The sequence below is a fragment of the Canis lupus genome, chromosome 6 (assembly GCF_011100685.1).
Source record: "Canis lupus familiaris isolate Mischka breed German Shepherd chromosome 6, alternate assembly UU_Cfam_GSD_1.0, whole genome shotgun sequence".
NCBI lineage: Eukaryota > Metazoa > Chordata > Mammalia > Carnivora > Canidae > Canis > Canis lupus.
The window spans coordinates 4,179,578-4,251,666 of record NC_049227.1 but is presented as its reverse complement, the minus strand read 5'-3'; the positions used below and the strand labels follow the sequence as shown (position 1 = coordinate 4,251,666).

Genomic DNA, 72,089 nt, shown 5'->3' with positions numbered 1-72,089 from the left:
GGAATAATGACCATAGTCAGGGGCCACAGCAACACAGAAAAAAAAGAGAAACTGATCTTGAAACGTGCCAGTGGAAAAATTCTTACTTTGAAGAAATTCTACAGTTGTCATTCAGGTCTTTGGAAAGCTGATCAACTAGTGGGTATTGGTCATATGTCCTGTAGTCAATAGAACTGTAATGTCCTTTTATCAGGTGGCAGGTAGAAAGACAGACAGATTAGGGCCCAAATCAACTGCATGGGTCCACAGGCAGAGCACTCAGGGAGACCCAAGATAACCAGGTAAGTGAAGCCCTGCTTTCATAACAGATATTGTGCTGTCCCTCTAGGGTCACACTAATGAGTTTCTGTCACACTGCTGAAAGACTGGAATCTACTCCCACATCCCACCCAGAAGGAATTAGTACAAAGCAAACTCCACATCTCTCCACATCTCCGGCTGGGCACCAAGAATTCCCAACAGGATAAAATAATGAGATGGTGTCCCAAGATTTCCCACACAAATTCAATTCCCCGTTCCTGAGTGTTCCAGTGTTTAAGGCAATTCATTGCTCCAAAGCCAATGTCCCATCATAGTATGGATGGGAAAACCATCCTCAATAAAAAGGAGATGCTTGATAAAAACATCCCAGATCACGCTCTTGCCATGAACCCCATGGAAACAAAAGACCAGAGGAATGAAGGAGGGCAGGAGTGGTGGCAGCTCCCTCAGAGGCTAGCTCACCCCAGCTTCGGATTGATGCTTATATTAGTAAAGTAGGGATCAGTAAAATAGGGAACATTTCCTATCATCCACACTAAAAAATGAGAAAAGGATTAAAAAAAAATATCCCAGGACATCCAAAGTATGTTTCCTCCAGTCTATACTCTTTAGTCTCAGAATGGCGTGCACCCATCTCCTGCCCACCTCCAGTATCACACACACATGCACACGCACACACACAGGATCCCCATCTTGCTCTCCATCTCCCCTCACTGCTACCCCTTAGTCAAAGTCAAAGACTCAGTTGTTATCTGAGTATGGCTGATATAGGAGGGAAACATAAGAGGAATGACAATTGATGATAACTGAACATCCTACCCAGCGAGGCCCCTCACCAATATATATACATATGTATTTAGAGAATGCACATGTGCAAGTCAGGGGAGGGCCAGAGGCAGAGAATCTTAAGCAGGCTCCATGTTCAATGCAGACCCCAACACAGGGTGAATTTTATGACCCTGCAATCATGACCTGAGCCAAATTAAGACTTTGGATGCTTAACGTACTGAACCACCCAGCACCTTGACCAATATACTTTTTTATAGTCCTTGTACCATACCACAACTTTTCTGTGCCAATTTAGCCAAGATGGAATTATGTGTCCCAGAGTCTCCTTCCCTGCAGTTGTTGGTTAGTGTGGACCAGAGCAGACATTTGGTGTGAGATTTACAAGACGCCCCTGAACAGCTGCCATATTCCTTCTTTGCTTGTTAGGTTGGGGCACCTATTTCAGCTTAAGTGTAGTGTGGCTCATCTCTGGAGCACCTGGTTGGCACAGTGAGGCAACTTGCTGGTCACACAGCCAAGAAATGGTAGATCTGGTATCCTAACCTTCAAGGTCTGGTGAACCAGGTAGTCCAAAGTCATGTGGCAGGTGCACAGAGGGTCTTCCTGGCAATGCATTGTCTTTAACATGAAAAAGATAGAAGGTCCCTCTGTTTTGTGCTCTTTTCAATAAAATAAACACATAGATAATATTTTAATAGAACTGTAGATCATCATCTACCGTGTATAAGTAATCGCTGATCTTCCTGTTGAGATTTGAACATTCATTAGAGCTTCCTGCCCAGCCGGCCTTCAGAAAATGGGGTCAGCAGAGATGCCCGGGTGAGTGGGGAAGCTGACTGCCCATGCCAGACGCCGACAGAGAGCAAGTTAAAAGATTGCCAGCTGCTGCTGTTGCTTCACCTCTAACCCCCGCTGTGGGGTAATGACCCCTGAGAGAGAAGAGGGAAGGCCGGACAGAGAGCAGGAGGGAAAATGTAGATGAAAAGAAATCAGAAGGCTTTTTCTTTCATGTTTCAAGTACCAAATTATGCTTGACATTTGAATTTTCCCCAAGGCTCACTTCCATGAAATCATGCCAAATTACCCTGAAAGTGTTGGAGCTTCCCGGAGAGACTTTTGACTGTAATCAAACAGGTTCCTTCCATTGTTCCAGACATTCTGCAAGGATCTAGAGGAGAAAGGATTGGAAGGGCAGGCAGGCGGGGCAGGGGAGGGGGAGCTAGCCAAGCAATGGTGTGGTGGCTGCCTTTCTGGTCGGTCAGGGACTCACCACCATCAACCCGGGCATTGACACAGCTCGCCAAAATGCAGACATCCCAGGGAGCCCTCTGGATACAAGGAGATGAAAACATTCCAAAGCGAAGGCCCTTGTAATGAGCCTCACACAGGCTAACATTCTGGAGTTTATTGCAAGGTGGGCACTGCGCACTGGGACCGGGACTCATTTGAACTTCACCACAGCCAGGCACTACTATTATTCAGTTTGCAGGTGTGAAAGCTGAAACTAAGAAAGAGAAAGGAACCTATCTTGGCCTTTTGGATGCCAGAGCCAGAGCCACAGCCAGAGCCTACTGCCTTGATGAACAGGTGTAATGCCGGTGCCACAAGCAGAAGAAAGGAGCGTCAAGGGGCCAAAATGCACTGAATATCAAAATATCAATGAGTGTCATCATTGATTGAATCAACCAAACCATCCAATTTCAGGGGCCTCATCTAGACTCGCTGATATTCACTGACTAAGCATAAAACACACATTCTATCCTGTCCTTCTGCTGGACTTGCTGACGTTGACACCTGATGGAAAAAAAGTCTTTTTTTTTTTTAAGCTTTTATTTATTTAATCATGAGAGACATGCAGAGAGAGGCAGAGACACAGGCAGAGGGAGAAGCAAGCTCCCTGTGGGGAACCGGCTGCAGGACTCAATCCCAGGACCCTGGGATCACGACCTGAGCCAAAAGCAGACACTCAACCACTGAGCCACTCAGGTGCCCCAGGAAAATAATTTTTACAACCAGCGGAAGCTCACCATTGCATCAGAGGTCAAAATAGGTCCTGATCCAACAGGTCCTTCTGGATTGATCTAATGAGAAGCTAATCCTGTTTCCTGAGGACTCCTTGCTGGCTTTGCTGTCTGAGCTGGCCACAGACTGTGGTTTGCCTCTTTGTGCCCATTGCACTTTGTTCATTGCTCTGTGCAAGCACTGCATTTACCTTCCCCTTGCACAGATGCAGGTGTAACTGAGGTCCTCATCATTCCCTCACCTGGGTTACTCTTAAAACCTCTTAATGATTTGACTCTTGACTCCTTGCATTTCTGCCAGAGGGATCTAGAAGTAAATCTGCTCCGCAGCCTCCCACAGTTCCCCACTGCTCTTGGGATCCAGCCCCGATACACCAAGGCCCTGCTCCCTCTGGGCCCACCAGTCTCCAAGCTGCTCCTTTCCCTGTGCTCCACCAACTATGACTCATCAGCATGCCTACAAGTGCACGTGATTTCTTTACCCTCAAGAACTTTGTGTGGCACCCTCAGATCCTTGGGCAGATAAAGCTGTAGTGATGACCAGACATGAGCAAACTTGTCCTCATTCTTCTGGTTCCATCAAATGCCACTTGTAGGCACAAGGATCAGCAGTCAACCTAAAGCAACTGCCTCCACTTTGTCTCTATGACAACTTGATGGTTGCATGGGATTGACCAAAGTGATCCTGAGTGACCATGGGGGTTTTGGCCATGAGTGACTACTGAATAGGCAACACATAGAACCCACTAGTCATCTGGGGGTCTCCAGAAGCATGGAAACCACAGTCAGCACCACAGGAAAAGGCAACTTTGACTTCCAAACAGCAGCACTCAGGGAAGTGAACTTGGAAGATACTTCGGTCATTGCCCTCATTAGGATTCGTGCATCTCTTTTGAGGTTTTTACTTACAGATTGAGCTCAGCTTCATCACAGAGAGGGCCCCCATGCTTCTGAGGGTGAACCACGTGCCTGCCTCCCCAGCACCCACCTCACTCTGCCTACTGTATACTTGGAGGTGTTAGTTTAGCAGATGGGGCACATGCCTTTCTATTGCTGCAGGAAGCCTCTGAGACTCCCAGACCAGCTGGCTGGACCTTGGCATTCTGCTTAGTTGCAGTCAGTCTCTTTCCCAGAGGGCTGAGCCCCCAGCTGTTTCTCGGCTTCCACTCCCAATGAACTAGAAGCACCCTGATGTTCCTTTTCCCTCTCTCCTCCAACAAACCAACTCAGCAAGTCAACCTGGTACTGCTGCACAGAGGTGAATGACAGATGTCCCAGCTCCCAAATGCATCCAAAGTGGCTGGCGATTCACCACTATTCCCTCCCTATTCTTTCTCTCTTTTCAATCACTTAGGTTTTCCTGCCTTGGACTTAGTGCTGACCCAAATCAGCTCTACATGGCCAACTGTGCCCTTTGAATATCAGAATTTCTACTTCTTTGAGGCAAATCTCACGTCTGGACTCGTTCTGCTAACCTGGGCCCTACCTGTACCTGGCATCTTCCCCTGAGCTGTGACTCAAAATATTTCATTTTAATTAGAGCATCTCCCTCTCTGTAGGATATACTGTGGTAATCTGCAAATGCCTAGTGACATCACGCAGCTCGGTGCTTTACATAGCATAGGTTTTCAATGAATATTTGATTCGAACCATTAACAGTTATAATTCACGGTGACGAATAGTGGCTACAAGCTGGAGATCATCACTACTAAAATCCCTTGTATAAAATATGGTGGAATCGTAAATAGAGGTGTCAGAGGTTGGGTTTCCTGAGAAGCAGCTTCTGAAATGCAGAGCAAGTTTATTAGGAAGCACCCCCCCCCCCTCTGGGGGATCATAGTTGTGAAAGGCCAGGGAAGGAAATGAGATCGACAGAGAAAAGAGTGAGCCTTCAAGGAATCTGAAGGAAGGTCCCAGCAAACCTCAAGCCAACTTGGGAAGCTACCAACCTGGGCTGGCACAGCAGAGCTGTCCCGAATTGAGGAAAAGAGATTGAGCTTTTAATTCTTGCACTGGCTGATCCCTGGGTGCAGGTTGCCCCAGAATGGACATGTGATGTTGGGTGAGGTGTCTTTCTTCAGCCAAAGTACTTTCTATAGAAAACTGAAGGCTACAGGTTGTCCGTTGGCAGTACTTCTACCAACAGAGGAATAAATCTTTCATCCCTCAAGGGGGACCTGAGTGGCATCTCTCATCATCCAGCAAAGAGGCAGACAATGCCCTCTATCCTTCAACAAACCAACTCAGCAAGTCAACCTGGAACTGCTGCACAGAGATGAATGACAGATGTCCCAGATCCCAAATGCATCCAAAATGGCTCTTCACCACTATTCCCTTCCTATCTTTTCTTCCTTTCCGATGCCCCCGACCCATGATTTTGAATGTCACAGTCTCATCTTCTTTCTAAGGGAACACTTTCTGTCAAATCAGAAAAGGCAATACTACTATTCCCCCTCTAAGATTAGCAGATGGCAGGTTTAGCAGCTGATGAAGAAGTGAAGGATGTCAGAACACAGTATACTAGAGCACAGCATGATGGAAACCAAGATAGCATAGAGGTCAGACCAGAGAAGTGGGAGCAGTTGTATACCAGGCAGTACCAGGCAAGACAAGCCAGGGTGGGAAGATGGGGGATCAATGGAGGATGCCAAGAGCTGGAAGGAGAGGATGAACAGAGCAGGACATTTATAGTTTGGCCTCAGGGCAGAAGGCAAGACAACTGCTATGGGACCGTGGACCATCCTTGGGATCATCAATGGATGACCTGACTCAGTTCTACTCTAGGGTAGTGCCTTCTGGCCTGGGACCCATGCAGCCTCTTTCTAAAGCCCCATCTTCAATGGAACCATCTAAAACAGTGAAAGCATATTATGTTTTTCTAAAATCTGACTTCCTAAAACCTAAATGGCAAATCGGGAATCAGTGAGGATCGTAAGGCATCATCGGCTGTTAGGTCTGGATGGGCGCCCAGAAAGGAACTGATACAGAGGGAGTGAAGCCCTTCCTGGGAAGTGAGAATCAGCCTCCTTGCCAGCTTCTCCCTGGACTTACAACTCCTCCGGAGGCAGCAGGCGGCTCTGGAACTTGCTCTCCATCTGTGCAGGTCCAGAGATCTTCCAGGTCTCATCTCTGGGGCTCTAACTTGGCCAACTCATAGTGAAGTGTAGGCCTGAGATGCCAACCTTGGTGACATGCATTCAGATGCACAGAGAAAGCGTGTCTTAGGCTACAGGAAACATGGCATGTTTTCTCTTGTGCTTGCACTTAAATGTTCACACAGTTAAGAGGCTCGTGAAAAGGTACATGTAGCTTGAATTAAAACAGTAAGAGACAGTTTTGCTCTGGCCCTTCATTTAAAAAAAAAAAAAAAAAGGCAGCCATGAAGACATACTACTCAATTCTTCTTTTAAGAAAGAAGTTGCTGGGGTGCCTGGGTGGCTCACTGGTTGAGTGTCTGCCTTTGGCTCAGGGCATGATCCCGGGGTTCAGGGATCGAGTCCCACATCTGGCTCCCCGCAGGGAAGCCTGCTTCTCCCTCTGCCTATGTCTCTGCCTCTCTCTCTCTGTGTCTCTCATTGAATAAATACATAAAATCTTTAAAAAGAAAAAAGAAAGAAAGAAGTTACTCTTCCACTATAAGGAGTGCAACCAGATGACAGCTTCCAGCTGCAATATTTGGCTAAGGCCAGAGTCTTCCCAGAGAGTCCCCAGTCAATGACTGAGCTCGGAGGGGGCACCAGGGCCTGGGCAGTTCTGCCCCAACACAGGACTTCTCCATAGGCAATCTGCACTGGAGCTCCCCGTTCAGCTGGCTAAGATTTTCCAGGAGCTGCACCACTGTGTCACACTCTTCCCACCCTTTATCTCTTCTTCTCCTCCTTCTTCTATGTGCATCATGCCTGGGTAATGGTCTGACAGCTTCCTCTGCCCCTGACATACTGGTCTGTAGGCCTACCTGGCTCCACCTATTTATCTCTCATGAGTAAACTCCTGGAATCAGCAGGGCCTGAATTGGTACAGTATCATCTTAGGATAGGATACTGAGGATAGGATTAGGATACTGAGATCCAGGGAGGCTAAATGACCTGCATTAGGTTGCAATACAAGGTGATAGAGAACAGACAGCATTTATGTCTTGAGAGATAAATATCATAGTCTAAAGCCCAACACCTCCATCCCTGTTAGTCGATGAATTATCTAAGATTCCAGCCAGGGATGGTTGATGGTGGACCTGCCATGGTTTGGGCTGTGTGTTCATGAAGACCAGAGACATTCGGGTCAGTGCCAGAATGTCAGCAAGCAAGCAGAAGGTCCAGTCTGCCACTCTGGGAAGAGTGTCAGCACAGGTGTTAGGATATCATTAGGACTCACAGAGAATCATAAAAGGAATGTCTTGAAAATCCAATTCCCGAATGAGATAAGAAACAGAAACCTGGAATGGGGACTGGCCACAGACATGCTCCTAAGGAGGTCTACTGACCAGGGGCTTTCTCACCCCATCACACCTGTGCTAGTTCTCTACTCATGCCATCTCAGAGCAAACTGGACAAATGGGATCTGAGAAAAGCCAATGTCCTTCGGTGCCTTGGTTCCTTCCAGTTGGAGCAGCAGGGTTAAAAAACACAACATGGCTATAGCTAAACAGACATTTCTTGGTCATTTTCCAAGCTGATGGGACTTTCAGAGCAGTAAATCATTAATAGGCTCATGTCCCATGAGGAGCAGAGAACAGACCCGCACTGAACAATAACACTTCCCACTGCATCTGAAAAGTTGCCCAACATTCCAGAGTATGGGGTCCCCTTTTTGCCATCAAAAAAATTCAAAGAGCCCACTCCTCCAAAATAGTAGCATTTACACTTTTTAGCTATTATTTGAGGAAGTGGACAACAGCTGTTCAGATGCTGTGAATGAGGCAATTTTTTAAAAAGATTTTATTTTTTTTTGAGAGACAGAGAGAGGGCAAGAGTGGGGAGAGGGGGAGAGAGAATCCTCAAGCTGACTCCTTGTGTACACACACACACTGGAATATTACTCACACATCAAAAAGAATGGAATCTTGCCATTTGTAATCGTGTGGATGGAGCTAGAAGATATTATGCTAAGTGAAATAAGTGAGTCAGAGAAAGACAAATACCATATGATTTCACTCCTATGTGGAATTTAACAAACAAAACAGATGAACACAGGGGAAGGGAAAGAAAAAATAAAAGAAGACAAAATCAGAGAGGGTGACAAATCATAAGAGAATCTTGACTCCAGGAAACAACCTGAGGGTTGCTGGAGGGAAGAAGGGTGGGGGTGACTGGGTGATGGGCATTGAGGAGGGCACGTGACGTAATGAGCACTGGGTGTTATATGCAACGGATGAATCACTGAAGTCTACCCTGAAACTAATAATACATTATGTGTTAATTTAAATATAAATAAAACCTAAAACTTGGGCAAAAAAAGACATTTGGTGGAACATGAACCAAAAACCCAGGTCCTCTGATACCCAAAATGCTTAAGGTTCTTTCCACTCTGCCAGAATAGCACTACGTGTAGTGTGTTTGACTCCTCTCTGGTCTCATACATGGAAGGAAATGAACTTCCACTGCCTTAAATGATATTGTCTGAATTTTATTTTATTTTTTTAAAGATTTTATTTATTTATTCATGAGACACAAACACACACACACAATGAGAGAGAGAGAGAGAGAGAGGCAGAGACACAGGCAGAGGGAGAAGCAGGCTCCATGCAGGGAGCCTGATGTGGGACTCGATCCCGGGTCTCCAGGATCATGCCCTGGGCCGAAGGCAGGCGATAAACCGCTGAGCCACCCAGGGATCCCTTGTCTGAATTTTAAACCAGATTATGGTCAAGTTCCTAAAACAGACAAATCCTGAAGTCTCCCCATCAACCTTTTCTACCACGCAAGCTGTGCTGGCCTCTCTACAGCTTAGAATCCTGTCCTCCCTGGTGTGAGTTCCTGTTAGTGGTGTTAGTGATAGTGGCCTGTTTCTCTACATACACATCCTTAGTGCCCAGGACAGAGTAGGAGCTTTTTATTGAAATGCTTCTTTTAAAAAAATTATTTATTTGACAGATAAAGAGACAGCACGAGCAGAGCAAGCAGGGTGAGGGGTAAAGGGACAAGCAGACTCCCTGCTGAGCAGGGAGCCCAACACGGGACAGACCTGATCCCAGAACCCTGGGATCATGACCTGAGCTGAAGACAGACACCTAACCGTCTGAGCCACCCAGGTGCCCCTAAGAAGTGCTTCTTGACTATCCAGGAAATGGCCTTGAGAGGCCTTAGCAGGATGGAATTTCCATGGACTGGAACAGTATGCAAGGAAATCTAAGATGCTATTTATTTTATTTTTTAAAAAGTTATTTATTTATTTGAGAGAGAGCACAAGCAGGAGGGGCAAAGGGAGAAGGAGAGAGAATCACAAGCAGACTCCACCCTTAGTGCAGAGCCCTACCCGGGCCTCCATCTCATGACCCTGAGATGACCACTGGAACCGAAACCAAGTGTCTGACACTTAACTGACTGAGCCACCAAGGTGCCCCTCTAAGATTCTATTTAAAGCACAGAGTCCCTTCTACTTTGCTCAGATAGAAATCAAGAGACCAAAGGGGCAGAATCCAGGTCATGGGTCTGTCAGTCCATGAGTCAACCAATGACCATCAGACAATAAGAACCTCATGCCATGGGTTTCATTCTGAATATAACAGCAGCACCAATGAAAAAGAAATGATTTGCAGACCCACTACAATGCTGGACTATACCTACCAAATGCCAAACAGTAAATTATAAAACCGAATGGATGCTTGAGCACCAGCGAGAGAAAATAATTATATCCAGCCATTTCCATCTGTGTACGGAGCTACAATAAACCAAAACCATTCTGTGCTTTAATTCTGTGCACAGAGTTCTGATTAATTGCCAGTTTCTCAAACTCTTTAAAGTCTGACATTTCAAAACATAAATATTGTAGGTTTGCAGATTGTGGTCTGGTACGCCTGTCGGGCATCAATTTCTGACACGTCAGCAATTCCCCACAGAAGCAATTGAAGGGATGCCTTCTGGCCAAATGGTTCCATTTTCACACGCTCACCTGTAAATCCACACTCTGGTGGAACGTGATGCCACACATCAGAACTCCTGTGTCAGAACTCACGGCAGCCTCCTGCCTGGTTCACGGTCATGTCCCAGGAACTCAGGAACTGAGCGAGGGTCAGGGATCCTGGACCTAACAGGAGAGGGGCCAAGGTTCTCTTGTAGCAAGCTGTTGTGAGGGAAGGTGTTCTCTCTTACCTCAACCACACAGAGAAGCCTTCCTGGGATCACAATGAAAAGTTTTTTTTTTTAAGATTTATTTATTTTGGAGGGAGGTGGGGAGTAGTGGGAAGGGGCAGGGGGAGAGGGAGATACTCAAGTAGACGCCACGCTGAGTGCAGAGCTGGCAATGGGGCTCAAATCCACAGCCCTGAAATCATGACCTGAGCAGAAACCAAGAGTTTGCAGCTCACCAACTGCCCCATTCAGGTGCCCTCTTTGTTTTGTTTTGTTTTTGTTTTTGTTTTTAAGGATTTGTTTACAATGAAAAGGTCTAATCCAGAGTGGAAATACTTCCCTTTGGCTGTTAAGCTTCTACGCAGACTCTCGAAGAGACACACGAATTCAAGTGACTGTAACTTTATAGAAATATGGCACCCAGTGATACTGATCATAAGAATAGCTGATGCTTATTGAGCACTTACTAACTGCTGAATTCCTTGCATGCTCTCTCAGCTACAGCCAGTGGAGAAAACAGAGTCCATATCAGGAGTACAAGAGCAGGCTTGAGTGGAGAGCCTGATACTAAGGTGTGGAAATGGGGGGGGGGGGGGGTGAGGCATCCCAGAGGTGAACACCAACAGGAAGTTGGTGCTTTTTCCATCCAACCTCCAACCACATTCAGAGTAACTCAGACCCACTGTGATCTTTCTAACCATGAACTTCACGCCATGTGCTGGTCACTACCTTAATAGCCTTGCCCACTGCCACACTGCCCTTCTTGGCCTGGGGAAGTTCTGGTCACCTGGGGACCCTGTCCTCTGCTTCCCTGGGCAGCCTCTATTCTTTCTTTCTCTGTGCTTCCAAAACCTCAGGGAGGCAAAGCAGTAGATGAGTCGTCATCCACTGGGTTGTCACTCTGCCAGAAAGGTTGCTCCTTGAAGGTGAGGACTATGAATAAGCCATCCTCCCTGATGTGGTAGCCACAAAATCAGGGCTTAGTAAATACAAGTAGTAGAATGACTAGATGAACTAATGCTATTAACGAGTCTAGAGGTAGGAAAAAGTTTCCTCTGACATTATTTTTTTAAACATTTATTTTTTTTAATTTATTTAAGAGAAAAGGCGAGGGGCAAAAGGAGAGAGAGAAAGAGAATCTCAAGCAGACCTTGCGCTGAACCCAGAGACCAACACAGGTCTCGATCCCATGACCCTGAGGTCATGACCTGAGCCAAAACCGAGAGTCGGACACTTAACTGACTGAGCCACCTCTCCTCTGACATTCTTTAGACTCCAAAGCATTACATAATTATATGCTAATAAAAGCTTAAATAAATGAAACAAGGCCATACTAAGGAATTCATAGTTTTCATACCCATCCTCTTCAGGGCATGAAGAAATGCAACACAACAACACAACAACTAATATACTAAATTGCACCTAGATATTCTTTTTTTCTTACCTTTGCTGCCATCCTAGTATCAGGCTATTCATCCATGTAAACTCTAGAATTCATTGAAGTTGAATAACTGGGGTACCTGGGTGGCTCAGTCATTGAGCGTCTGCCTTCAGCTCAGATCATGATCCCAGGGTCCCGGGATCAAGTCCCATGTTGGGCTCCCTGCATGGAGCCTGCTTCTCCCTCTGCCTATGTCTCTGCCTCTCTCTGTGTCTCTCATGAATAAATAAATAAAATCCTTAAAAATTAAATAATAAAATAAATTGGATAACCAGCGGCTATATTTAATATCCATTAAAAAAAAAGGAGCCCATTGTTGAATGGGTTTTAGCTCAGGTCTTTTTGGGTGTCCACCTTGTCTGGGGACACAGTCTGCCACAGTCAGGCCTTTGACATTATTCCTGAATGCAGTGACGTTTCCAACAGTAAACCCTCGTGTTGGGAATCCTCCCTAGCCTGAACAGCTGGACCATTAAGTTCCCATCAAGGCCAAAGACTGGTTTCCATTTCAGTGGTGACATATGTTCTAAAATGTTAATAGAGGTAGGACTAGAGAAGAGTTTTTCTTATATTTCCCTAAATTTTTTATTTAGCACAAGGATTGTGCTATTTTGATTGTAGATATGATTATAAATTACACTACAGATATAGCATAAGTTAGGATACTATCGATATACTACAGCCGCAGATAGATTTGATCACAAATTACACCGTGGATTTATACTATTTTCACAATGAGAAAAAATTTATTTGTAAAATGAAGAAAAATGGAATTTCAAAGCATCTTTTTATTTCAGAAACAAGATCCAACATTTTTAAGGTGTAAGTGAGAAAGACAGACCAGAGTAGGAATATGAAGCAAATCTAGGACTTAATCAAAATCAAACAAATGTGCGTGCCTCCACGATTCTTCCACTTGGGCCGACGTGTGGCTTGAAGGTTTTCAGCAGCCAATGTGAAAAGTCACCTACGTAATTCCACAGTTCTGACCTCAGACAGCAATAGACTGATTACTCTTGACAGGGACAACATCTCCTGACTCTGGCCCCAGAAACTTCTCCTCAAGGTCTAAAGGAAGGCTGGTTTTCTACTTGGTGGTGAGATGGGTGTCTCTGGTAGCCCAGGGTGACTGGCCAGGGGTCTCTCCAACATCTTACCACTGCCCTCGGGTCTGCTGAGGCAGGGACACATGTCCACACCAGGAAAGAGCTGACCCAGGCCCACCTCTTCCATCCTTGCTACCCTACCCTGTCCCCTTGTGGTCCTTCTGCTGACAGCTGGTCCTCCTCCCCTGCCTCTCCTGCCCAGTCCTCCCAGTGCAATCCAGCCTGAAGCTACTTTCCAGGCTCCACATCATACATTGGCTCCCCCAACTCCTTCAAGCACTTTCCTTCATGGTGGCACCTCTGCAAGCTGGTCAGCCAGTCTTCAAAGTCCTTGTGCCTGCTTACAGCCTGCCCCTGGTCTCACGCTGCCTCCTGTCCTTCTTGACCATCACCTGGGTGAAATCAAGAGATCAAACAGCTGCTGCCCAGGGTGACTAGACAGCCATTCCTCAAAGCTGGTGCCTTGGCTGCCACCAGCACATAAACTGCTTGTTATTGGCCTGCAGAGAGAAGGACAGAAGTTGTCAGCAAGCTTGTCAAAGCTTTGACAGTGATGCCAGGAGAGCAGAGCACGAGCGCACTGGACTTGCTCATTGTGCCGGATAGAGACTAGACTAGTTCAGGTGTGGCTGACTCAAGGTGAGTCTCATGGGGGCTGAGTTGCCCACCAGCAACATGCAGGAGGACCACTTGCCCGGCCTGCTGGATTGCAAATCTTTTAAAAAGCAACTCCTCCAACTTGGTTTGGAGGATCTATCTAGAGACCAGCAGCCATGCCCTCTTGCCTAACTGTAATAGCACCATGAGGACCTTACTACTTTCCAGGCTCTGTGCTAGACAAATTGGGTGTGTTGTCTCATGTAATCAGAGCCACTCCAGGAGGTAAGTACTATTGTCATCCTCATTTCATGATTAACACAAAGGAGTCCCAGAGTCGTCCTGTTGCTTACTGTAGGTCTTGCAGGTGGCTTGGGCAAAGCAGGGATTCAGACCCGACTCGGCCTGAACCTGAAAGCTGTGCATTTACTATTGCCCTTCCGAGTAGCAGGACAATGTCTGCAGGACTTCTGGAATCAGCAGGAAATCCCAGGCTGTTTTCCCTAATCAGGAGCAGGTAAGGGGTAGCTGTCTCCCCTGCCTTCCCTACCTTAGCTCATTCGGGTTAGAGCTTGTTATTCTTGATTTTAAAACAATTGTTCCCATGGCAACACCCTGGCAGCTTCTCTTAGCAACCAGGGCTATCTTTCACAATTGTAACAAAGTTGGTTCAAATACAAATACGAAACTGCTTTTTGAGAGAGTTTTCGGAGGCAAAACCAAATTGACCGATTGACCAGAGCTTAACTTTTTACACAGATTAAGAAAATCATAGCAAGATTTGAAAACCGCTGGAAAGCAGTTCCACCAGCCCGAACAATGGGCAAAAAAAAAAAATAGGAGACACCCACGTTTGCAGTCCAGGATACTGTTTCGAATCTAAAAACCAACAATAGGTAAACTCTAAAATGTGAATTTTCCTCTGATTGACAAAAGGTTCACAAATTGTGAGTATTTAAGGCTTATAGATTGAGTTCTCTACTGCTGCTGTGACAAATTATCACCAATTTGCTGGCTTAAAAAGAAGACAAATTTAATATCTTGCAATTCAGCCCGTCAGAAGTCTGCCACAGAGCTCACCCGGCTGAGCTCAGGGTGCTGGCAGGACACACTAGTTTCTAGAAACTCTAGTGGAGGGGGAGGGATTCCTTTTCTTGTCTTTTCAAGCTTCTAGAGGCTGTCTGCTTCCCTTGCCCAATGATCCCCTTCTTCTGTCCTCAAAGCCAGCAATACTGAGCTGAGCCCTTCCCTTGACATCTCTTCTGATCCTCTCTTCCACTTTTAAGGACACTGATCACCCGGGGCCCTCAGATCATCCAGGATAATCTCCTTATTAGCAACCTTAATTCCATCTGCACCCGTAATTCCTCTTTGCCTTGTTAACTAATACATCCACAGGTTCCAGAGATTAGGATGCGGGCATCTCTGGGGAGCCATTGTTCTACCACAGTGGATAGAGCAGCCAAGGCAGGTGTTCCTGAGGAGGAAGTGAATGGTGGGGCTTCGGCTCTGACTTCTCCTCTGGTGTCCAGGAGCACAGCACCTCCGGCCCCTCAGTCTCATGGATCCCTCTGGCCTCCCTCTTGGATATCCTGGCTTTGGTTAAAGTACATCCTTATGAAGGTAAAAAAAAAAAAAAATGTGACCCACAGTCTTTTCCCCAATCTTTGCCCCAAATAGCAATGGTTAGTGGTGAGGAGAGGCCCCTAGAACAAGGTGAGCCCACAGGGAGGTGGGGTCGGGCATTAGGGAGACGGGCCCAGACAACCAGTCCTGTTTGGAGGCAGGAGCAAGGGCAAGGGCAAGGTCACCTGCCAGGGCAGGAGGGGCTGGGAGGGAAGCAGAGGGGACTCAGAGCCACTGACTTGTTGGCTGGAGACACCTGGGTTGGATGCTGAGCAGGCGGATGAAGGGCCCTGGTTACCCCATGAGGCACTCACGGAGCAGGACCCCACACAGATCCCCCTGCAAGTCAATAAAGACAAATGGAAGGACAGAACTTCCTGGGCAGAAACGGCCTTCAGGCCCGGCTGAGGATGCGCAAGAACGTGCTGGGTCCTGCGGTGACACCCTGGGGGAGCAGGATGAGGGAAGGTGCCTTGGGAGCCACACGGCCTAGCGGGAGAGGGAAGAAATACCCTCTGAGAGGCGAACTCAACAATCGCAAACACACGAGTCCAAGAGCCAAAGGACTATGAGCTGTTTGGAAGAGGTGCTGGGGCGGGGCGGGGGGGTCCTGTGGCCTAGGGCTCGGGGGTGAGTGCAGCAGCGAGAGGTGGGGAAGCAACAGGTGGTTGGGAGTTATCAGCTGTGTGACTCAGGAGGTGACTGCCCTCCCGTGCCTCAGTTTCCCAGTCTGCGACCCCAGAACTCCAGGGTCGTACCTGTTGAAGCAACCCCCAGGCACAGCGCTGGGATCCCAGGGGACAGCTCTGTGTCAGCGTTTGTTTCTGTGCTTGTTCTCTCGCGGTGAGGAGTTAACGGAAGGTCCACTCTCCTAACAGATTTGTAAGTGTCGCCCCGGTATTGTCCCTGTCGCCCTGCGCTGCATCTCGGAGCTCAGCGCTGGCACCCTGTGGCCCGGTGATTGCTGATCGCCGACTTGTCGATCGGTGTGCGGGGGCCAGCGCCTCCTTGCCCCGCCACGGTGCCCCTAAGTATAGGTCGGTTTCCCGCCGAGGGTGAGAATGAGGCTAGACAGCCGAGAAAGACACAGGAGAGGCAGCGAGACCCATTCGGGAGCAGGAAGGGCCCAGTGGGTGATCTGACCACGCTCACCTGGGGGGACCTGTAGCCGCTGGGGAACACAGCTCAAGGCCAAGTTGCAAAGTGCTCCAAAAGGCCGCCCAAAGTCCCCTAGGAAGTCCCCAGATGAGTGAGATCAAAAGAGCCGCACCAGGGCACTTGCTGCTTGCCTGGAGACATTCGGGAATGTGTGGCTTTCTACAGAAAGTCAGGGACCCTGACTTGGTGCCACTCGGAGCCCAGTTCCTCATTTGCCAGGTGAGGATGACAGTCACCTTCCTCAAAGGGCAGGAGTGAGAGTGAGGACGTACTGTCCGGGATAGATCTAGCCAGTGCTCCAAAAGTATTAACTATAATTCTCCCCAGGAATGCATGACGGTATTTTTTAGTGGTTTGATGTCAAAATGTGTTTCTGTTGTTAACAGTGAAATATCCCCCCCCCCCAAATAAAAACCTCATAGGGTAAAAGAGGGCAGGCCTGATTGGTTTGGGGGTTCGAGGCCAGGAGCCTACGTTGCTGGGCCTTCCCGCTCCCCGCAGGGCACCTCTCCGGAGAAGGGCCTTCCTCATGCTTTTCCAACCTGCTCTGGCCCTGCCGCTCCGCGGGGAGGCCCCCGGAGGAGGGCTGCGTTGGCCGGGGCCATGCCCCCCAGCCTCCCAGCCTGGGGCTGAGTCTGGTTCCTGAACAACCAGTTCATCGAATGGCAAGCTTGCTGGTCAGTTTGATAAAAGCCAGTGCACTGAATGTCAGTCCACCAAATGTCAAGTCACCAAATGACATTTTTGAAATTCATCAGGAACTTGCTCCAGTTTTCACTACTGATAAGATTTACAGCAATTCGTACTGAACTCCTGGGCAGTCCCAGTCCGCCGTCTGCTCCAGGCTCGTCCTCTCCTTTCAGGGCTCTGCACTTCCCCATCTGTACCCTCTGGACTCTGCCCCTCGGCCGTCTCTGGCCTCTGCCTTCTGCTCCTTTAGGAGCTCTTGATGGGGTGCGTAGCCCAGACCTGGTTATCAGCTGCCCCTTGCCTCACGCTTCTTCCTGCAGAGGGGCTCCCCGCTCTGATTCCGCTACGCGAGCTCCTGCCACAGGCAGCTTGGGACAGGAACAGAGCTTGAACTCTTGTTCTGGAGGCAAAAGGAAAGCCAGTCACCTAAAACCTCACCAAAATCTTCTAAACATGTTTTTTAAAGCAATCCTCCAACTAAAACAAATACAGTCTGAGGAAATTCTCTGAATTTCTATTTGGCAAATTGTCTATATGGTGAATTAGACTGTTGACAGATCGGTGTATGGTTTTTGTTTTTGTTTTTGTTTTTGTTTTTGTTTTCTAAACTGACCTAAAACTGGAACTCAGGCCCCAGATTTCTGGTCCAATTGACTTTCTTCTTCATAATATTTCTCAGTACTTGGTTGTAAACACAATCAGGGTGTCCTTATTAGTATGGTTAAATTTGGTTTCTTTTCTCTATTTTTGGCAACTTTGTTTTTGCAAAATGCATTCTCTCAATTTTTTTCCCACTTGCTTTCTTTTAAAAAATGCAGTGTATTTAAGATGTTAATAGACTCATTTTAATTTGCACATATTCTTGTTAATAATGAAATCTACTTAATGTGAGTTAGAACTAAAAGCTTGTCAGGGTAATTCACAAACATTTAGAAACTCCGTAGCAATTCTAGGAGGATTCCCTGTTAATATTCTTAAGGACTTTCAATGGGTATACTAAGTAGGGCTTGGTAATAACAGAAATAGCAAACAAATTAAAATTGGACTCTCGGTAACAATTGGGAAGAATGAATATGCACACCCTTCAGTGTGCAATTGAATCTAGTTGCGCGGGTGCCTCCTACACATTTAAGAAGAACATCTTTATTGAATAACCATCATGCTAAGTGTCACTTAAGACTGGTAGGGAGTCACCTGACTTCACTATATTTCTTCCAGGAATGCACAAGAGAATGGCATCAATCAAATTTAAAATAATGCAATCCTCATTTGGCATCAAGGTTAGCAGCAATCTCTATTTGTAGCATATAGCAAATTTTCATGTGAGCAGTGTAATTTACAAGGAATGCACATTTTATTAAAATTCCAGCCTTGGAGACATCTTAAAACCTATTCTCTGGCCTTCGAGGATATCCTGATGATCCATGAGAAATGTCAAAATGATCCCCGATTTCCACAGTGGATTACAACTTCAAGAGCAGCGCCTATCACTGTAAGGATAAATCTCTCTGCAGGCTTAATCTCTTTGAGAATTCCATTTATATTAAAAGAAAAACACTTTGCTATGTATTTGTACATTAAAAAAAAAACCCAGGATTGAAAGTGGAGCTTTCATACATTATCCTGTTTAATCTTCACAACAATCTTTGGCAGGAGGTATTATAATCACCACTCAAAAGATGAGGTGCCTGAAGCTCAGAGAGGCTAAATGACATTCCCAACTTCACATGGCTCATGAGAAGTAGATAGGCATTAAATTTAAGTCTCCTGGCTCTGAGTCAATCAATAGTCAATCAAACATGCATCGCCTATTATATACACAGAACTTTGTCTTTTTTTACTTCTTTTTTTTTCCCAGCTCCGCTTAGATGTAATTGGCAAGTAACATTATGTAAGTTTAGGGTGGCCAGCGCAGTGATTTTAAACATGTGCATGTTGCAAAATGATTACCACGATGAGGTTAATTGAACATCTATCACCTCAATTTTATTATTTTTTTAAGTATTTTGTTTTTATGTATTTGAGATAGAGAGAGAGAGAGAGCACAAGCAGGGGTCAGAGAGAGCAGAAGAAGCAGGGACCCTGATGCGGGGCTCCATCCCAGCACCCCAGGATCATGATCTGAACTGAAGGCAGATGCTTAACATACTGAGCCACCAAGGTGGCCCATCACCTCAATTCAGGTTACAATTTTTGTGTGTATGCAGTGAGAACTTTTAAAACCTACTCTCTGGATCCCTGGGTGGCTCAGCAGTTTAGCGCCGCCTTCAGCCCAGGGCGTGATCCTGGAGTCCCGGGATCGAGTCCCACTTCAGGCTCCCTGCATGGGGCCGGCTTCTCCCTCTGCCTGTGTCTCTGCCTCTCTCTGTGTGTCTCTCATGAATAAATAAATAAAACCTTTAGAAAAAATAATAAAACTACTCTCTTAGCAGCTTTCAATGATATACTGTATCATCATTAATAATCACCATGCTGTACATTACCTCCTCAGAAGTAACTAATCTCATAACTGGAACTTTGTACACCTTCACCCATTTCCCCCTACTCTGGGAAACCAAGAATCTGTTCTCTGTTTCTATCCATTTGGCCTTTTTGCATTCCATGTATAAATGAGATCATACAGTATTTGCCCTTCTTTGTCTGATTTATCTCATTTTTAGCGTAATGCCCTCAAGCTTCACTCATGTTGACACAAATGGCAGGAATTCCTTCTTTTTTATGGTTTTAGTATTCCACTGTAGACATACACTACGTTTTCTTTATCTACTTATCTGTCAGTGGACATTTAGTTTCCATACCTTGGTTACTGTGAATAATGCTATAATGAATGTGGGACTGCTGATATCTCTTTGAGACAGTGGTTCCATTTCCTTCAGATATATGCCCAGAAGTAGAACAGCTAGTCATACAGTAGATCTCATTTTTAATTTTTGAGGAAACTCCATACCGTTTTCCACAGTGGCTGCACCAATTTACACTCCCACAAACAGTGCACAAGGGTTCCCTTCCCCACACCCTCACCAACACTGTTATCTCTTGTTGTTTATTTTTGTTTTTTTTTTTAGAACAGCCATCCTACCAGATGTGAGGTAGTATCTCATTGTGGTTTTGATTTTCCTCTCCCTGATGATGAATGATGTTGAGCATCTTTTCACGTACCGGTTGGCCATTTGAGTACCTTCTTTGGAAAAAAAAAAAAAAAAAAAAACATCTGTTCTGTTACACAGACCCTTCTAGACAGTCGTGTTTGTGGGGAAGTAGCAACTGTCCAGATTGCTGCTAACCCTGACCCATCATCTCTCACCTGGATAGTTCCAGTAACTTGCTAATATCTCCCTGCCCCAAACCTCAACATTCTATTCACCCCAGGGTGCTACATCCATCTCTATGAAATGCCTCATTTTCACATCACCCCCCTGCTTAAAGCCCCTTCGATGGCTCCCAATCATCCATAAGAATAAAATTCAGCCTTCTCCACAGGACTCATAGAACTTTTACCATCTTCCCCCAGCCTCTCACCCCAACAAGTCCTAACCTCTGCACCCCACCCCCACCTGCCAGGTTTTTCCATGTGCTTTTTCCTCTCTCTGAGATGGTCTGCCTCTTCCAGACCTGGCGAAATTGGCCAAGGCTGACTCGAAGTGCTCTTTGTGAAGCCTTCTCAGATGTCCCACCCATGACCTCAGGCAGACCTGGTCCTCCCCTTCCATCTGTTATAAACTGTCCATTGTTTCATAACCGGGTCTGCTGTCCATCCCTCCAACATGCTGAGCTTTCAAGGAAATCAATCAATCCTTAATCCATTCTTATTGTGTATGTGTGTGATCTCTTGCTACTGATCCACACCCCATTTGCTTCTCGCAGTGCTACAATGCGGTCAGCCCACTACATGCCAAGCACCAAGTCCAATGCTTGTTTTTGTAAAGTTTTTCTGGAACACACACATGGTTAAACATGTACATATTGTCCATGGCTGCATAACCTGTAAAACTGAAAATATTGATAGTTTAACCCTTCACAGGAAAATATCACTGATCCCCATGCTGGAACTTAGGTCAAAAGTTAAAGCCAACCTATAGTCCTCCTGAGTGGGGAAACCAATCTCTGTGGCATGTCAGTGACTTGAGCTCTAGTCTAAATTCTGGGATGGGCTTACTCTTGTATATTGGACAACTCTGTTCGCCTACATGGACCTCAGTTTCCATCTCTATAAGATAATAAACTTAGATTAGATCAATGATTTTTAAATGAGAACGCTTTTCCTACAGCAAGCCTTGTGTATGAAGCAGATAAAGACAAAGTTATTCTACTAAGGGCTAGGGTCGGAAGCCAGAGTTCTAACCCCGCCTCACCTTGCTACACAGTTCCCAAAGGGGTTTCACAGTCCCCCACAACCCCAAGTAGTAAAGCTACTCTCTGAGTCCCTTCTACAGTTGCCATCCATGATTCTGAGTCTAAGGGACCATGAAAACCTCCAAGATTTAGAACTCTATGAAATCAAAGTCCATCTTTCAGAACTTTTATCCTAACCAAACCACAACTGGGGTAGATTGAAAAGGAAATAAATAAATAAATAAATAAATAAATAAATAAATAAATATTATCAGACATTTCCCCCACTTAGCCACAGGGCAGCATAAAGGATACCCATCTGCTTTCTGGAATGAACTGGCACTTTCTGTGATCTGTCTTGGGCATTTTAAAACACAAAAGCAGAGTGTCAGCTTTGGGGAGATGTACAACATGAGGGATTGTCACTCCAGTGACAGAGCACTCATGGGAACAGTGCTGTTTCAAAAGGCATCAGGCAGGGAATGACATGGTGAGTTATTTGTTGCCTGAGCGGGAACTGTTTTGAGTAGCTCACAAGTGCATTGGAACTATATCAAAGAGTATTTTGGTCCCTAGGTAGGGAGCTTCCTAGAAAGATAACTGGTCAAAGGTCCTTACAGCTCAGAGCTCTGGAGCAGGTCAGGATATTTGCACAGTCTTCCTCTGACACTCCATGTACTTCTGACAAGTACTCTGAGCTCTCTGGGGTTTGGCTTCCTTATCTGTGAAATGACGAGGTTGCACCAGATAATAACAGTGGGTCAAGCTCTGTGATAAGGCTTTGCATACAATAACCCAACTAATGCTCACAAGCATTCTCTCTATATAATATATCCATTTTATGAAATATGTAAGAAATTGAATCTTACAGAGAAGTTAAGTGCCACCCAAAATTATACAGGTGGGCTGATAGAGCAGCTGAATTTTATTTTTTTTTAAGATTTTATTTACTTATTCATGAGAGACACAGAGAGAGAAGCAGAGACACAGCAGAGGGAGAAGCAGTATCCCTGCGGGGAGCCCAATTTGGGCCTCAATCCCAGGACCCCGGGATCACACCCTGAGGAAAAGGCAGATGCTCAACCACTGAGCCACCCAGGCTATAGGAAGCAGTTTACCAAAATGGTTAAGGTAGTCAAATAGCTTCTGCGTGGATCCTGGCTTTGCCATTGATGGGGTGTGACACTAGTTTGTTTACATACTGTAATTTCGATTTCTTTTTCTATAAAGTGAGTCTGATGGCACTGCAAGCTCACAGAGTTGCTTAAATGATCAGATGAGGTAATTTTTGTAAAACACCTGGTACATATTGAGTCATAATTAATGGCTACTACTGTTTTCTGGCTAATACCAAAACTTGTATTATTAACCATTTGGTATAAATTGAGCTTGCCTCCCTATCTCTTCTCTGATAGGATTCTTAGCAACGTCACTGATGACCTACATCAGGCCAAGGCCAGTGAATGGTCAATTGTCTCTCCTTACCCCATCTCTAAGCTCTCAGTAGCATCTGACATTGCTGAACACTCTTCCTGGAAATATTTTCCTCTCTAGGCTTCAGGATGCCACATTTTCCTGGTTTTCCTACTACCTCAGAGATCACTCCTTCTCAGTTTCCTTCACCAGGCCCTCCTCCTTTCTCAGACTCTTCCAGGTAGGACATCCCCAAGGCCTTAGTCTCACATTCTTCTCTTCCCATCGACACCTTTTTCTTAGGGCATAATGTTTCATCCTACAGCTTTGAATGGGCTGACAACTCACATTTCTCTCCCCGCCTGGGGAGGTCCCTAGCCTCTGAGCTCCAGTTGTTCTAATGCTTCCATGTGGATGTCTCAAGGGCATCCCAAACAGACATGTCCTAAACAAAAATATATTTCCTCTCTGCTCACATTGCCATGCACCCCCCACCAACTCACATCAGTAAAGGAGTAAAGGGCACCATCATCGGGTGGCACCTAGTCATTTAGACCAAACCTGGGTATCGTCTGGATTCCTCTCATTCCCTTACACCTTGCATGAATTCATCAGTAAGTTCTTTTGGCTGTACCTCCAAAATACACATTATTGAACTTGACATTTTTTACCATGCTCCACTGCTACAAGCCTGGTCCAAGTCACTATCACCTACTTCCTGGGTGCCTGTAGCAGCCTCCTCCTAACCCTTTCTTTTGAGCATTTGAATGCAGTTTAATTTGTTCCCCCAAAGTGACTGGATTTTAACTTTAAGTTTCTCTTAAAGACTGTGTGCTTAAGAGCTCTCACCTCCATAGTCAAGCGGTGTCATTTTATTTTCCTGTATTAAGAATAGAACAAGGGCAGCCCGGGTGGCTCAGCAGTTTAGCGCCACCTTCGGCCCAGGGCGTGATCCTGGAGACCTGGGATTGAGTCCCACGTCGGGCTTCCTGCATGGAGCCTGCTTCTCCCTCTGCCTGTATCTCTGCCTCTCTCTCTCTCTCTCTCTCTCTCTGTCTCTCATCAATAAATACATCTTTTAAAAAAAGAGTAGAACAAGTATGAATGAGGTGAATTTGGTCATTTTTGCAAACTGGAGGAGAATCTGAGCCCAGCTGCCATTCAATCCACTTCCTCTTCACTCTGCTTCCACTACCTGACCCTAATAAACCAAATAACTTGCTAAGCTTCCCTGGATTTGCCAGCATTTGTCTGTTCATAAACAATGTAATCATAATGACACACCATGCTGGAAGCTCTGGCCTGGGAAAAATGAGTGAATTTGAATCAACTAAAGACTGTCCAAGACTATGTGAGGACAGAGAAATGGGCCCCATGTGACAAGCCAGGCTAACAACAGAACATGTCCAGGAGGGTATGGCAAACTCAATTCTGGAACAGGTGAATATAAAGGCCAAGGGGTCCAACTATAAAGAACACTAACTCTCTACTTCTAGAGGGCACTGATGCTGTATTGACACTTATTCAACAGATATTTTTAGGATCCACTATGGATAATTTCAGATCTCTGTGTCAAACAATAGTTTGGATATCATGATGATATCATACCTCATCGAGGATTAGAGGTACCTCATTTTGAGACATCTAGGTGGTTCATGAAGGTAGTCTATGAATGATTTTTTTTATCTTTTTAGTTGTTTTTATTCTTGTTTTTTTAAGTTGGCTCCACATCCAGAATGGAGTCCAACATGGGGCTTGAACTCAATGCTGAGATTAAGACCTGAGCTGGGATCAAGAGCCAGACACTTAACTGACTGAGCCACCCAGGTGAGCCTGAATGATTTTCGTTTAAAAGATATTTATTTATTTATTTATTTATTTATTTATTTATTTATTTATTTATGAGAGAGAGAGAGAGAGAGAGAGGGAAAGAGAAAACGACTGAGGAGGAGGGGCGAGGGAGAGGGAGAGAGAGAGAACCTCAAACAGACTCCCCACTGAGTGTGGAGCCCAACTCAGGACTCGATCCCAGGGCCCTGGATCATGACCTGCGGTCAGACACTTAACCAACCAAGCCACCCAGGAACCCGTGAATGATTTTTTAACACATTTTTCCAAAAAGCTTAGCCAAACCCACACAATGACTGTGGCAAAATCTACCTGCTTTAAATTTCTTTGCTTTTTTCTGAAATTGCATCATTTCAGTTACACTGACTTTGGGATCCCTTCCCCTGTTTCTGAGATCACAAAGAAGGAAAAGACAGATCTTTATTTATGTTAAATTATAATTTTCAGAATTTTAAAATCATAACTCATGCAACTATAAAATGAACACTTGTCAAAATTTTACTCTACTCATTAATTACTAAGGGAACAAGTGAGATGTTGAGACTGGTTCAAATAGCATTTAAGGCACCAAGTCTTTATGGGCAATTAATTAAATGGCTATTAGGATAGAATTTCTGGACTAGATACAAACCCTTTAATGTCCACGAAGGCGACAAGCTATAAACTTTGGAGTTATCTGTTTCATTGGACAGAAATCATTTGTAACTCTGCTGGACAAAAATCTATAAAAGTTAACATGTAACTTCACTAAATCTAAACTTTAATCAATATTAAGCAATAAATCGAACAAGATAAACTCCTCTATATTTGCGTGGGTCTGCGTTCCTGTAGTGTATTGAAAGAACATTTCAACCTCTTTTTGACATTATTTCCAAATTTTGGATAACTCAGCAGTCTCTCTACCATCCTCCTAGTATCAAAAATAATCCCCAAAAAAGGCTGGTGTCAGTATGTTTGGTCCGATTGTTCACATATGTGCAGAAAAGGTGTTTATTAATAATGCATGTCTTCTTAAATCTGCAAATCTAGAGCCCTTCAGTATGGAGCAACTTCTGTGTAGAAATTTTCAATAAAAAATCTTGGATTGGGGTGCCTGGGTGGTTCAGTAGTTGAGTGTCCGCCGTCTACCCAGGGAGCGATCCCAGGGTTCCAGAATCGAGTCCCACATTGGTTTCCCTGCAGGGAGCCTGCTCCTCTCTCTGCCTGTGTCTCTGCCTCTCTGTGTCCCTTATGAATAAATAAATAAAATCTTAAAAAATATCTTGGATTGAGTGTTTGAAAGCCTCTATTATTTTGCTTTTTCATCTCCAGCCTAGGAAAGGAAGTACAAGGCAGTCTCTCCACCAGCTTCTACCTGGTGGTATGTGTACCTATATTTGGCGAGTGGGTTCCCCTCTTCTTGAGGGCTTCCAAATCTGTGCAGCTCCCCTGCCACCAGGAGGTGGTCTTCCTTACTAGCTGTGATGCTGAGACTGTAAGCCAGATATCACACTGGTTTCCTTGGGAGTGATTTGTAGGCATTGGCTCCACTTAGCAGGTCAGTAATTGTATTAGTCAGGGTTCTCTAGAGAAACAAAACCAATAGGATGTACGTATATGTTAAAAAAATATATTTATTATAGGAATTGATTCATGTAATTATGGAGACAAGGAAGTTCCGTGATCTGCTGTCTATATCCTGGATATTCAAAAAAGCTAGTGGTGTAATTCTAGTCTGAATCCAAAGGGGAGCCCATGGTACAAATCCCAGTCCCAGGGTGAAAGCTGATGTTCTCGCTCTAGGAGGCAGCCTGGGAGCAAGAGGAGGATGAAGTCTTCCTTCCTCTGCCTTTTTGCTCTAGTTAGGCTCTCAACAGAATGGATGATGGCTGCCCACATGGGGGAAGGAAATCTAGTTTATGGAGTCTATTGATTTAAATGCTAACCCCACCCAGGAACATCTTCACAGACACACCCAGAAATAATATTTAATCTAAGTACGCCATAGGGCAGCCATAAAATAAGCATAGCAGTAATTCTCCTTAATAGTGCGTTTGTCATACCTAATTAAATGAGAATCCTGCACAAATCTGACATCCAGTTATGGCCTTGGCTGTACAATTGACCTGTCCAATTATAGTCTGGTAAAAAAAGAGGACAGATTCTTACAAACTCAGGCAGAAACTATATTGCCATAAAAAAATAAGGAGACTCCGTAAAAGTATTTATTACTGAACTCTGAGGAATCAGGTAAGAATCCGATACCATTAGAGGTTTCCCTTTGATTTAAAAATAGTCTACCAAACCGAGGGTTAGTGAAGAATAAAGGAGAAAAGACTTTCTCCTATTTTCATCTATGTCCATAAAATATATAAAATATAGAACATTAAAAAAACATCCACAGTATTGCAAACAGAGCACAAATTAAATTTCCCTCACCAGTCCATTTGGTCCCATGTAATTAATTCTCATTTTGCTGGGTCTGGGTAAGCAATCTGGTTTCATACAGTAGACTTCTTTAGAGTCCTTGAAATTCTGACTCGGTCTACTGATACAATCTGAAAGTTGTTTCGGCTACATCCACTCAGAGACCTGTACCCAAGATCTATTCTTAAACCGAGTTGTATTTGGTACGATCCTTTTTCCTGGAGGCTCTGCGGCTGACCTTTCTTGTTGAAGACACAAATATGAGGCTGTACAACCTTTGGGCAAGCATCAGAAGAAAGCAGAAGCCTCTTTGATTATGAAACTGAATGACCATGGTTAATTCATTACAGTGATCAATAATATCAGAATGGAGAAGAAAATTCTATACCAGGGTAGAGTGCATAAGTATCTCATCAGACTTTGATTGCTGTTTCCCCTGAGGGTAAGAACATGTTATGGATAGCAAGAATATTGACCAATCTCCGGGGCATTTCTATACAACCTCTGAAATATTTGAATTAATAACATTCTTAAATATGGAAACTTAACCTAGGGAAAGCTAAACATTTGACAGTTTGATTTTGACAGTTTTTGCCATGTAACTCTTATGATAATGTTGAATTAACTGAAAGGTATGGAGTAAAGCAAAATGAAAACACCGTAATTATTTCTAGCACCTGTTTTTTACAGGGTGAAATAACATACCCTTATGATTTCCAAGGGACCTCTTGAAAATCTAAAATATTGTTTCTTTTTTTAAAGATTTTACTTATTTATGAGAGAGAGGGGGCGGGGGCAGAGACACAGGCAGGAGAAGCAGGCTCTATGCAAGGAGCCCCATGTGGGACTCAATCCCGGGACCCCAGATCATGCCCTGGGCCAAAGGCAGACGCTTAACCCCTGAGCTACCCAGGTGTCCCTAAAATATTGTTCTGATGTAAAAAAATATCCTGGGCATGTCATTTTATTTTTCTCAATTTAGGTTTCAAATATGGCCAGATCAAGGGTTATCAAAGGAGATTCAATGCCTTGATTAAGGCGGGGTCACAGGTGCCTGAGGGGAAACTATATGGTTACCTATTTAATCTAGGTGGCAATATAATATTTGTAAATATTTTAAAGGCAACATGATTGTAAGCAACCCAAGCTTCTTTAGAGTGAAGACATTTTGGCCTTTGTTGTTGTTATTAGTTTTTAGATAATCAAAGATGAGATAAAGTCAACATAAAGGCCAGCAAATTATTCTAGTGAGACCCAGAATCTTTGCTATCTAGATGGATAAGGGCTGTAAAACCTATTTATCATTTTCACAGAGAGAATGCCAAATTAAAGTTATGAGCTAATATAGTAGCAGCAGAAAAGCTTACATGAATTTTTTTTCTTTTACATAATCTTGTGAATAAGCCCATCAAAATTGAGCAAACTTTGCCAAAATTTTAACACATTTTGTATCCTCTTTTCAGACTCTGGTATTATAAAACCTAGACAAATAAAATCCATTGCTTTCATATCCTCTACATCTTGCTGTACATATTCACTAAGCTCTTGTATTCTGGAACACACTGACATTTTAGGACAAATCAACAACTGTCTATTTTTCTTGTGAAAACAAAACCTAATTCCATCACCTTGCATACATAGTTCAATTTCTCTATCACTATTGCTCCTTGTATACTTTTGAGCACCAATATTATTTTTTGAGGTATAATTTATATAATCAAATTCATCCTTTCTTTGTGGAGCTCCAATACATTATTGGGTAACCACCACCATAGTCAAGACATAAAACAGTTCTTTACAGATACCCCCAAATCCCCTCACACCCTTTTTCAATTAACCCCTCATTGTACTCCCAGCCCCTGGCAACCACTGATATCTTTTCTGTCCCTATACTTTTGCTTATTCCAGAATGCTCTATAAATGGACTCCTACTGCATGTATGTAGCCTTTTGAGTTTGGCTCCCCTCAGTTAGCATAACGTACTTGAGCCTCCTCCATGTGTGGTTGTGTGCCTCCGTGGTTTGTTCCTTTCCATTGCTAAGTAGTATTCCATTGTATAGATGAACAGCAGTTTATCCGTTTGGAAGCTGAAGGACACTTGGATTGTTCCCTTCGTTGAGCAATTATGAATAAAGACTCAAATATTCTCATACAGGTTTTTGTGTAAATGTTAAGTTTTCCTGTTACACAGAAATATCTAGGAGTGAGGCTGCTGGGTCTTACGGTAAGTAAATGCTTAACTGCCAAACTGTTTCCAATGTGACTGTACTATTTTTCATTCTTATAGCAACATAGGAGGCTTCCATTTGCTTCACATCTGCACTAGCACGTGGTATTGTCAGGTTTTTATTGTTATTGCTTGGTTGGCTTCCATTGTTGTTGGTGGTAGTGTTTCGGCTGTTCTAATAATTATACGCTGGTATCTTTGCTGGCTTTAATTTGCATATCTCTAGAGACTAATGATGATGAGCATCTTTTCATATGCGTATTTGCCTTCCATATCTTCATTAGTAAAGTCTGTTCGAATCTTTTGACCATTTTCAATTCGAGCTGTTTCTTTCCATTTTGTTGAGTTTAGAGAGTTCTTGTATATTCTAGATCCAAGTCTTTTATCAGATATGTATTTGGCAGACATTTTCTGCTAATACGTGGCTTGCATTTTCATTCTTTTTATAGTGTCTTCTGAAAGCAAATGTGTTTAATTCCAATCAAGTACGACTTACCATTTTTGTTCTTCTAGGAACCATAGTTTATAAGCATCATATCTAAGAAATTATTCTCTCACCCAAGATCATAAAGACTTTCTGTTGTGTTTTCTTCTATAAGTTTTGTAGTTTGTGCTTTCCACAAGATATGGACTGAGAGTCATTCTTTCATATGTGGATGTCTAGTTATTACAGTACTTGTTGAAAAAACTAAAATTTCTCTAGTATTGCCTTTGTACCATTGTCAGCCTCAATTAACCGTAGAAGAAAGGGTCTCCAACTGGACTCTCTAGTCTGTTCCATTGACCGATGTGTCTGAACTTTTGCCAACAGCACCCTGTTTTGATTAGTGTAGCTTTAAAATAAATGTTGAAGTGAGGGAGTATGGGTCTTCCAACTGTGTTATTTACATTTTATTTTTTTCAACTTTGTTATTTTTAAAAATATACGTTGGCTCTTCTATATTCTTTGCCTTTCTCTTTAATTTTAGAATTAGCTTGATAACTTCTACAGTAGTCATTCTGGGTTTGATTAGAGTTCCATTGACTTTATAGGTCAATTTGGGAAGAATTGACATCTTCACAATATTGAGTTTTTTCCATCCATTAACATCTATTTATTTCTTTTCTTATTCTTTTGTACTATAATTTTCAGCAAATAAATGTTTAACTTAATTACTTTGATTTATACCTCTGTATTTCTTGGGTTTTGGTGCCAATGTAAATGGTAAGGCTTTTTAAGCTTCAATCCAAGTGTTCATTACTAATACATATGAAAATATAACTGATTGTTATATATTGACTTTGTATCCTGCATCCTTGAATAACTCGTTCATTAGTTTTAGGATCCTTTTTGGATCTTCTATGTAGGAGACCTTACCATTTGAAAGTGAAGATATTTATCAATTCTCTGTAATCTGTATGCTTTTTATTTCTTCTTGCTTTTTTCTTGCACTGACTAGCACCTCCAGGATGATGCTGAATGGGAAGGGTTAGAGTAGCTAACACCAATGCTAATCATAACACTTCATCAAAATAACTCACTTGAACCAAAATAATTTCACAGAGAAAACTGGAAGGAAGGTCATTGAAAAGTCACTGTTGTACATAAACATTTTTGTAAACTATTAAAGTTCACAAATAGATATAACTGAACTATCTATGCTTACATGTCTCTTTGCTCCTCCTTCATGTGATAAAAATGAGCCAGGTGCCTTAAAATGACCCAAAATTATAAACACTCTTTAGGGATCCCTGGGTGGTGCAGCGGTTTAGCGCCTGCCTTTGGCCCAGGCGCGATCCTGGAGACCCGGGATCGAATCCCACGTCGGGCTCCCGGTGCATGGAGCCTGCTTCTCCCTCTGCCTGTGTCTCTGCCTCTCTCTCTCTCTCTCTCTCTCTCTGTGTGTGTGACTATCATAAATAAATTTAAAAAAAATAAAAAAATAAACACTCTTTAGTATATAAAAATAATAAGTCAAACATATAAATTTAAAATTATGATTAGTAATTAATGTTTCATTATTCATTCTTACAAATTATCTAGGTAAATGATAATTACCAAATAACTCAATATAGTATTAATTCAGGGTTTCAAGTTACCTGAGGACATTGTAAAGTATGTCCAACCTGGTGTACTACAGAGCATACATACTGTGATAGAAACTCTTTTCAGAATTACCATCCGAGTTAGTTAAATAAACTTTATTATCTTCAGAATCTTAAATGCCATGTAGGAGTGATGTTAGATTATTTGATCAGTAAACCAATATTAAAAGGCTAGGAAGTTCATGAGAATGTTTAACAAAATCTCCAAACTAATAAAATTGAGGAAAAGATCTTTACTTATTTCTTATTTTTTAAACCAAAATTGTTAAACCAGTCTAATTTTTCCAAAGATTTATCTTAACTATGTGATCTTGGGTTCTTATATTAAAGTATTTATGAGGTAACATTGCCATTAAGGAGCATTTAAAAAAATCTACTACTTGAAAGTGAGGTTTCTTTATTAGAAAAGAAATTTGGAAGGTACGAAATTTATATAAGATTTATCAATTTCTGAAAACTAGCTGGACCACCGCTCCTTGATTTTAAGATGGAACAATTTGACCTGGAGGTAAGAAAAGCTTTCATACTTGAACAATGAGATACCAAGGCTGTTTCTGAACCAAAGACAAATAGGCCTCCAGACACAGAGAGAGCTCATGGCTTCAGGGCTACAGCTTCACCCAGCCTCCAGTGAAAAATAATCCCCAAAATACAAAAATCCAGGGGCCCCTGGGTGGCTTGGTCGGTTACGGGACCAACTCTTAATTCCAGCTCAGGTCATCATCTCAGGGTTGTGAGATCTAGCCCTGCATTGGGCTTCGCACTCAGCAGGGAGTCTGCTTGTGTCTCTCTCTTCTTCTGCCTACCCACTCACGTTTTCTCTCTCTAAAATAAATAAATAAATGCATAAAATATTATTTTTTAAAAATCCACCTGTTCAGATCTTAACTCTTCTTTCTAATGAACATGAAATTCTTAATTGAAATTTTTAATTGAATTTGATTCAGAAACGACATTGGTATGTCATTTGTGCTCACAAATAAACATCAAGTTTTTTTTTTTTTTAAAGACCATCAAATGAAAATGTCTGTCTTACCACTAGAGAATAGATACCCACTGTCTGTTCACAAGAGACCAGCAAATGGTTGCACGGTAGAACCAAATTCCCAGTTACAGTGCCCACAATGGGAACAACAAATGAGAATCTAAACAAAAATCCAGCATCTGAAAGTATGAAAAAAGAAAGAAGAAATCTAGAGAAACAGAAAGCCAGCCAAGTTAGATAGAGTTCTATTGTCACTTGGGATTCATTGTGGAAGCGAGAAAAGACAAGCCTGGGCTCACATTGCCCTTCAGATGCTCATCTCAGGCAACACAGTTTAATCAGCTCTGTCAGGTTAATCCACCTAGGCACCTCTGTACAGCAGCCTACAAAAAGCATAATTTTCAAAAAGATAAAACTTTGACTCTTGAGTAAATATAAAATGAACATATGTCAAAGGTTTGACTCAATTCATTAATTAATGAAGAAAACAGTAATACATTAAGACTCACTGAAAGAGCATTGCAAGGGCTAGATATTTAAAGACACTTTACCAAAGAAATGTTGGGATATGATTTCTGGGTTAGATACAAAACCATTTAAAGTTAAACCAGGTAATAAACTGTAACATTTGGTGTTATCCATTCAGTCATATAGAAATTACTTGTCTCTCTGGGGACAAAAAGCTCCACGTTAACATATCTGGATCTTTAAACAATAGTAAGCAGAAGGTTATACAAAAATATCTTCTCTACCGTCAGTGGGGCTGTGGCTGTGCATGACATTCAGAGGACATGCCACTCGCCTTATGTGCAGGTTCTGAATAATTTGTCTTAACACTAAATAAAAAACTAAGGTACTTGAGAGAGAAAAGCTCATGCCATTGTGTCCTTGGAGAACAAAAATAGTAAAATTGATTGTTCCTGATTAATGAAAAGACATCCACTTCCCTTTACCCAAGACCATAAAGCTACTGCAGCTCAGAACCAAGGCTAGAACCCAAGACTTCAGCTCTCATCATGCTCCAGACATTGTATCCTAAAGGTCGATTAGTTCTTTAAGACAGTTTCAAGACAGATCAATAAAATGAGGGAAATAAATATGCAATGTTAACTCCTAGGCACCAATTAAAGGGAACTGGTTAGCACACAGAAGATTAAAGAGAATGTACTTCTTTCTGAAGGGGAGAAAAGACAAAGTTTGAAGTCCATGACAGTAAAATGCTCCCTCTCTGTCTCTTGGTCTCTCTCTCTCTCTCTCTCTCTCTCACTCGTGCATGCTGGGTCTTCTGTGTATGAATGTCTCCTTCCAAAGAAAACTACTATAGACCCCAACCTGAAGGAGTCCCATCTGGCTCAGTACCTGGCCTGACCAATGACTCAGAAAAGCCACTAGTAGGGGGATAGACTTGGCTCAGAAATTGAGACTCACGGATTTGGTTCTCAAGCTCTCCCCACACTCACCATTCCCTCAGCCTGCAGCAGGGCCTGAGGGGAGGTTCTGCTGCTCTGCTATGCTCCCTATGGTCCCTAAAATCACCCTTGGATTTTCTAGTTCTTTCTCTGGGTTTTTGTTTTTGTTTTTTTGTTTTTTTTGTTGTTGTTGTTTAAGATTTTATTTATTTATTCATGAGAGACACACACAGAGAGAGCTAGAAACACAGGCAGAGGGAGAAGCAGGCTCCCTGCTGGGAGCCCAACATGGGACTCGATCCTGGGTCTCCAGGATTACAGCCCTGGCCGAAGGCGGCGCTAAACTGCTGAGCCACCCGGGCTGCCCTCTTTGTCTGGTTTGAAAACAAAACGAAGATCAGCAGGAAGCTGAACAAAACCGTTCATTCAGGTTTCTGCGCTCCTGGAACGGTGTCTTTCAAACTGCTAGAACATACATTATTAACCTTATTATAGCAAAATCAGACGCAAGTACAGGTAACTATACTCAATGATTGTACCACCTAGTGACTTATTATCACAAGGTAAAAGTCCCTATAATTCCACTCCCGGACAAGAAATAGAACTCAGCCACCCACCCCGGAAACCTACTTCCTTCCTCCAAAAGCTCCCATGCTGGACCATGTTTTAAGTGGTGTGGAGTAGAAAACATTAGTGGGCATGCAAAAGGGTTTAAGTATCCTATTCAAGAACTTCTGTTCTATGTAACTCTTGTGTGACTGTGTCTATGTAGGTATTTGTACTGGGCCAGTTTCTCACTGAGGGTCACATTCACAAAAGGCTGATAGCCATTGGCACAGGGAACGCCTTTTGGGTTACAGCAGGGCAAGAGAAAACTCTAAGATTTTGTTCGTGCCCCCAAAGCAAGGATGGGCACAGATTCAGAAGCATGTGCTTCACATTTTATAAAGGTTGTAGAAAATTTCCTTTTTACCTATCAGAACTTTTTAGAAGACACAAAATATTTTTAAAGAAGATAAAATATCTGTCCATATTATGCAAAGAAAAAAAAGGAATACGGAGTATGATAAAGAAAGCAATTAATCCACACTTAAAACTAATTGCCTCGCCCAGTGGGTCTTTAAATTATTCATCAGCGCTATTTAAAAATAATTGCGGTTTATGAAGAAAAGCCGTTATGGATTTTGTTTTAAAACTAAAAAGAAAGGGTTTCCTTTTATTTTTTTTATTTTTTATTTTTTATTTTTTTAATTTTTATTTATTTATGATAGTCACAGAGAGAGAGAGAGGCAGAGACATAGGCAGAGGGAGAAGCAGGCTCCATGCACCGGGAGCCCGACGTGGGATTCGATCCCGGGTCTCCAGGATCGCGCCCTGGGCCAAAGGCAGGCGCCAAACCGCTGCGCCACCCAGGGATCCCCGGTTTCCTTTTATTTATTTATTTATTTATTTATTTTTATTTACCAACTCCTTGCAGCTCTTGAAACCAACCCGTTTTTAAACTGGTTTAATAGCCTCATTAGCCCCTCCCCGGTCGAATCAACTTTAACGTTTATCACACCAACACTTCCTGATGTTCCCTGAAACAGGTTCTGAACTCACAGAGAGGACAATGACAATGTTCTAGAAGAATACAAAGGTGTCTGCAAAAAGGAGAAAAACAGGCGTGCCCGGGTGGGTTCAGTTGGTTAAATGACTGACTCTTGATTTCAGCTCAGGTCATGATCTCAGGATTGGGAGGTCGAGCCCTGTGTTGGGCTCTGAGCTGAGCATAAAGCCTGCCTCTCCCCCTCCCTCTGCCCCTCCCCATCCTAAAAAAAAAAAAAAAAAAAAGGGAAAAAAAAAGGCTTTCAGAGAACAAGACAGGAAACGACCGCCAAGATGTGTTTCTGTGATTGAAGTTCATGGTGGGCCCTCCACCTCCTTCCCAATGGCTTGGGTTTCCCACAGTGTTTGCTCCGGCCACCCAGGGCTCCTGAGCGCTCTCTCCTCTCTCTGCATTTACCGAATGTCTCCAGTTCCTTCGTTTCCCTGCTTCTCTGGTTCCTTCAAGGAACACTCAGAACTGTGGCTGTGAAATGATAGAACTGGAAAGGCTTGTGTCTAGGGCAGTGGCCTACAAACCATGTTCGCTGGCAGGCCCAGGAGTCCCTCGGGTGTCCAACAGCTCCCACATTGGGAAAGGGTTGCTGAACTGGTAAAGCAAAGTCCTGCCAAAGTAGAACTTAGGGCTCCTGGGTGGCTCAGCTGCTGTAGCATCTGCCTTCGGCTTGGATCATGATCCCAGGGTCCTGGGTCCAAGTCCTGGGTTGGGCTCCCTGCTCAGTGCAGAATCTGCTTCTCTCTCTGCCTCTGCCTCTCCTCCTTGCTCATGACCACTCTCTTTCTCTCTCTCTCTCTCTCTCTCTCTCTCTCCCTCACTCTCAAATAAATAAATAAAAGTTCTAAAAAAATGTTTAAAGCAGAACTTAAAAGTGACCCTCACGATATATATTGGAACACAAGGCCCAGACAGAGAAAGCAACTTGCCCAAGGCAGGACAGCAAGTTACACATGTGGGAGGAGACCCGCCCTCCTGACTCTCAGTCTAATATCTCTAGGGCCAGAGACAGCAAAAGGAGTGTGAGCCTCGGGGCCAGAATGATCTCGATCTGAATCTGATCTCAGCCACTCTCTACTTACTCATCCTTGGTGTTACATTCTTCTGCAACATATCTAAGCCTGAGTCTTTTTCTTTTTCTGTTAAAAGAGGATGTAAAAACACCAGCCTTGCCTAAGGAGCTGGGCTATTACACCTGAAAACACCTTCGATCGATGAAATACACGCACACACAGGGCATAGGCGTGAACAGCATCTTTATCTTCAGAGACACTCATGAATACCTCATTGAGAATGTGCTTGTGACAATCACCACTGTGCCCAAGGGTGTTTCCCCAAGCTAGACAGTCTGGATTGCTCAGTTAAGGAAAAGCTCACTTCCTGCCCCTAACAAAACCACCACCCACAAGCCTTCCTGTTATGCGTAAACCAGTGTCTGTTTTGATGGCTTTGCACACACATACACACGCACGCATGCACACACACTCCTACTCTTATGATGACAACACACAGACCCAAAGATGTTGGAGGCGGCAATATCAGTGATCCCCCTACACACACGCACTCAAACAGCATAGATCCATGGGTACCAAAACATCTAGAGCCCTTCTACCCATATGGTCACCTCTTCTTTCTTGACCTTGTTAGAACCGACCAAACCAACTGATGGTAGGGAGGCAAAATAGACAGAACCCAGGTTTCTGACAGTCGTGATAAATATCAACTTGTAATAGCTGAGCAAAGTAACAGATTTGGAGGGGAGGAGCTGGAGAAAATATGGAATCAGTTGATTAAAGTAATGACTAAAGTGATACCTCATTGACACCTGAGATCCATGCTCCCTTCCTAGAGTGACGATACCCCGATTTTTATGGTCCTTCTTTCTGCAGTCAGTTCTTTCATTCATAGTTGATTGGATGCAATAGGACTGGCCTTACCCCCAACTCCACAACTGGGCTCTTATTAGCCAGGGGATGTGTCCCATTCCTCTGATCACGGCAGTTGGTTCTTGGATGGAGCAGAATGCAGTCAGGGCCCAGAAGAAAAAAGAGACATTAGCTGCACCAACTGGAAGAAACCATCCTTCTTCAGCTGATTCTATTTATTTATTTATTTATTTATTTATTTATTTATTTATTTTTCTTCCTTTATTTAAATCTTTGATGTTTGGGGGGCAGCTGGCTGGCTCAGTCGGGAGCACATGTGACTCCTGATCTTATGGTCATGAGTTTGAGCCCCACGTTGGGGGTAGACATTAAGATAAAGTTTTTTTAAAAATTAAAAAATCTTTGATATTTTGTTCATCATGGATTTTTGCACTCATTTTTATTTATTTACATAGAGCAAGAAAGTATTCTATACGTTGATTGCTGAGTGCTTTGGGTGTCCATTTAAATTTTGTATCCAAAGTGAGTGCCTCAACACCCTCAGCCTGGACTTGGCCCCATAGAGGTTTAGGGCTCATTGCTCATTTTATTTTATTTGATAAGAGACTTGTGAGTTGAGGTGAGGCTACCATATGAAGCTTTAGGAGGAAGCTATCATTCCATGGGACCAAGAGAAACCAATTCCCAGTTATTTGAGCTGCTGGATCAAGCTTTGCCTAAAGCTAACCCTACTATAAGCCAGCCTGAGTTGTTTTCTGTGGCTTATAATATTCACACCAAAATAATACAAATTGACACAATGGCTAATTATAAGGAGCTAGTTTCTGGGATGTTTTGTAGACAGTGCTTCTAAAATCTGAGTAACACTGCCTCCTGTAAACATGTGGTCCACCAGCCAGAGCCAAAGTGCCCTTGTTGGCTGAGGTCAACTTTCCAAACAGCAACTTTCACTGTAGAGTGGTATTTCAGTTTATATTTTTAAGGCCCCTTTTATATGCCAAGTGCTGTTCTAAATACTCCTACACGTTATTTTTCAAATTCTTGTTTTGTCTCAAAATGGCATCAGGTCCTACTATCATTATCCATATTTTACAGGAAAGGAAGACAAAATGGAAGAAGAAAAGCCAGACCTGTGAGTTCTGAAGCCTGGGTTCTTAATGAGTATCCTGATACGACCTCAAGATTTTCTCTGTAGATGGGAAGAACACCCACTACATAATAGATATCTGCTCAATACATATTTGAGGAATGAATGAATAAGTTAATCATGAATTTGAAAGGTGAAATGTTAGCCATTTTGATATTCACTCATTTAATTTTAATTTGCCCCTCTCTGGAAATAGGATATGAACCATAGCCTCTCCTGGTTCAGTTTGGGTTAATAGAGGCTTTTTCTATTAAGGGACATGATTCTCAGGAGTTGCACATCAATGACAAATTTGAATACAAATTGTTGGAAAAGTGTACACAGATGGAATCATGGCTATAGAATCTAAATAAGTTCTGTTGCAAATTTGGTCTCCTTACTCTGAGGATTTGGGAAGGAATCAAACCAGGTAAAGGATTTTAAAATGTTTTGTCAACTGTAAGGCACATAAACAACTGATTATTAGTATGTGATTTGTATGTGTTTTTTTTTTTTCTTTTTGGTTTATTTTCTTCACACAAGGACTTACCAGCCCCAAAGCCTAAATTGAATGTTAAATTTCTCTCACTCTAAGGCCTAGAGCAATCACTTGATGAGTATGTTTCTGAGACAAAAATCAATACAATCTTAGGAAATAAATTTATCTGACAAAGGTAAATATCACAGTTGAGAGTTCCGGGTTTTTAGCATTCTTAACCAAAGCAATAGATAAACAGACTCCTCCCAAAGTAAAGATGGAAATATAATTATTCAGTCTCTCCATGTTAGATTTGCCCAGAAATTGAAATATTGTTAGCAAACACGGATTTAAATTTTGTGCTCCAATGAATTGGTAGATCTCTTAGTTTATTGTTTTGATTTCTCTGCGTTCTACCACGGGGAAATTATGCAAACTCATACCGTACACAAAAAGAATACTGATAATTATGGAATTTGCCACTTAGCTTGAAGATAATTTCATGACTCTCTTTCGATCTATTGGCACGAGAGCCCATGCATGTTTGCGTTGCTGCTGTTCTCAAGACCCGCGGTCAGATGCGTGTGCAAAGTGTGTATGAAATTGTACTATGCCAAGCCAACTGTTCAGCTCAGCAGATAATCAATTCAGGTGGTTTTCTCTGAGGGGCCAGTTCTTTCACTGACTTTGGTCATCCTGTAATCCAAGGTTGGAAGCCCACAGTTGAGTTCCAACTCCACGTGCAGATCAGAAGCCCTGGGAGAGCCTCATTAATGGTAACTCCAGGTCCCACCCAAAACTGTTGGGTGAGCGTCAGAGCCCAGGGAATCTGTCTTTAAACATGCCCTGTGGTGATTCCTCTGCCCTGCCAGATGGAGAACACTTCTGTTTCCATGACCCACAGGGGCCAGAAAAGACAAAAATAATTCAATCTTCTGTTTTAGCTGCACGACACCTGACTACTTTCATTTTGTTGTATTTACTTATTCAATTTTTTTTTTTTTTTTTTTTTTTTTTTTTTTTTTTTTTTACAAAACCTGTTTGATCCTCTGGCTGCTATAATGTCAGGGAGATCCAAGCCCATAGGCTTTGCTTCCATCTGGAAAGTCTACACTGCTTAGACCCTGAAAGAATTGTATTGATCACAGAGTCTTAGAGGGCATCTGTTTCAAATGTCGCATCTGCTTTCTCCATCCTAATTCTACCCAGTGAGGCTTACTCTTCTCTCTGTTGTAAATAATAACCCATCCACTCCATGAAGATAGCAAGTATCTCTGTTAAACACCTCTTTTTACATGATCATCCCAAACATCAAAGGAGAATGGAGTGTAGCAGAAAACATAAAAGAAAGATATCTTTTAATCCTATGCTTGCCACCTGGTAGACTACAGAATCCCACTGACCTCAGTTTCTTTATCTGTAAATTGGGATTTGGTGGCATTATTATCATCTATTATACCTAACTTCTTGGGATTATGAGAATTAGATGAACTAACTCATATAAAATGTAGGTACCAAATAAGTGATGGCTCTAAAATCATCATTATGATATTAGGAGGTTTCCCAGACCTCTGAGTACTAGAGTTTTCTATTATATACAGCCTAATCTACCAATTTCTTGCTGAAAGTATGAATATAATCCCAGCTCTAGTTTGCCTTCAGCAGTGTCAAATAAACAGATTATTTTATTTAAGATTGGGAAGATCATATACTCCTCAAAATGCTTCTCTCTATTTAGACAACACCTGGAACATCACGATTATTTCTGGAAACCTCACTTTAAGAAGAATACCAACAAACCAAAGTGGTGGGGAAACGTGTCTGGGGAGATGTCGGAAACCAGGACCATGTCATACCAGAAATCATCTTTAGAAACCAGTATTCTCATATAGGAAAAGAAAAGCCATGGGGTAAGTATGACAGTTGTCTACAAATGTCTAAACAGCTGCCCCAATGATACCTACTGAAAGATCCTCAAGTAGTGGAATTAACTTGGAGCATAGAGCTGAGCCAGGAGGTCTCCCCAGCCCTGAGAATCTAAGGTGACTGGGATCCAGACTATTCCCCTTGAACTGAGCACTCTGCTTCTGTTTACCTAACAAGACACATGCGTTCATGTTTAAACAGTCATAGTACAGCACTGCCCTTTCTGAATACTCAAATATGCCTATGGTCCTTGCTGGGAACAGATAGCCTGAGAAGTACAAAGCTACCTCTATAATTCACATGAGAAAAGTGACCCCAAAGACACAGATGTATGAGTAGCAAAGGTCAGCCACCTTGGTGAGTGATTTAAGGGGGTCCAGAGCTCTTACCCTGATGATCATGATTACCAGTAAAGAGGGGAGGAGGTTCACACATAAAAAGCCTGGCTGCCCAACAAACTCGTGGCCCAAACTCTTGGCTGCCCAACAAACTCTGGTTTTCACAAGCTGAAAACCCATCCAGAGCAAAGTCAGGACTTTCCTTAATGTGAAAAGCAGACTGTTGTTCAACAGGAACAAAATCCCCTAAAGTCAGGAGAGAATAAGGAAGCTACTTTTTATTAAAGTTAATTTTCATGATATACAGTATGATGCAGTAGATTGAGAACTTCGAAATCTCTTAAAGCTATTCCATAAAAATATTACAAATTTTGTTTTGTGTGATGATGATAATAGTAACTGCATTAAAACTCATCTTTTCTGGGAAAATCAAAGTCTGACAATTTTTTTATGCACACTACAAAAATAAAGGAGTTAGCCAATCTGCATGTTATACATGAACCCTTACTACAAATGAGTTCCATGCTTTCTGCAACTCTCTATTATTTTATTCCCCAAATATATTCATGAGCGATGGTCTGAATGTGTCCCCTCAGAACTCATATGTTGAAATCCAACCCCCAGGTTGGTGGTATTTGAACATGAGGCCTTTGGGTGGTACTTAGGTCACAAGAGTGGAGTCCTCATGAATGGATTAATGCCCTCGTAAAAGAGGCCCCAGAGAGTTTTCTTCCCCTTCCATAGTGTGGGGGATGCAGAAGGAATTCTGAGACCAGAGAGAGAGCTCTCACTTGATCATGCACCCTGATCTTGGACTTCCAGCCTCTGGAACTGGGAGAAATAGATTTCTATTGTTATTCAGCTGCCCAGGCTGGGGTCTTTGGTGACAGCAGCCCAGACAGATGAAATCAATGGGAGAGCCAAACAGCGGAGCATGAAGGACTTGCACCCTTTGCTCTGGGTCCTGCCAGAGCCTGTGCCAATGAAAATGGCACAGTTGGCACCAAAACTCAAACCTGCTTCTCCTCCTGGTATGTTAGAGACTAAGACAGCCAAAGGCCATGAGGAGGACTAACTCAAGGCTACAGAATAAACTAGAGGTGGGGGAAGGGAGATGTCACGTTAAGAGCCAAGGTTAGAAAAAGTGATGCTAATGCCAGAAATGCCAAAATTTATGTATAAACTGAAAAAGAGACTTTCTGGAAAATCTATGATGTTCCAGATACATGGAAGGGCCCTCTCATACCAAGCAGAGCCTTGGCATTTGCAAAGTTAACTTGGGATTCCAAATATTAGTTTCAAAATCTTATGGGTAACCTGGAGGCCCACAGCATGGTCACAAGTTAGATCTCCACATGGCAAGATGGCACCATCCCTTGGCCCAACTCCAAGAAGACATGATTTACAACATTCTGAGTTGGACAACATGGTAGCCCCATGGTATGGTTGGTGTATCTGCAGAGATCTAACCTGGTGAACAAACCTAACTCACTGCCTAGCATCTGTATCCTGATGCGGCGTTGATGCGCCCTCTATTAAGCATCAAATATGCCATAGCACTCGTGATGGGTAAGATATTCTGTGTCTTTGTAGGGAAAGAATAAGACCTTATGTATAAGCCAACTGCAAAGATGAAAAATAGGAATAAGGAGAAAGTGGAAATTTGTGTTGGGCAAATTCAAGGGTAAGATAGCACATTTGAAAGTTGCTTGCAGCCATCAAATACTCTATCAGGAATCAAGAGAAAATTTCTGAAACTGCTCAGCGAGTGTTCCAGCAAGAATTTATTTTAATTGCTTTATAAATTGCTTTAATCCTATATTTAGGGAATCATTAGGGGCTTAAAAGGGTCACTTAAAATTTTCACTTATGCTTAACTAAATTTTATGGAGAAAATTACATGTTTTAATAGTATTCACAGAATTGGGGACTTGCAAAGGTCTCGAGACATGTCCTTCTAAAATAGCAAAGGTCCGTGACTCAATATCACTTAATTTCCACAATAGTCATGTGAGGTAAAGATAATTATTCTCCTTTTACAGAAGAGGCAACTGACCCTCGGAGAATCTGAATTATTTGCCAAGCAAGCCATTCAAAGGAAGGATCCTGCTTCATCGATCTTTTCAACTCAAGGGGCTGCCATGTGCCAGCTCCTCGGCATATTATTTCAAGGGTTCCCAAAGTGTGGCCCCCAGGCCAGCGGCAGCAGCTTCACCTGGGGACTTGTGAGAAATGCAAGTTGCCAGGCCCTGCCCTAGAACCCCTGATTCCGACACACTGAGTACAGGGCCCAGCGACCTATGTTCTCACAAGCCCTCCAGGAGATTTCGATGTGCATAAAAGTGTGGGAAAAGCCTGATCTTAATTAAGAAAGGTGAATGGAGCTGCATGCAGCTGGAAAGGGCTAGATCTAGGTTCTTGAGAGTCCTGAGGCCAAAGTCAAAGGGAAGAGCCATAGTGAGAGGCCCAAGGGTACAAAGTTTCAGAGAGCTTGGAAAGTAGCATCCCAGCTATGGACTGACCCTTGATGGAGTCTCCCTACCTTGTGCAGTTTCTTAAAGGAGCCACCTGCCCTCAAACCCCAGTGGGGCAGGATTTGCCCAGGGCTGCCACGCTGCACCTCATATCTCTGCCAGCAACCTGCGTGGAATCCAGGGCCCTTCCCTGCCACGAACACAATTAGTCAAGTTTCCATTTTTCTCTCTTCCTCCAAAATCCCTCCCAGTGGGGGCCACCAGAGGAAAGAAAATTTCATCTTGCAACAAAACCAGATTTATCTGTGTTCTTTGCACAACAATACAATGAAAGCCCAAATGATTTTTCCACATTTGGTAGCACTTAGAAGCTTTTCATCAGCACAAGAATAAAGAAGAGAACTATTTTCCTCATTTCTGTTTACGGCAGCGATATGGCAGAAAGAAAACAATTTAAATCTATAAATTACGAAGATGCTTTTGACTTAAGACAAGCACCAAAGTTTCAGTCATTTATCTAGAATCACAGCTTGTCTGCGATGAAAAAGGCCCGAGAGATCGTCTGGTCGGTGCAAGATGATTTGCAGTTCTTCCCAGATACAGCTTCTTTTAAAGGGCTGTATCCATATTCTAATAGAGATCAGGAAAAAATACATAGCTTTCGTATCAAACCCATAATTTCACGGCTATTATTGCTTACGGTGAAGCTAAAGTTGTTATTCTGATAAAAATAAAAGTAGAGAGAAGAAGCAGGAAGGATAGAGCTCAACCTTTCCTTCCACTCCAATCTCCTGCCTCTACTTCCCATTGGCCAAAGCCAACTGGAAGCCAGAGGGCAAAGCAGTCAGGTGATCTGAGGGGTAAGGGCTAGCCTCTAGGACACAGGTGCCATAGAGGATGAGTCCTGTGGCAGGAAAGGCAACACCTAGTGTCTCTTCCACGTGCCCCTTTCACGGGTGCAGAGCTATCCGACCAGTAGACAGCATTGGGTGGGGAGTGGTGCTGTAGGGACATTCACCAGGCTGGTCAGAAATACTACCAGGGGTATCTGTAGATCTCAGAAAAGTTGTCTTCAGCTCTTTGCACCTCAGTTCCTTTATCTGAAAAGTGGTAAGATGATTTCTCTTTTGCAGGTTTGTTGCAAAGGTTATAGATTAACTGTAATATTGCTGCTAAACAGAAGATCCTCAATAAATCTAACACTATAATGCTAAGTGAAAAGAGACAGACACAAAAGGTCATACATTGTCTGATGTCATTTATAGGAAATATCCAGAATAAATAGCCATATAAAATTAATTATTAATATGAGTTGAACTGGGCCCCCCTTCACTTGCATTCAACCGATACTAATGGTTAATTTTGCATGGTTATTATGAATAGTGGTTATGTGAATTTTACCTCAAAAAGTTGGGGGGGAGTAATAACTAATTATTATGATTATTATTCTGAAAATCTGGTCAGGGGTTCATTATCTCAGGATCAGGTATAACATAAAAACACCTGTTAAAAATGAATTTTTCGTGGGCCCTGAAAACCACTCTGATTGATAATGCCCGCTCACCCCAAGTAACTTCAAGGGTGCGTGGAGGTATAGATTATGAAGGCTTCATGGGGACATTAAGAAGGTAATTAAAATGCTTGTTGAATATACTATTACCCTGCAAGGAGAACTGTATACAGTGTAGCATGTTCTAGAAAGCATATGCATGACATGGTAACCTATGCAATGAGTTTAATGTCTGTTAACTCCTCACTAAGGACATCTTGACAACAACACCTTTAGTTGGCTGGGAGTTTCCTGCTCTGCTGTATGCTGGCCTCATCTCCACCCTGTGTTGGCCAAATATTGCTGAGCCCCCCTCTCCTTGGGGTCTCATAACACTCTTGGGCCTTATAACTCTGTGCTGGAACCATGGCTTGTGTCTTTATCACTCAAGACCAAGGGAGGCTCTTGCTCAGGGCTAGCCACCAGCACATGGCAGGGAAAGCTCTAGTCTCAGAAAAAGACAGCAGCCTGGGAGGTGATTCTTGGTCCTTCATGCCCTTCCAGCCAGGCTCAAATTCACACTGGGGCCAAGTAGACCTTAGTAATCAGCCAAGGTTAGGGCTGAGGTGTGAGAGAAGAGGGGCAGGGTGCCATTATACCATCCTCTACCCTGACGCCCCACATGTGGCCCTACCTCTCAGAAAATATCCTGGAGACCCGAACACCTTTCTTCCCAGACTGTCTTCACTCCCCAACTTGCTCTTAGCTCATCTTTCTCTTTTTTCTTTTAAAAAGATTTTATTTATTCATTCATGAGAGACACACAGAGAGAGGCAGACACACAGGCAGAGGGAGAAACAGACTCTCTGTGGGGAGCCCGGTGGGGGACTCGATCCCAGGATCCTGGAATCACAACCTGAGCCAAAAGCAGAGACACTCAACCACTGAGCCACCCAGGTGCCCCTTTCCTCTCATATTTTTCATTCCACTTTCTACATTTGCACCTTTATTAGTGACCTGTTGTGGTTTAACAAGCCACCAAAATTGAACGGCTGAGAACAACAATCACTTTCTGTTCACGGTTCTGCAATTTGGGCTGAACTCAGCTGGAAAGCTTTTGTGCTGGCCTCACAGGAGGTCATTCAAGCATCTGTGATCATGGTCATGCAGGAGCTCACTGAAAGCTGGATGGCCTCACGTACACACCTCAGGTTCCTGGTGACTGTTGGCTGGGGAGATTCAGTTCATCTCTATGTGGCTTCTCCAACAGGAAAGCCCAACTTTCTACACGATAGCAGCCACATTTTATGAGGGCAAGTTCTATATTTGCAGAGTCCTATCAGCCAAAGAAGTCATGTGGCCAAACCTACAGTCAGTGTGGGCAGGCAATACAGAAGTACACAAGGCATAGGTACCGGGAGTCATGATCCATGAGGGACCATTGATACTATGATTTATTTCACCATTCCAAAGATCGAGTTAAGTCAGAGGAAAATACCAGGGGACAGAAAATGAAAACTGAAGTCATCACACATGTTTAAGGACTGACTGTGTGCCAGAAATTATGCTCATTGCTAGAGAAACCAAACTAAGTAAGAAATTCGCAGTCTAGCAGCACCTGGGTGGCTCAGTAGGTTACGTGTCCGACCCTTGATTTTAGCTCAGGTTATGATCTCAGGGTCATGAGATCGGGCCTGCTTAAGATTCTCTCTCTCTCTACTTCCGCCTCTCCCCCTGCTCTCTCTCTCTCTTAAAAAAAAATCATCAGTTGAAATTAGAAGAAATACACAGTCTAGTGGGCATGTATAAGAAAATAAATCAGGGCAGCCTGGGTGGCTCAGCGATATAGCACTGCCTTCAGCCCAGGGCCTGATCCTGGAGACCCAGGATCGAGTCCCACGTCAGGCTCCCTACATGGAGCCTGCTTCTCCCTCTGCCTGTGCCTCTGCCTCTCTCTCTCTCTCCCTGTGTCTCTCACAAATAAATAAAGAAAATCTTAAAAAATAAAAAGAAAATAAATCATAATGCAGTATGAAAATAACAGGTGTAATTAGCACTAAAGAGGAAGTGATGACTCTGTTGGGGTCATACCCATGCTTAGAGCTCTTCAAGGGCCTCATCGTACTCGGAATAAAATCCAAAGACTCTATAAAAGCCTAGGAGAGCTGACATGCACTGTTTCTGCTTGATTCCCAACCTCTTCTCCTGCCTCTCTCCTCTGACAATCACACCCCCCAGGATCCAGCCACACTGGACTTCTTATGGGTCTCCGAAGGCCCAAGATTCATTCCAGGCTATGACCTTGACCAAACCCTTCCTTCTTTCTTAAACATAACCCCCTGACCTCGAATACCGAACTCCAGTATATCAATCAGGGTCCACTCATGGAAAACCACACACACCCAGGACTTCAATGGAGGGACTTCAGTTAGTTTTACAATGGTGTTAGAAGAGCAGGAAGCACAAATGGGGAAAGCAAGGCAACCCAGAGATTTACAAACTGCAGAAAGTCACTGCATCAGGGACAAGAGGGAGAGACAAAGGGAGGAGGTGGTGTTATGGGGCTCAGGAGCTGAAAGTATAGAGGAAGGGTCTGTGCAACAGATGGTGGGACCATGGAGAGAAATATTCACTGGAAGTATAGAGGTCACTGCAGAAATACTCCCCTAAAGTTGAGAGAGAAGGAGGACTACACGTTGATGGTCTCTTTTCCCACCCTCCAAACCCCTGCCAGTGCCTCTCACTTGTCAAATCAAGCCAGAAACCATTTGGAAAAGGAGATGGGGAATTGTAGTTCACAGGGGTCAGTCCCTTGCAAGGTAGAATAGAGCTGAGGAAGAGCAGGCAATAAATTTGAGAGCAAATCAGCCAATGCCCTCCATATTGCTGACTCCTGTTTACCCTTCAGGATCAGCTTTTTTTTTTTTTTTAAGATTTACTTATTTATTTTAGAGAGAGATAGAGCGAGCACAGACTGGGGGGGTGCAGAGGGAGAGGGAGAGAAAATCTCAAGCAGACTCCCTGCTGAGCGGTGAGTCCAACATGGGGCTCAATTCCATGACTCTGAGGTCACAACCTGAACCAAAATCACAAGTTGGACACTCAACTGACTGAGCCACCCAGGCGCCCCCCAGGCTCAGCCTTAAGTCATCTCCACAGGAAGCCTTCCTTGGAAACACTAAGTTAGATCTTCCTCACCCCTCTCCTCTATCACAAAACTTGCTTGCTCATTTCCTGCCTGGAGTTTGATAGTTTGGAGATTTATTTGTTGAAACCACAGTGAGATACCACCATACACCTATTAGAATGGCCAAAGTCTGGAACACTGACACCATCAAATACTGGTGAGGATGCAGAGCAACCAGAGCTTCAATTCACAGCTGGCGGGAAGGCGAAATGGCACAGCCACTTTGGAAAACAGTTTGGTGGTTTCTTATAAAATTAAACATACTCTTACCATATGATCCAGCATCGTGCTCCAAATCAGCCAAATTCTGATTTCTTCATGGTTTATTCCAAGAAAGGCTGTGTGCAACCAGAAGCAGCCCACAGCTCATGCTCCCACACATATGGGAATAGTTAAGGGGTTTCCCTCTTCTCTCCAACTCCACTCCCAACGAAGATTGATTGATTGATGATTGATTCACTTTTTATGTTTTATTTAAATTCAATTTGCCAACATATAGTAGTACAACACCCAGTACTCATCTCATCATGTGCCCTCCTTAATGCTCATCACCCAGTAATCCCATTAAAAGAAATATTACAAATTCAGCTCTAGACCTTTGCCACTTGGTGTTTGAAGCCCATCTTCTACCTGACTCTAGTGCATGAAATTTAGGTACTTCATGAGGGAGGAGTCATCAAGATATCATGCTCCAAGGCCAGTCTTGGCAGAATGTCCTGATCATGATTTGAACAGCTGTGATGAGTGAGAGTTCTCTCTTTTTTTAATATTTGAAAAATGTGTGCATGATCTGAAAAACATAATAATCAAATGCTAACTTCAGATGAACAAGCAAAATATATTCCTTAAAAAGTTAAACATAGAGATACCCGGTGTCTCAGCAATTCCACTCATGAGTATATGCCCAAGAGATTGAGAACTTATGTCCATGCAAGAATTTACACGGGCATGTTCATGGCTGTATGATTCGCAATAGCCAAAAGGTGGAAACAACCCAAATATCCATCAAATGATGAATGGAAAACAAAATATGGTATATCTTCGCAATGGACTATCATTTAGCTTTTAAAAAGAAAGGAAACATACTGATATATACTATAGCATGGATGACCCTTGAAAGCACCATGCTGAATAAAAGAAACCAGATACAACAGGCATGTAGCATATGATTCCACTTATATGAGATGTCCAAAGGAGGCAAAACCATAGAAGCAGAAAATAGATTAGTGGTTGTAGGAGCTGGGGGAGTGAGAATAGAGACTGCTAATGGGTTTGAATTTTCTTCTGGGGTGATGAAAATGTTCTAGGATTACATAGTGGTGATGGTTGCACAACCTTGTGGCTATATCTGCCCCCCAAAAATTGATGATATACTATGATATGTTGAATTTTATGGCATGTAAATTATATTTCTATTTAAAAATCTTTAAGAAACTAGCAATATGTCTATCACATCTCTGGGTTAACACACTGAGTCCATTTTCATAGTCATAACATGTTTTAAGCAGTGTTCAAGGTAAGAAAATGGCACATGGGAACCTAGCAAATCATTAATATGGTCAGTGTTTTGAGGCAGGGAGCCCTGAGAGCTTATCATTTCCTCTTTCTTTTCTTTGTTTGTTTGTTTGTTTGTTTCTTTCTTTCTTTTTCTTGAGAGAAGAGAGAAAGAGAATGAGCTGGGGGATGGAGGGCAGAGGGAGAGAGAGAATCCTAAGCAGGCTCCATGTCCAGTGCAGAGCCTGATGCAGGGCTCAGTCTCATGACCCTGAGATCATGACCTGATCTGAAATCAAGAGTCAGACACTTAACTGACTGAGCTACCCATACACCCTGAGAGTTTATCATTTCTTATCATTTCCTACTCACATCTTATCACTTCTGGTAGTGATCATTAACATGCTTTGAGATCATTAACATGACTATGTGTCCAGAGCTTTTCCAAGAACCACTTGTATGGAAATGCGGGGAATTCTCTCAACAACCCGGTGAGGTTGGATCTAGTATTATTATCTTTATTTTACAAATGAGGAAACTAGACACCAGGAGAGTTATGTGCCCCAAATCACGGAGCCAGAACATATCAGAGAGGCAGTGATCCAAGGGAGTCTGGCTCCAAGCCTCTGTTCTTATATCTACCGCACTGGACTGTCTTTCAATGCCACAAATGCTGTTAATATTGCTATACGTCATCACATTCAGTGTTAAAAAAAGGATCTTGGGCTAAATTCAGATTCTTTAAGTATTTATCCACCTCCTAACCAATTTTCATGTTTTTCATAAATACTGCCTTAGAGGAGTGTATTCAATGTTCGAAGAAAAGCAAGAGTACACCTTATATTACCCATGCTTTATCGTTTTCAAAACATCTCCACGTATAATATTTGATCTTTGCAAAATTCTTCAAAGTAGAAAAAATAGAAATGATTATTCCTGTGTTTCAGATGATAATAACATGAGGCTCGGAAGAGTGGAGATGGAATTTGAACTAAAGTCTCCTGGCTTTTAACCTTCTATACAACCTGCTGTCTACCAACTGTTTGGGGATGATATCATCATAATACTTTGGCCAATTTGACAAATGCTGTTTTTGTTATCCCTGTTTTTATAAAAGGCAGCATACCACTGCCCTGCATCCAGCTAGAACCTTTTCTTTCCCTCCCTTCCTTCCTTCCTTCCTTCCTTCCTTCCTTCCTTCCTTCCTTCCTTCCTTCCCTCCTTCCTAAAGATTTTATTTGTTGATTTATTTGTGAGAGACACACAGAGAGAGGAAGAGACACAGGCAAAGGGAGAAGCAGGCTCCCTGTGTGGAGCCTGATATGGGACTTGATCCCAGGACCCTGGGATCAAACCCTAAGCAGAAGGCAGATAGATGCTAAACCACTGAGCCACCCAGGTACCTATCTTTCTTTCTTTCTTTCTTTCTTTCTTTCTTTCTTTCTTTCTTTCTTTCTTTCTTTCTTTCTTTCTTTTTCTTCCCTTTTTTTCTTTCTTCTTTCTCAGAAGTTCAAGCAGGAGTAACTCTAAGCTAGCCATCATTATTTCCAACATTGAATAAAATATTCCAATGACCGGTTTTACACAACATATCTACAGTAAAGGTAAGAAAGAAAATGATCCCTGATTCTTCTTGGCATCAATGTTCTTCATCTAACTGGAGGTTGGGATGGCCATGGGACAAATATGTGGACTGTGTCTGTCTCCAGAAACAACACAGTGAAGGAGGGGAGCCTCTTGCCCCCTTGTTCAGAATTACAGGAAGGAAGGAAGATTTCAGACCTCTCACAGGCATCCTATCCTGAAGATCATATTTCCCTTTATGTTTTCACAGCCAGGAAATCCCTCTTCAAATCTAAGTAAATCCTTCTTTCTCTTCTCTAAGCCCTCATCTTGTTCTGTTTTCCAGAAAGAGAGTGAGAAAAAAAAAAAGAGAGAGTGAGCAGCTGGGTTCCTGAGAAGAAGCAACCCCTGAAATCTGCCCGCCCCAGCAGGCTATGGGATTCCAAATATTTCAGTGTCAGACATCTGAGTGTTAATGACCTTCCCATGGCTCCCTCATTGACACAGATGGGTGCAAAGCCAAGCTGGCTCAGTGTTACAGGAAGAGAAAACAAAAAACAGGCCACAGACCCCCCCCCCCCAGAGGGTGCTAACACCACTCCAGATTCTCATACGTTGCTTGTTACCATTCCTCGCTGTACCTCTGCATTCTGCTTTCAGCCCCCACCCCAACTACCCCCCACCCAGACACCCACAGGGGCAAAGACACACTCACAAACACAAACAGAAACTCTGGATTTGCCCACCCACCCACTCTCTCAGCTCTCTCACCCCATCCTACCCATCCAGCTCCATTTATTTCCTCTTGGCTATTGGACCACTCCCTCCTTCTTTAGTCCAAAACTAAAGCCTCCTCTCCACAGCCACATGTCTAGTCCACTCTCTTATCCAGAACTGGGGTTTCTCAGGACAATTTTGTACAACCAACACTTATTCATGGAGCCCATGGTACTCTTCCAGAGTGGACAGTGACTGGGAGAAGCAGAGTCCGCATTACTCACCACTGACAGGATGACGGAGGGACTGGTAAATGCAGAGCAAACATTCTGTATGTGTTTGGTACCCCCTGACCAATGATGCAAAAGAAAACCTTAAGAGTTGGACACTGGTCTTTTCAGAAAATCCACCATGTATAGGAGGGCAGTTAGCTGGAACGAGATCATAAATATGATCATAGTAATATAAGTATGTTGTAAAAGATATATGATCAAATTATATAATGACTATAATGACCTAATAAATACAGCTCATAGATTAAAAAAAATAGGTTATAAAAAAACAATCCAGCTAACCAGAGATAGTCCTGGATCCCAGTCATTGTGATTCCTAGGGATCTAGGGTCACTGAAGGACTTGAATCAACATGACCTTGTCCCCATGCTCCTCTCATGGACCTTGAGAATCTTCACTCTACTCCTCCTTCTGCAAATGGAATGTTATGGTGAGCACTCCCATCCCAGGCTCCAGATCCTCATCACCAGATTCCTACCCCCCACCCCCAGGACTGGATTAGGGATAGGCAAAAAGACTTGTAAAAAGGGTTTTTGACCAATCACAGAATAGAAGGGTCATAACCCTATAATCCCATACACAAAGCCCTCAGTCTGGGGTAAAGCCCCAGAGAGCCACCAGCCCTTTATCTTTATGTATCACCAACTTGGGCAATTACTTACTGTTTTGTAATTAAATTCACTCAGGAAAATGGGATCATTACTGTGAGGAGTAGCTAGCCAGCAAAGGGCAAAAGCGTGCTTTCAGCCAGATGGCAGGGAATTCCCAAGGATGTCAAGAGAAAATTGCACGTGAGTACCTGCGAGGCAAAACTCATCCCTGAGATGGGCTCTGCACTTTCACTACCATAAAGGAAGTGGTAAAGCATAGGAATTAAACACGGTCGCAGAAAGCCATCATTTCCAGGCAAACGTAGACAGATTTTGCAGGTCAGGTTGACCAACACTACACAGGTCATTATGGCTTATTCTTTTCCATTCTGTCCCAGTTTGAGGGGAACGGGGGACAGAGCATCTTTTACAAAAGCTTCATTTTTACATTTCTTTTTTGCACGCTGAGCTTCTGCTCATAGCAAAAAGGCACTCAAGAATAGTGTCTGTTTCAAATTAGTGAATATAGATGCCCAATATGCTGACAGTCGTGTGGAAGGAATGTACAAGGAATGTACAAAACCTACCATTATGAGGTCTGTATTGGAGGCTACTGATGAGATGGAACAAGGATGAGGCCACTGAGAGTAATAAACAGAGCATACCTTCTATTGAGTGTTGGCACTGTCTCCACAGGGAGGCAACTGGATGCCTCCGAGAGAGCCTGGTCATCTGTCTCTTCCCACAGATAGCAACTCGGGTATGAGGGTGTGGAACTGGGATGGGGTCACTGGACAGCGCCCGACAGTCCCGGGGCATGTGCTCGCCTGGGCCAGAGCCCATCCAGCATATTCCTGAAAACATGCAAAACCCCGAACAAGGAAAAGGCATCATTCCTGCGTCAGAACGACCCCGATTTTCATTTATTTGCATGAAATAAAGCCCCTTACTGTTAAGCCCACGAGGTCAGAGGACAAGAGGAGGTAGCACAGATCCCCACAGGAAGGCAAGGCCCGGGAGCTGACCTGGATGAGTCAACCAGCCTGGTGGTCCAGTTAGCAAGCTCTGATCATAGGCACAGAAAAAAAACATTTATGGGCGATGACCCTTCCATAGTTTCCACCGCATGGGATTGTTAGGACAACTCTGATGTACAAGCATTGGGACAGATGCTCAGAAAAGTGCCTTGCCTCTGCTCACGTTGCTGGGAATCGGGAGAATGGTTCGCCCCAGTCACCTTCCAAACACAGGGTGTACTGACGCAACTCAGCTGCCTCCCCGAGCGACGCTACCTGACTGCTGCCCGGTTGCCATGTTCTTGAAATGCTTGGGGTAGACCATTCAGAGTATAAACCATGGTCTGAGTGATCCCCACTGGGTAATGAAGGAAGACCATGCTTACACTGGGGACGGCTGTTCCAGTTGACCTGCGCAGGGGTGACGATGGCCAGGATCAAGGGACAGGACCAGGGGCCAACCCATGAAACTGAAAGGAGTGAGCAGGAGGCATGCCAGTGGCCAAGTCATGGAAGCAGACAGGCTGCCAATCAGTGGACTGAAATGAAGCAAAAGGCCAGGCCTGCAGGTGGCCCGCGGCACCCTGCGCAGCAGACACAGCACGCCAGCCCTACACGGCAACTGGAGGCAAGGAGGAGCTCTGTGTCATTCTAGAAACACTCTCCCTGGGGGCTCCCAGTGCTGGGATGGTAGGCAACAAACTCGAGCCTCTCTGGAATTCCTTCCCCTTGGGACGACCAAGATCCGCCGGAGCATCTCCAATGCCAGCTATCCGGGCCACTGACTGAGGTGATGTCAACCCCAGGGCCTTATTCAGCCCAACACTCCCTTTGAGTTCACCCCCAGGCCCTCTGCTGAGCGCCAGACCCTTTGAGGCAGGTCCAAAGCTCTAGAGCATCATGGTGATGGAGCTTCCTCCCGGCGACGTGTCCCCAGCCCCTCACCGGAGACGCGGGCAGATGCCCCTGTGTTAAACTGTCAGCGATCGTGAAATGGCTCACTTTTGAACTTCTTTGCCAACCTAGGGAGAATCTTCATTCCAGCTCCTTAGGACTTCCCGCTTCCACTTTTTCTTTCTGGTAACAAGAGCGGTGAAGTTCTTTCTTTCTTCTTTTTTTTAAGATTTTATTTATTTATTCATGAGAGACACACAGAGAGAGGCAGAGACACAGGCAGAGGGAGAAGCAGGCTCTATGCAGGGAGCCCTATGCGGGACTCGACCCCAGGACCCCGGGATCACACCCTGAGCCGAAGGCAGGCGCTAAAGTGCTGAGCCCCCCGGGTGCCCCAAGAGAGGTGAAGTTCTAACGATGTTTTCATGCTGCTGCGAATAAGAACATCCCTCCGGTTAGTTTTTCTACAGATAAGGCTGTAACATCACTCTCCAACTCGGGAGCAGAGAGGGTTTCCAGCGGCAGCAGCTGGAAAGGTGATAAGTAAATGGAAAAGCTGTGTGTCAACAGCGATACTTCGCAGCCCACAACTTCTTCACCGGGCGCCTTTGAAGCCAGCTTCTCCTGCAAGCATTTGTTTCTTTGCAAGAACAGAATGTTTGAGAACCAAAATTAAACAAAGATTTTGACCGTATGGTTAAACATAGTTTGTGATAATCAACTAGGGAGCCGGCGGCTTGCAGCTACCCCGAGCGCGCTGGGGGAATGCGAAATCTCCTGTCACCAAACAGCCTCCCAGGTCTTGACAGTGGACAGGTGCAAGAAGTTAATGACCAATTTTCAAATCATCCGCCCCTTTTTTAAATGCATTTGCCACCCAACCATTCTTCATGGCATTTAATCACGTGTTGGTGTTTCAAAAGGCACTCCAGAATCTGGCGGGGCTCAGAGTCTTCACTCTGAATACAAACTTCTAATGTCACCAGAGGTGGGTCTCGCCGCCGCTGGCCCTGCCTCCCTGCTGTCTTATTTCAAGCCAGCAGCCAGAATGATCCTCCAAAAGTGGGACAGCTTGAGTCACTCTGTGTTCAAAATCTTCCAAAGCATCCCTTTAGCAGTCAAAGCAAAATCTGAAGTCCCGACTAAGACTTCCGAGACCACCAGTCCTCTCCCATCTCTTTACCTCTGACCTTCTCTCCCTCCTCCTCCCCCTTCCTTCATCTCCTCTCTGTCTCTGACCCTCTCTCTACACCTGTTCTGTGCACATCCTAAAACAAGCTCACTGCACACTCTGTGTTTACTACCCCCTCTCCAGAGAAGTATTCCCTCTCTACCATCAGTTTCAGCATCATCTAGTCCCTCACCTCATTGAGATCTGGACACGAATATCCCCTTAGCTTCTGTAACAACCCTACTTAAGCCTGCACACTTCTCCCCACCTGGACCCCATACACCCCCAGCACATGCCCGCATGCATATGCATTCCTCACCTCCTTCATTTCTCCTTCTTCCCTCCAATCATTTAGCTAGCACTGCATTCTTCTGTTCTTTTTTTTTTTTAAGATTTTATTTATTCACTCATGACAGACACAGAGAGACAGAGAGAGAGAGAGACAGAGAGAGACAGAGAGAGAGAGAGGCAGAGACACAGGCAGAGAGAGAAGCAGACTCCACGCAGGGAACCTGACGTGGGACTCGATCCTGGGACTCCAGGACCACACCCTGGGCTGAAGGCGGCGCTAAACCACTGGGCCACTGGGGCTGCCCCATTCTTCTGTTCTTTATTTATCCCTTCTATCCCCCTCCCCCAGGAGGGCAAGGCTTTATCTATCTCTTTCAGTGCTAAACCCCAATCACCTAAGATCAGCACCTAGAACATGGTGGGTACTAAGGAGTATTTGTGGGATCATTAATGCGTATGCCTGCCACCTCAAAGTTGCTTGAAGAATTCGACTTCTGGCTTAGTTTTTCAAATGTGGATTGATCCAAGGCCTGGGAGTTGTCCAATTGGCTCAGGAGAGAGGGTATATAATTCTAGTCAACCATCATCCATTAGCCCACTGCATGAATTTCAGAACCCCTCTTGCTGTTGGAATAAGCACTGGCCACTTTATATTTTGTGTATTTACCCAACAACCCTCTTTGGACAGTGAGTTCCCTGAGGGCAGGAGTTCTATTTGTTTATATGCCTTGGGTAAATGCCTTGGTGCCTTGGGTAAATGATTCCGATGTATCAAGTACTGGGCCAGACACTCATGATATAGAAATGAGATATAATGTTGCTTTAAGGTGCTGCACACCTTTGGGCAGGCTGGGCCACACCCATAAAGTTGTGCAGTACACAACATGCACAATGGTATGTAACAGTCCTTTCATATCCTTTTGCTGCACTGCGGGTGACCTAGTTTATGTCTAATTAAATAATCTCCTCAGATTATTGTTTTTTACTTGAGTGACAGCCATGAAAATGTGCCTTGCAAGGACTGTCACCGACCAAGGACCTTGGCTGCTCAAATGCTCCAAAATCTGTTGCCTAATCCATGCTCCCCACCGATGCCTACATGTGTAGCAATCCTACCCGGAAACCCCTTGTCCAAAGAGAGGTGATGGGTAAATACTCAGGCCTATTCCTGGGAGGAGATACATAGTCCTCCAATGGCCAACTCGAGGACTTCTTGGTAGCTTTACCAAACCTTCCAAACCTTCCTAAGACTAAACAATCTAGGACGCTGTCATCCACCTTCCTTCCCTCCCTCCTTTGCTCAGGGTCTGATGGCTCCCCTAGGCTTCTCCAGCTGCTTCCCCCAAAACTCACAGGTGTTTTTACTAGAAAATCCTTGCACGTGTAATCCTGTCTCCACTTCTGCTTCCCGGAGGAGCAGGACCAACCCACCTTTCCTGACTTCCCAGCTCTAGTTTCAGTTCCCTATATGTTCCCCAAATAGAGCAAGCTTCCCAAAGAGAAAATTAGATCATGTTTCCCCCTTACCCCAGATTCTTTGCTGGCTATTCATCACTCACAGGAGAAAAGCTAACCTGCTGAGTGTGACATATAAGCACATGAGGTCCTTCGTGCATGAGTCTTTGCTGACTTCCCTGGACCCTCCCAATCTTCACTGCCTTGCATTTTATGCTTCAGCAGCTCCAAAAACTATAGTTCCCCAAAGGGCCATGGCTCTCTAGGCTGCTTTATTTTCAGCACATTTTCCCTCTGCCTAAAGAGCCTCCCTATCCAAAACTTCCATGCCCACACACACACACACACTCGAATGCACACACACACACACACACACACACACCTTTCTGTGTTCAAGATGCAGCTCCAGTGGCATGTACTCCATGGAGCCTTCCGTGTGCCTGTCAAACTGACTTGGGTCCTGAGCTCTAAGAAGTTTCCTTTCCAGATCCCCTCCCTGCACAGCATTTATGGACTTCCTCCTCACTTCTTGGGGGAGCTCCTCAAAGGCAGTGACTAGGAGGGGACCCCAATGGGCTGTCGGCTGAGACCCCCGGTTTCCAGGGACTGCTTTATCATTCCAACCCACGGATGGCTTCCCTGGCCCCCCAGACACCTTATTTAACATGACCTGGATCCCCTCATCATAGCTGAGTGAACCAGATGTGGGTACACAGTCTTTGAACCAGTTAGTTTCCTTTCCAGGTATATGGCTTTTGACCCAAGAGAAAGACTCCCTTTGGGTGGCTGGATCTGCAAAATATGATCTCCCACCATTTGTGAGAAACGGAAGAACAAAGCCAGCATATGGAAAGAAGCAGAGATGGAAGGTGGTTCTAATGCCTTGCTTCTTGCACCTTCCCCCTTGCTTTGGTGACACACCCTGATATCCTTACAAGAAACTTTGCCTTGCTGATAAGCTAGTTTGAGAAAGACAAGTCATCTCTTGTCCAAAGTGCCTGGCATGTAGTAGACACTCAATAAATATTTGGAATGGAACAAACAGAGGAATGAATCAGTGGGTGGGTGGGTGGGTGGGTGGGTGGGTAGGAAGTTCATGGTGGAGGGCAATGCTGCCTATCTTTGATAGAATTGGACAATCCGAGAGAAGGATGAAGACAGGCCTCTGTGACAAGGCATCACACTGGTATTAAGAGACCCAGAGAGAGATTCAAGGTAAATGTCATCATACAGCATCCCACACAGCTGCAGGAGGACCTGAGAGGGAATTAATAACTTCCAACCCCACCGGGATGTCTTGGAATCAGCCACACTGCCAGCGAGCAGGTGCTTCCACTATTGCCCCAACTCAGCAAGGCCTGGCTGTCTGGGCAGGGCTTTGCAGAGAAGCCAGTCTGGAATGCCTAGTGATGTTTCACACTTGTCCCAGGGCCTCTGCCTTCAAATTCGGTGACATGGCCCTTTTGGGGACACGTGTCTTAGTAGGCAAGAGTGGATTTGTCCCTGTCATTGGAGTACTCACTCTAGCCCTGAGCATTGGGCAGTGCTGGTTCCTCCACCCAGGGCCAGGCTCCTAAGGGTGTTTCCTCCCTCCCACTGCATCAGCTCTTGCAGGTATGCCTTGTGGTGACAGCTTCTGTCCCCCACTACGGCAGGTCCTACCTGCAGAGTACTCGGCAGAGCTGGGCTCTTAGTAAGTGCTCAATAAAGACAACTAAGTCCACCTCGGCCTCAGTTCCCTGTCAGTAGACTGAATTAAATTGGAGCAGAGGCTTTCTGAGGTTTTTTCCAATTCTGAATGTCTATGAGTTTCATCAGTCACAGCACAGTTTGGGGGCATAGCTTTGGGGCATTCTCCGTGGCACCCAATCAAGTCTGTGCCCAAATCAAAACCTGCCAAGGAAACAGGCATCCCATGAGGACTAAAGGAGCAACCCTGGGACAGTGACAGTGATGGCAATGTTCTTTTGTGGAGCTAACGGTCGTTAGCTGGTCTCCCAGGGTCCCCCAAGGACCTCTGCTGCTAATTAGGAAAGATGTGGCAAGAGGCGTCCCGGTCCCCAGGGCTCTCTCTTCATAATTTCTCATGACTCCTATTTCTTTGTGGTTGCTACTCCATCCCATTAGTGCAGGCTGCTCTCCTTATCCCTGATGGATGGGAATGAGGAGAGACAAATGCAGCGAGAGGAGCCAGCAAGCCTGGGTCCCCAGGCAATGCCTCAAGGGCCATCTTCCAAATGTGAGCCCTTCTCCCTGGAAATCTCCCAGCAGAATCTGGACTCCAGGACTTGGAGTCCTGAACTTGACCCACCTCCGTCCCCTCCGTGTGTGCGAAGGGCCTCTGTGCGGCCTGGCATGTGTAACTAGACACCAGATGATAAACAAGCAATTAGTGAAACAATGAGCGCTTTCATAGATCCAGGAAATTGTGTTGAAAGCACCTGACTCTGCTAAAGAAGGTCACAGAGGAGGAAATGTCTTTCTTTCTTTCTTTCTTTCTTTTTTTTTTTAGTAAGGGGGTGCGGAGGGAAAGGAAGAAACAGAATCTTAAGCAGGCTCCAAGCCCAGTGCCTCTGATGGGGCGGTGGGGCGGTGGGGCAGGGGCGAGGTGGGGGGGGGGTCTCCATCTCACATCCCTGAGATCATGACCTGAGCCAAAATCAAGAGTCAGATGCTCAACCATCTGAGCCAGCCAAGTGTCCCTGGAGGAAGAACTTTCTGATCAGGGTAGAACAGCCCATCTGAGTCCTCGATCAAGAACAGCGCCAGTTGGTGTCTAACTGGGTCATCCCGCTCCACACCCCAGCTTCCTCCTTCCTCCCTGCAGCTGGGAGGTAAACTGAGGTCCCAGGACCCTGGGACCCCAACCCGAATGGGTGATGGCAGTGTAATGGCTATTCCCTGCCCCTGCCCCTAGATACACTCTTCGTCTTTCTCCCCCCTCCCACCCCCGAGCGCGGAGACGGCCTCTCTGGACTTCAGCAGTGGCCCTCTGGCTCCCCTGAGCTAAAGCGACAGGGAGCACCGGCAAGAGGCTGCAGGGCAAGAGGAGCCAGAGGCCAGAGCCTGGAGCCCCCAGCTCCTACCCTGCGAGGTGGGCGGGGGGCAGCGCAGGGTCCTCCGCCCAAGGCCACACTCCCAGGGGATGATTCTGCCTCCTGCATCAGCACTTGCAGGGTTCTAGAAGCACTGCCTTCTCCCCAGCCTTCAGGCCGGGGTGATGACAGCTTCCTGCCAGCCTCCCCAGGCACTTGACTGCCTCCCACTGGTTCCATTCACCCAGCCCACATCTGTGTAAATAGCCCTGTCCCTGAAATCTCTTCAGCTTCTCCTTTGGAGTGTGCCATCTGTTTCCTGCCGGGACCCTGACTGAGACAGATGTTTACATAAATACTTTGAGACTCACGGATTTAGATCAATCCCAGAGTTATTTCCCTGGTGGGTATGATATTTTATAGAGGGTCTCGTTTGTAAACTTAAGAATTTGACAAATGAATATCTAAGAAACCCTTTTCTTGGTGTCTCTTTCTCCCCTTAGGAGGCTTTTGGGAAGCTTAAAATCCCCTGGAATTCCATCCTCCTGGATTTCTGGTGTGGAATCACTGCTCAAAATTATTTGGCAACTGCAAATCCCCCAAAGAACCAGCACAGGGATGTCTCAGACATTCAGGGCCCATTATAATTGGGCACTGACCTGCCTCACTGGCTTCCCTCCTCTTCCCCGTCTGCATCTCCACAACAACAGCCCCCTTGAATACTGCCTCTCCTCCCCCCCCCCCCCCCCCGTTCTTTCTGGTTCCTTCTGCTACCTTATCCTGGCCCCTCCAAGTATCAACCACCTGCCTCTTCTCCTGTTATTGCCTGATACTCTATTCCTCCTGGCTTTCAACCCATTTCCTGTTCTCTCCCTACTTTGCATTCCCAATGCATTTTTATTTTTAAAGTAATATTCAGTAAAATTGGCTTCCCAGGGTAAAGGGTTGTACAGATCTATGAATTTTTTTAAGATTTTTATTTATTTATTTGAGAGAGTGAACGAGAGCGAGCACAAGCAGGGGCAGAGGCAGAGGCAGAAATGGGCAAAGGAAGAAGCAGACTCCCCACTGAGCAGGGAGCCCAATAGGGGCTGGATCCCAGGATGCTGAGATCATGACCTAAGCCGAAGGCAGACACATAACCAACTGAGCCCCCAGGCACCCCTGAGTTTTAACACGTGTATAGATTCATGTAACCACCACCACAAACGGTATACAAACAGTTCTGTCTCCCACAAAAATCCCTCATGCTATCCCATAAGAGTCATGAACATATGTATACGTGTTTGTGTATATGTGTAGGTACATATATAAAGAACGAGATCTATTATAGGGAATTGACTCATGGAATTGTGGAGGCTGGCAAGTCCCCAAATTTGTAGAGTCAGCTAGCTAGAGACCCAGGACTGCCAATGGTGTAGTTCTAGTCCAAAGACCAGCAGGTTCAGGAAGAGCCGATGTTTAGTTTGAGTCCAAAGACAGGAAAATGTCTATCCTAGTTGGAAAGCAGACAGGCAGGAGGAACTCTCCCTTACTCAGGGAGGATCAGCCTTTTTGTTCTATTCAGGCCTTCCACTGATTGGATGAGGCCCACCTGCTTCAGGGAGGATAATTTGCTTTACCCAGTCTACCAATTTAGATGCTAATATCATCCAAAAATATCCTCATAGAAACACCCAGAACAATGTTGGATCAAATACCTGGGCACCCTGTGGCCCAGTCAGGTTGACGCATAAAACTAACCATCATGATCATTCAGATGGATTCACATCATATATGAATTTTTGAGACTGACTTCTTTCACTCAGCATAATGCATTTGATATACATTCAAGTTGTGTGAATAGTTCATTCCTTTTTCCGCATAGTAGTATTTATTGTGTGGACATAGCACAGCTTATCCATTTACTCATGGAAACATATTTGTGTTGTTTCATTTGAGGCAATGATGAGTAGTAGCTCTACTACAAACATTCATGTGCAGGTTTTTGTATGAGCATACGCTTTCATTTCTCTAGGTCAATCTGGAAGTGAGATTGTTAGGTCACATGATGACTGTATATTTAACTTGATAAGGAGTTGCCAATGTTTTCCAGAGCATCTGTGCCATTTCCTATTTCTACCAGTATTGTGTGAGAGTTCCAGTTGTTTCCCATATGAGGAATCGATATTACCATTTATTTCCCTTTTTGAAAATGAGCCATTCTGGGGCATCTGAGGGGCTCAGTTTGTTGAGCATCCAACTCTTGATTGTGGCTCAGGTCGTGGTCTTGGGGTCATGGATCAAGCCCCAAGTGGAGCTCTGTGCTAAGCATGGAGACTGATTGGTATTCCCACCCCCTCTCGTTCTACCCCTCCCCACCCCACTTGCACACAAATGCCCACTCTCTCAGATAGATAGATAGATAGATAGATAGATAGATAGATAAAATTAGTGATTCTGATAGGTAAATGGTGATAGCTCATCATGATTTTAATTTGCATTTCCTTAATGCATAATGATCTTGGACATCATTTCATATGCTTATTTGGTTTCCACATATCCTTCTTAATGAAGTGACTGTTCAAGTCTCTTACCCATTTTCTAACTGTGTGTCTTTTTGGTTTGGGGGGAGTTTTTAAATTTACTTTTGTTGTTCTTTTTAACCATTGAATTTTGAGAGTCTTTATGTATTCTGGATATAAATCATTTGTCAGATTTTTGACTTACAAATATTTTCTTCCAGTCTGTAGCTTGTCTTTTCACATGATATTTTGTACAGAGAAAAGTTTTAAGTTTAGTGAAACCACATGTACCTTTTTTTTTCCTCTGATGGGTCATGCTTTGGTTTCATGACCATGAATTCTTGCCCAACACATGTCACAAAGATGTTCTATTATGTTTTCCTCCAAAAGTATTACAGTTTTACATTGTACTTTAAATTAATTATCCCTCCCCTTTGTGAGGTATAGAGTTTAGATTGAGATGTATCTCTTTGTACGTAGATGTCCAGTTGTCCCAAAATCATTTATTGAAAATATTATCCTTTCTTACTGGATTCCTTTGAATATTTATCAAAAAATCAATCGGACATATTTGTGTGCATTTATTTCTAGACTCTCTATTCTCTTCCATTGATCTATGTGGCTAGCTCTCCACCAATAATATACTATTTTGATTACTGTACGTTTATGGCAAATTTTTTAATTGAGTATTATGATTCTTTCCACTTAATTCTTCTTTTTCAGAATTGTTTGAGTTATTTGGAATCCTTTGCCTTTCCATATAAGTTGGAATAAACTCGTCTATATCTACAAAAAAAAAAAATTCTCGCTCGGATCTTTATTGGAATTTCAGTAGATCTTGCATCCCTTGACTGTGTTTAACCCATTTATTAGTTTCAGGAGGTTTCTTGTAAGTAAAATCCTTAGGATTTTATGTGTAGAAAATCATGTCGTCTGTGAATAGAGACAGTTTTATTTATTTATTTCCAATATATATACCTTTAATTTCTTTTTCTTGCCTTATTGCATTGGCTGGAACTTCCAGTATGGTGGAATATTGGTGAAAGTGGACATCTTTGCCTTATTCTTGACCTTGCAGGGAAACATTTAATCTTTCACCATTAACTAGGATGTTCTATAATTTTTCATAGATGCTCTTTTTCAGTTTGAGGAAGCTCCCTTCTGTTCTTAGTTTGCTGAGAAATGTTATAATAAATTAATGTTTTATTTTATCACATGCTTTTTCTGCATTGATTGATATTGACCATGTGGATTCTTTTTATTACATTGATGGATTTTGAGTGGTGAACCAGCTTTGCACTCCTAGAGAAACTCAACTTGATTTTGTTGTACATTTTCTTTTATAAATTGCTAAGTTTGATTCACTAACATTTTAGGAGATTTTTTACAACTATACTCATGAAGGATATTGGTTTTCAGTTTTCTTTTTTAATACCAACTTTGTCTGGTTTTGTATCATGGTAATCCTTGCTTCATAAAATGATTCGGCAAGTATTCCCTCTTCTCTTGTTTCTAGAAGGGATTGTATCAAATGGATACTATTTCTTTACATTTTTGGTAATATCAGCTGGTGAAACTACCCAGTCCTGGAGATTTCTTTTTCCAGATATTTTTAACTATGAATTCAATTTCTTGAATAATTAAAATTCAATTTATCATGTATATCTTGGGTGAGTTTTGGTAGTTTGAGATTTTTTGAGGAATTGGTCCATTTCATCCACATCATAGTATTTATGGGTATAGAGTTGTTCAGGCTATCCCTTCATTATCCTTTTAATTAATATCCCCCACTTTTTTTTCCTGATTTGCATCTTCTTAATTTTCTTCTTTGTCAGTCTTGCTAGACCCACAACATTTGATGTTTCTCCTTTCTTTTTTTGATGATGCTTTCTCTCTTCTTTGAACTATAGCTGTGTTATCCCCAAGTATATTTTATGTGCTCCCACCATCCCAAGATTCTTCCCAATGCCTAGAATAGAGCCCTACACACTGTCGAATGGATGAGCTAATTTTTTCCTTTAAACAAGAGAAGCACCCTTAGCCCTCTGTACAGATCTTCTCATGAATGCAGCTCTGACTCCAAGCTGGATTTTAATGACACCTTTGCTGCTGCCACATTTACCTGGTTAAAAGTAGCACCTGTGACTGGATCCTAAGTGTAGCCCATCACCTCTCTCTGCCTGCTCATACACACCCTGTCCTCTAAGCACAAGTTCTCAAGTGCATTGGTCAGGTAGAGGGACATTCACTGGGACATTAGGCTAGAGATATAGGTTTTCCTTCTCTTTTTTTCTTGGTTTTCATTTTCTCTCCCTTACTTCCATAAGCCTAAAAGGAAAGGGGATTATATTCAGGTCTCAGGAATCGCCCACCCTGAGGTTTTTGGGGTTCTGTGTCTTCTGGGCTTTTTTTGGGGGGGTTCTTTCATTCAGTCAATCAATCAATCTCTCTCTCTCACTTGCTCTTGCCCTCCCTCTCACTCTCACTCTCTCTCTGTATGGAAGAAAGATTGAGAGGGTTTCACTCTAGGAAGGATGAGTGGTCTGCTCTGCTCTCAGCATGAGGACAAACACTCCATTCTTTTCTCTAGTGATTTGCTAGTGTTTCCTTCAATTGACCCATCTTCAATTGTTAGATAGAATACAGAGGGCCAAAAGTTGAGTGGTGTGCACTTAGAGGGAAAGAGGTGGAAGAGGCTGTCCAGCCCGCCGTGACTCTGTATCTTGAGTCTGCTGTGAGGCCAAAAAGAAAGTCTCTCCATATGACCCAGTCTAGTTCACCTGGAGATTGCCCTGAGGTTCTGATCAAAATCCTCTGGGTGTCAAAGAATATGATTTTGCTGAGCCCTTCACTCTGGGTATGTATTTCTTTTTCTAAAAAAAGATTTTATTTATTTATTCATGAGAGACACAGAGAGAGAGGCAGAGACACAGGCAGAGGGAGAAGCAGGCTCCGTGTAGGGAGCCCGGCATGAGATTTGATCCCAAGACTCCAGGACCATGCCCTGAGCTGAAGGCAGGTGCTAAACCGCTGAGCCATCCAGGGATTCTCTGGGTATGTATTTCATTCAGATGCATCATAGAGTGCGATTGGGGGAGGGTGGCAGGAAAAGTTTGAGGGATTCAGGTGCTGAGCCCTAGCCATCATTCGAGACTTACATAGGCCTTTGGTGCATTGATGATCAATAGGCCACCACGAAGACCCCATGGCCTCCCAAGCAGGGCATGATCTGGGTCGCTCTGCAGTGATGGAAGCATCCCTGGTTACAGGCCCCTTGACTGAATTAAAAATCAAGCTTGTGTGGCTAGAAAACATTCAGCTGTAAACATTTGGGGGATTCCTGAAGTTTACTCCATCTACTAAGCAGGCTTTCTGGTCATTGAACCTATGGATAGTGATTTCTGAATAATGTCTAATTCTCCAAAAAGCACCAGCATGGCCTGGATGAAGACTCTGCTGTCATTGTCCTTCTTCTTACCAGTTTAGGCCAAACCCTGCACCAGTTTATACAAGCAAACCACAAACAGCTCAGTGAACCCCCAGTTGTATTTATCATAAAAGCTGTCATGGAATTAACAAAGTTCCACAGCATAGTCTTAAATCCCTTATCTTAAATTCTACTCAGCTTTTTTGAACTATGGGAAAAAATTAAGAAGCAATCTTAGAAAGTGTCCCTACAATGTCCTTTTCAAAGACTTGATCAAGATTTATTAAGTTTTAATTACACGTGAAGCACCTAACTGGAGACGCTGATGAATACAAAACAGGCAGCAAACATAGTCAAACTCAAGAGCATTCACTGTGGTATAGACAGTTAGACCAGAGCTTAAAATCCAGACATCCGACTTATTAGCTGTGTGATTTAGGCTATAGACTTGTGGACGAAGTATTGGGAAATCTAAGGCTCAAAGAACAAATCTGTGAAGCTGGGGTAAAAGCTCCCTCCTGGTGTTTTTTGTGGAAGAACATAAAATAACAGGTGAAAGCAATTAGCGCAAAGCTGACACGTGGTGAGTCCTTTGTCAATATCAGCTGATCAGGTGGCTAAATGGGTAAATGCTTGCGTGGATAAACATACCATTTTGCTGGAAAATGAAGAAAAATAGAAATAAAACATTGAGAAAATAACCTTAAATTATGCACTGGCTGAAATAGAAACTTCATGCTTATGTTGTAAATAGACGAAAGTTTTTTAAAAAGCATCATTTTTAGATTCATGTGGTGATCACTTTATAATGTATGTGTCAACTCACTGTGCTGTGCACCTGAAATGGATATTATATCTTATGTCAAGGGCACTTCAATTAAAAAAAAAAAAAAAGCATCACTTCGGGAGCAGATTTGACCAAGAAACACTTTGGGCAAGAAGGAAGACGTTAACTGGGTCTGAAAAGTGGGGCACGGTTTGGGTCAGCAGTGAGGGAGCTGCAAGCAAGCGGTGATACCACAGAGAATTAAGAGACAGAGAAAACAGAAAGGAGCCGTGCAGCCTTCGGATGTCATCACAAGTGGAACCAAACAAAATTAAAACAGTATGTGAAACCTGAGCACTCCTTGGCTTCTAGCTCTACCCTTCACTGAGCTTCATGCCTCATCACACCAGAAATGACACATGCTCAGGACTGCCAGCCCCAGCCTCTCTGCCAGAACCTCTCCAGAATTCCTGGCAGAGGAACAAGCCTCCAGAGACAGTCTGCAGGCAGCCACGTGCAGAGCATCTTTCTTGACCGCGAGCCTTCTCACCTCTCAATCTCTCACGGTCTCCCAAGGAAGGATTGCCCTCTCCTCTTGGAAAGGGTAGGATCCAGACGTAACAACTTTTTAAGTCAAGTGGTGAAGAGGTGTGTAGGCAAGCTACCCGGGGCTGCACTTCCTTTCACACATGGGTGTCACGGCTTGCTTCTGTGCCCCTCTGCAAACTCTTTGCGGGGCGAGGGGAGAGGTGCCGAGCATATTCCTGATGAATTCTAGTCATCGAGCTGGAGAATCTACTTTCTGTTAGAAAGTGAAGCAGAACAGATTTCCCATTTTCAAGAGCACATCCTCAGCATTCTGTATCAGATCGCAGGCTAGGAACTCTGGGTGCCACGAGTGCATTACCTCCCTTCATTGTGACAACGGCTTCAGAAGGTTGGTAAATGTATCCATAATTTACAGGTAGTGAAACAGATTCCACTTAATGAGATGAGATCACAACGCTGGAAAATGGTAGAAACAGAATTGTAGGCTTGTCTGACTCAGAAACGTGCTCTAACATGCTAAATGCTGGGACGGGGTATGTGACCTGAGGAAGAGAAGGCTATGCCATAGAGACTCTCGTCCACCCATGTCCACGAGACGTGGGGCAGTGATCCCTAAGATTCGAAGGGCAAATAAATGAATGAAAATTCTGTGCAGATGCAAATGCAGAGAGGTGTGGAAGACAAGAATTTGATACACACAAGAGGTTTGGGGAAGGGCTGTGAGATATCATTACTTAACATCATTATACTTCATTATTGATGCTTCACAGCACTAAATTTTATATTTATTTGTGGGTTGATTTTAAAACGCGGTCTCTTTTTGATATGAAAGTCATGCTGACAAAACAAGATTGATTAAAGTTTCTAATTATCTGTCATCACAGCATGACCAGTGGCAAATGGAATGCATTTTCTTGTTTCTTCCAAGGGAAAAAAAAAAATAGGGAGCTCCCTGATGCAAGACACAAAGCTCTTCTGGTTCACTCAAGTGCTCAGTAAAAATCTGCATGGCAGGGCACTTAAATGAGAGGGTGACATCACATCGTCTCCCAGCAAAGCTGATTTTTCATTGAAAAGACAATCAGCTGGGGCCCAAAGTAAGGACTGCAGAGTAAGTTTCCAAAGCAAACATCTTAGAGAAGAATTATTCTCTTCCTGTCTTTAAATTTGGTACCAGTTAGAACTGGGTTCTATCTGCCCTTCCTGTGGTAGCCATTAAACAAGCCTATTGAAATTTTCTCTGACCGCATTACTTACTATGTTACCTGCTGTAGCAAATAAACTTTTATATTATCAGTGACTTCACACAAAAGGAATGTATTTCTTATTTAAGCGCTGGTCCAGCACAGGCGTTCCTGTTGGTCAGGAGCCATCCCGATGGTGATTCGGGCTCCCTTTATCTTGTGGTTTCCCTATCCTACCAGGCCTCAGAGACCCTGTGAGCCAACCAGTGGGTGTGGGAGAAACACAATCCCCTTTAGACCCCTTCAGACTTCACAAATAGTCCATGGCCAGATGTCATGATGCCCCTGGGGACTGGGCAGCCATCTCCCAGTCACACTCTCATTCCTGGGAGAGCAGGTGTTGGTGGCAATGAGTCATCTTGCCACTGTTGTTTCTTTGGGCCACCAATATCCACGCACCCTCTTTCTTCCACACATGCAAATACCCACCCCCTCCTTAGCTCTTGCCTGCTATACCATCCAGTGCAAAACATGGGAATGAAGAACAGGCACTTCCATACAGTTTTTACAAAGTTCTTCGTGGTATGGTAAGTCAGGAGGCAAAAAGAAAGTTATCTACCCTCCATACACTCAATATACACAGCAGTGATAAGGCAGGAACCTGAGAAGCATAGTAACAACAACAACAATAATAATAATAATGGAACAAACCCTCCCATCCTTCTCTACTGAAGGAAATCCAGCACACACCAGTAACATCTGTTTTCTAATTTTTTTCCACCAGAGCCACACCCTGAGAAGCCCTCAGCTTGCCTTCCCAGTCATTCCAGACAGCATTGTTTTCTGTGTCTGTTGCATTCCATGGATCTGCACTGTTCTGTCTCCAGTACCAGGATCCTCAACGTCTGCCACCCACATAAGCCAATAGCACACATTTATGGCTTCTTCTGATGGCAGCACCCCTCATCAGGGGGAACCTTGAAAGGGGGCATGTTGCTGCAGAAGAAAGCCTCTGTGCTTTCACGCTTAGCAGAATTCTGAAAATGACCCGAACTGGTATTAGAAGGAAGTCATTCTAGAAGTGTGATGTGCATTTGGCGGGCCAAATTTAAGGAGTTTTATAGAGTGGTTTTTATTAACATCTTAGAAACAAAGAAGCTATGGGAATGGTTTCTCACTTTCAATGTATCGTTTGGCAACTTTACCTATATTCAAGTACTGATCAAAAACAAATTCAACCAGTTTGGCAACAAGCCCCCTAGGTTCTCTATGTTTATATTGTCTCTTCGGAGCCATCTCGCTCATAGTCCATGTTTGCATCCCAGCTACCTCCCTTTTGCAAAACATCTTCGGAACTGCTAATACTTTAATTTGACTTTCTTCATTGTGGCAAAAATTTGTTGTTAGACTACTTCCAAAAACCTAAGCCTATTCCCGAGAGTAACCATTACCAAATCTGGTTGGTAAAATGGATGGTCAGAGTGGTCCTGAATGGGGTCAAAACTATGGGATGTGTTTCAGGATGGGTATATAAGTAATCTGTGTATAAGAATCACAGGTGAAGCTTATAAAAAACAAGTATCCCCTTTTGGGAATGTGGGGAGGTGTAATTCATCATCTTTCATTTTGTAAAAAAAAAAAAAAAAAGTTTGGAGAATGCTCTAGCATATCCTTGGGAACCCACTAGTTAAAGAAACAGAGGCTGACACATACATTAGAAGCCCCTCCCCTACATCACGCTGTAGTGGCAGGGTCACCCCATCCTTCCACCGTCGTTCAGATTCACTAGTGCTCATCATTTCAGGGTTCTATTCCCCATGTGCGTATCTTTATACTATTTTTACACTGTATGTAGTGAAATATAGCGTTATTTTGTATACAGCTGAGCCTTAAACAAATGATGTGCTAGAGTCGTTTTCGTACAATTTCCTTTTTTCACTCGATCTTGTATTTGTAATATTTATCCACGTTGACGGATACAGCTCTACTTCATTTTCCACTTCCTCTTGGTAGTTCACTATATGAATATACCAACATTTAGTTATCTATTTCCCTGCTATTGGGTATTTACTTTATTTCTAACTGGTCTTAATTACATAAATACTTGCCATTTTTGTTTATGCTTCCTATCTCACTGATATGCTTTAAGAGTTTTCCAGCTATTTTGCTCATCCACACAGGTCAAGAACTGATGCTCCAGGGCAGGAGTTCTCAAAATATAGTTCTTGGACCAGCATGCACCTATATCACCCAGGCACCTGCCAGAGATGCAGATTACCAGGCCTCACCTCGGACTTCCTAAATCAGAAACTGGAAGAACAGTTTGTTTTGACAAGCTTTCCAGTTTCAACAAGATTCTAATGCTTGCTGACGTTTCTAAGCACTGCCATTCTAACTTAGCATAATAATGCTCCTTGTTTTCCATGTCTGGTAACCCAAATTAAAATCTCCAAACTGTTTCTTCAGTGGCCACAACATTGAAACAGAACCCCTCATTGACTGCTTCAAAGCAGTATATCCCTGTTAATGAAATCTACTAAGGTCTAAGGAGGTTCTTGGAAAATCATGAAGCATAATCCAAATTAGTAATAGCCAATGTGGTAAATGTGTTTCAAAACACCGTTGCATAGCTTTTAGAAGTCATGACTCATGTATCTATAGACAACAGCCAGCGAGAACACAGAAACACAAAAGCATAAAGTCATTTCAGTCAAGTGTAAGTGTTTAAAAAAACACTCAAGAGCATCTGAGGCATTAAATATATTTCTGAATGTGTTTCAGTATCATCACCCATATGGCATGGAATTGTTTCCTCTGTATTTCAATGTGTGCTCCTGCCTGTGTTTTGGCTGGCTGGGCTACTTAAAATTCCATGCTCTTGAAACAAACAAACAAACAAAAAGTCACATCTCTGGATCTGTGGGTGAGGCATGGCAGCTTTCTGGAGTGAGATGGA

At 43.7% G+C, this 72,089-nt stretch overlaps 2 long non-coding RNA genes across 4 annotated transcripts; one reads left to right on the top strand and one right to left on the bottom strand.

Moving 5' to 3' along the window:
* Positions 1 to 12,571: 12,571 nt before the first annotated feature.
* LOC111096184 lies at positions 12,572 to 14,045 on the bottom strand. The gene is made up of 2 exons (XR_005360521.1): positions 13,855 to 14,045; positions 12,572 to 13,404 (listed from the first exon to the last, which is right to left on the bottom strand). It is a non-coding gene; the product is annotated as an uncharacterized LOC111096184 (long non-coding RNA).
* A 67-nt stretch (positions 14,046 to 14,112) lies between these two features.
* On the top strand, positions 14,113 to 50,749 carry LOC102155153. 3 transcript variants are annotated; one of them, XR_005360520.1, is made up of 7 exons: positions 14,113 to 14,397; positions 14,900 to 15,124; positions 18,194 to 18,255; positions 18,345 to 18,467; positions 38,262 to 38,298; positions 40,509 to 40,680; positions 50,626 to 50,749. It is a non-coding gene; the product is annotated as an uncharacterized LOC102155153 (long non-coding RNA). The 3 variants fall into 3 exon arrangements; XR_005360519.1 differs by lacking the exon at positions 50,626 to 50,749 and adding an exon at positions 43,077 to 44,555; XR_005360518.1 differs by lacking the exons at positions 38,262 to 38,298; positions 40,509 to 40,680; positions 50,626 to 50,749 and having other exon boundaries at positions 14,120 to 14,397; positions 18,345 to 18,577.
* The last annotated feature ends 21,340 nt before the right edge of the window (positions 50,750 to 72,089 follow it).